Genomic DNA, 71,402 nt, shown 5'->3' with positions numbered 1-71,402 from the left:
ATTTCTAATCTTCTCCATTCTGGTCACTCCCAAACAAAATCTTAGCATCTTGAGCCCTGCCATCCCCTGCCTGGCCTTTTGCACTGCTTGTTGCTTTGGATGCTTGACTCCAGGTATTTAAACTCATGTACCTTCAATACCTTTACTCCTTGCATATTTCATATGAGCTGACCATCTGACGCAGAAGAATACAAAGACATATTTTGTTGAATGCACTGAAACAGAGGACAAATTTTACCTTTTCCATGGCCACTTTGTGAATCATTTGTCCCAAATGTTCTGCTTCATCCTTTGAATCATCTTTAGATTCATCTTGTGTGGGTCTGCTATCATGTGTCCCATCCTCTTCAGATGCTGCCACCATCTGTTTTCAGAGAAGACAACAATATGTTTGGTCATTTTTGATGGATTGATTGTGGAAGCACTGAAACTGAGGATGAATTTCACATCTCTTTGTGGCACAGGACACCCAGTTTTGTTTTTCATGGCTACCTTAGGAATCCTTTTACGTTCTTGTTCTTCCTCCTCTTCTGAATAGCCTTCAGATTCATCCTGTGTGGGTTTCCAGTCATCTGTCCCATCATCTTCAGATGAGCTCACAGACTGTTATTAGAACAGAAAAATATATATTTTACTCATTTTTCATGGATGTGTGGAAACAAAACACTTACATCTTTAACTGCAGGAGAAGAAACTCTGCTGGATTTTTCCTGCCCACCTTAGGAACCCATTCCCTCGCTTCATCCTCCTCCTCCTCTTCTGGATTGTCTTCTTGTGTGAGTTTCCCCACATCTGTCCTATCATTTTTGTAAAAGACCACCATCTGATTTTAGAAAAGTAAAAGTAAAAAGGTAAAAGATTAGTAATCAGTGAAAACACTAAAAACAAGCACAAGAACATACATTACATACTTTTCTCTTGCGCAACTGGTATGTCACTTTTTGTAGATGCTCCACCCCCTTTTTCAAATCCTGTTTAGTTTCTCTTATTGTGGCTCCGGCACTACAGGCAACCTCACCCTGACCTGGGCTCACCATCTGTTTATGGTACAAATTAAATATGTTTTGTTCATGATGGAGTAAATGATTATATATGAAAGAAGTGCAACCAATCAAAACTCTTACCAAGGGAATCAGGGCACACATACCTTGTTACTGCTACACTGGAAGAGCGTTCTGTCTAAAAGCTCCTCTGTTCCTGATGACTGCTGCTCTTCCTTGTCAGATCCTTCACTGTCCTCGTCCTGCACAGATCCTCTGTCCTCTCTCCTTTTCCTTTTATTTGCTGCATATGTTGCAATTGCATTGGTGGTCAGTGCTCGGCTCTGGAGTGTGTCCTCTGCAGGGTCCTCAGCTGTGCAAAGCAATATTACTAAATATGAATAAATGTAAGTGTATAGATAAATATATGACTTCACTTTAGCTTATTTAAATAACCTTGATAAAATCTTTTGGCTGTGATGGCATCATGGCACATAAATGTTGCCACTCTGTCGTAAGATTTACGTCCCAACTGTCGCTTGGCCTGAAAGAATAATGTTTTAAAAAGAAACCACATGAATAAAACCCATGACACTTTAACCTACTTCATTGTGTGTCAAAAAATAAAAATGAAAAGTTTTCTCACATAAGTGCTACAGGAGGAACGTAGCATGTTGAAGGTGGGGGCAATCCCCAGATTCATCATCTCCCAGGCTGCCTTGAAAAATACCGGTAGTCTATGAAGAACACCTCCACTAGAACTGTGGAAAAAAGTCGGTGCCTCCGAACCGCCTTCAACATACTCTCTGATATGATTGTAACGCTGCAACCAGGTATACTCATTCTTGTACAGGGGGACAGCTGCTTGCCCATGGTATCTTTGAGTTTTGTGCTGTTTAACCTAATACATGAAAATACATTTTTATTCAGCTGAATAAAAAAATGTCTATGTATACTTAGATTTATATCGTTTTAGTACATACACGGATGATGCGGGCACCCTGCTTAGCTTTTTCTGCCATTTCAACCTCCTCAGTAGTCATGTTGATGATCACTCCCTTTCGGTGACCAGTTATGGCAATAATATATCCGCCCAACAGTCCAAAAAACAATTTCAATATTGTTCTGCTCTGGGGTTGCTTCTCGAGGTCATCTGTAAAAACACAAAGAGAACACTACATGTATTAATATGCTATGCTAACACATACACTGCATTTACATGTCCAGTCCCTTGTGCAGATTATAGAGGGATTTTACAAGCACCATGTCTCAAGGACCATGCAAGTACCACAAAGTATCAAACAAATTTTCCAGACCAACCATACAAAAAACCCAGTTTCCAATTACAAAACCCTGTAATGTGTCTTAAGATAGAAGATAGAAAGAGATAAAAGTCTCACGCCCCTTGCCGCCTCTACATATAGATAACAAATGCAAATGTGTTTGAGTAGTAGAAATGGCTGTTATAATGGCTGAGTGTGTGTGTGTGTGTGTGTGTGTGTGTGTGTGTGTGTGTGTGTGTGTGTGTGTGTGTGTGTGTGTGTGTGTGTGTCCAAAATATAACTCTAAATATTGAATGTAAATCTGTTCCAGATACCATAACTTGTAACTTGTTTTACTGAGGGTTAGTTATGCTCAGTTTCTGGCATGTTGAAAATAAATGAAACAAAGGAAAGAAAATGTGTAAGTTAACCAGTGTAATGAATCTGAGAATACAGGGAGTGCAGAATTATTAGGCAAGTTGTATTTTTGAGGACTAATTTTATTATTGAACAACAAACATGTTCTCAATGAACCCAAAAAACTCATTAATATCAAAGCTGAATGTTTTTGGAAGTAGTTTTTAGTTTTAGCTATTTTAGGGGGATATCTGTGTGTGCAGGTGACTATTACTGTGCATAATTATTAGGCAACTTAACAAAAAACAAATATATACCCATTTCAATTATTTATTTTTACCAGTGACACCAATATAACATCTCCACATTCACAAATATACATTTCTGACATTCAAAAACAAAACAAAAACAAATCAGCGACCAACATAGCCACCTTTCTTTGCAAGGACACTCAAAAGCCTGCCATCCATGGATTCTGTCAGTGTTTTGATCTGTTCACCATCAACATTGCGTGCAGCAGCAACCACAGCCTCCCAGACACTGTTCAGAGAGGTGTACTGTTTTCCCTCCTTGTAAATCTCACATTTGATGATGGACCACAGGTTCTCAATGGGGTTCAGATCAGGTGAACAAGGTGGCCATGTCATTAGTTTTTCTTCTTTTATACCCTTTCTTGCCAGCCACGCTGTGGAGTACTTGGACGCGTGTGATGGAGCATTGTCCTGCATGAAAATCATGTTTTTCTTGAAGGATGCAGACTTCTTCCTGTACCACTGCTTGAAGAAGGTGTCTTCCAGAAACTGGCAGTAGGACTGGGAGTTGAGCTTGACTCCATCCTCAACCCGAAAAGGCCCCTCAAGCTCATCTTTGATGATACCAGCCCAAACCAGTACTCCACCTCCACCTTGCTGGCGTCTGAGTCGGACTGGAGCTCTCTGCCCTTTACCAATCTAGCCACGGGCCCATCCATCTGGCCCATCAAGACTCACTTTCATTTCATCAGTCCATAAAACCTTAGAAAAACCAGTCTTGAGATATTTCTTGGCCCAGCCTTGACGTTTCAGCTTGTGTGTCTTGTTCAGTGGTGGTCGTCTTTCAGCCTTTCTTACCTTGGCCATGTCTCTGAGTACTGCACACCTTGCGCTTTTGGGCACTCCAGTGATGTTGCAGCTCTGAAATATGGCCAAACTGGTGGCAAGTGGCATCTTGGCAGCTGCACGCTTGACTTTTCTCAGTTCATGGGCAGTTATTTTGTGCCTTGGTTTTTCCACACGCTTCTTGCAACCCTGTTGACTATTTTGAATGAAACGCTTGATTGTTCGATGATCACGCTTCAGAAGCTTTGCAATTTTGAGACTGCTGCATCCCTCTGCAAGATATCTCACTATTCTTGACTTTTCTGAGCCTGTCAAGTCCTTCTTTTGATCCATTTTGCCAAAGGAAAGGACGTTGCCTAATAATTATGTACACCTGATATAGGGTGTTGATGTCATTAGACCACACCCCTTCTCATTACAGAGATGCACATCACCTAATATGCTTAATTGGTAGTAGGCTTTCGAGCCTATACAGCTTGGAGTAAGACAACATGCATGAAGAGGATGATGTAGACAAAATACTCATTTGCCTAATGATTCTGCACTCCCTGTAGAATAACAGTGATTCTAATAACAGGCCTCACAGAGTGTCTGACCTTGGTGTGTGTGTTTCTGTGTGTTGTGTATAATGTGACACAGTGGAGCTAATAATCTCAAAGAATATCTGACAAACAAAATGTATGTTTTCATTAAATCATAAAATAACTAGAGAAATAAATGGTAATTAACTGAGTTTTAAAGCATTCGAATTGGAAAGGGATTAAGTTACAATGGATGTTCTTGTGAAAATGTCCTAAAGACAAATCTAACTGAAGTAGAATCACATAAACTGAATGAAACATGAAGTGATTGAATATGAATGCTCTATGTTAAGAATAACAATGAAAATGTAATGAAGCATTCACAATTTTAAAAGCTACACATTGATAGATAAGGTGTGGGAAGATATGACGTCCAGTAGGAGAAGGGGGGGGGGGGGGGGTGAACAGGTGAGGTGAAGAAGAGATTTTGTGTTTTTCTTTTTTGTCTTCTGCAAGATGAGCAGCCCAAAAGATTGGATCGAAGAGGTTCACAGTTGAAAACCTGTCCAACCTGTGAATTCATTCCTTTTTGTCTGCTCATTGTTGCTGTGTTAGGCGGTTAATTTAGAAGGATTTTGATTTACATCCTTCCTCCAACCTCTCCTCACCAAAGAAAAGAACACACTCAGCATTAGCTTAGAGCATCTTAGTTAGATAAGTAGAGTTTAAGTAATCTGATTATTGTTTTGTGATTATTTTATTTTCCTTATTCTTATTTAATTAAATTTCCTGCAATTAAAGTTTAAATTGTGGACACCTTTTATGAAACAATAAAAGTAAAAGTCTTATTCTTTGTAAGTGCAAATACCTCTTACACTTTATTCTAGCCATAATAATGAAAATTATCTTTACAATCATCCCAGAAATAACAAGATCAAAATGTACAGGGCTCCATCTTAAGGCAGAGCTGCACATATTTCACTGCAATGGTGATGTGTTTTAGCTCTGGCTTCATGTGCATTACATTGACCAAGCTGCACATTATTCTTAAATTTAAACTGGACATTAGACAGAAAAGACATAAGCTCAGTTTCAGTGTGTGGGTCACTGTGATGTAAAGATCTGTAGGGGCTTTGTCTTAACCCAGATCTGAAGTCTGTATAATCACTCTTAAGTAAAATGAACATTCAGTGTCATTGTGATCATTGCAGTGATCCATACCCAGTGCGGCAGCAATCTTCTGGGGAGCCTCATCAATGAACAAAGCATGTTTTTCTGCTTTGACAAGTCTTTCTAAAAAAAAATGTAAGCACAATACCTTAGACACTTTATTATTAACATCATGTCATTAAAGTAGGTAGAGGTATAGATGTGTATTATATACGTACTAGACTTAGATCTCCGCACATTCAGCTGGTGCACGACTACTTCACGGCCAACATCTCTGTTACGTGCCCTCAGTTCGACCAAAAGGGCGTTGAACCTTTTTTTTCCAAGTCTGACTTGTGGTGGTGACATGTTTAATATATATTTCATGAAAGCAATAGCATCCATGAGATAAGCTCTCTGAGTTGTTGGTTTAAACCCTTTTGCTTGCAGGTGTGCTAGAAAACTCCAAAGTCAAAAATACAAATTAGTTCATGTGTTAAACTGTATATGCACACATGTATATAGAAACTAATAATCCTTCAAATTAAACACTTACTCACGGACTTTTCCATGGTTCCTCAGAAACAGAAGGTCAACGTTTGGAATCGCTGGGTCTGCCATGAATTCCAGAAAATGGATGACATGAGTGGCTCGCTGCTTTGCATTGTCACGTATTTTTCTGCTAGGGTTCACACCTTCTGCATGGGCCCTAAATTCTTCCACCAGTCTTACTGATGAGGCAAGAACAGACGTCATATCAAAGTACATTTGTATTGGTTAACTGGAATCCATAGCTGTGCGTGGTCATGGAGCTGCATTTTCACCTGCTGGACATCACAACCTGACAAGTTTAACTGTCTTCAAAACATTGCAGAGGCCTTATTGACAGTATTTGTCTCTACATATCTGTGTGAGCATGTGTATCTCTTTATTAACAAACATGCCATATTGGCCCAGTTTATTTTTCTTATCATTGTTGTGAGGACACCATAAATAGCATTTGTATTTTCTGTTGTACAGTTCATTTGCTGTTATGGATAAAAAGTGTCTTTTTTTGTTTCAAAATAGCTGATAACTATTCACTGATAGCTGCCAACATCTGAGAATAAATATAATAAATATGGCCTGTATTTATATAGCGCTTTACTAGTCCCTAAGGACCCCAAAGCGCTTTACATATCCAGTCATCCACCCATTCACGCACACATTTACACACTATAATATAATTCTATAAAGTTGCTCTATATAGTGTGTAACTGTTAACATAGAGCATTATTACATTTTTTGCTAATGCAATCATATGGCACATTGACTTCTGAGGAAATTTTAGACGGCACTCGTCATCAGAAAGGTTGCCTACCCCTAGCCTAGAGGAACTGACTCTTCATAAATGAATCGAGTAGGGATCGCTATCCCAGGATGGTCAGTCATACGATGCAAGATTCTCTCAAGCACAGCGCATCAACAGGACTGAACTGCCAGCCATGCAGGAGGAAGATGCAGCAGATCCTCTCTGATCACAGCCACCCCAGCCACAGACCGGCAGGTGGTTCAGGAACATTCAGGGATAGTTTCTACCCACAAGCTATCAGACTTCTGAACTGCAGACATTCGGCACACACCATTACACACTCACTACAACTACTGGACTCTACAAACTGTCACTATAAACCAATTTAAATCCTTACTGCACAAGTTTTTGCACAACTGTAAATTCCAAACAAATTCTCTTAATATTAATACTTTAGTATTTTGTTATTTATTATTATTATTAATAAATACATTTTCTTCTTTAATATAACTGCTCACTTCTATATGTTCATGTAAAGCTGTGGCTACAATGTTTATCTGTACATGACAATAAAACATGAAACTTGAAATTTTACAGTAGTAAGTTTGATAAGATATATTATTTACCGTAGTGAGGGGCTTTGCTGGGTGAAAACCGTTTACGTCTGCTATATTTAACCTGAAATAAAAAGGATCATTAAGCAGATTTGTTTATCAAAAGCAAATGAAAGAATGTTTCACAATGAGGTGTACAATCATACAAGATAAACAATACTCACATTTGCACGCTTGGTTGAAGAGTGTATCTGCTTGAGCTCATGATTCCTTTCAAGTTCACACTCTAGCAACTGCTTCACCACCTGTAGCTCAGTGAACAGTATCTGACAGTGTTTGCAACCAGGAGCAGGTGTCCTCGGGAGAGGACGTCCCCTCCTTTGCTTTGCTGCATAGTAAGGTGCACTGCTTGGGATTAACACATCAGGGGATACCACTGTTGAATGACAAGTAACCTTGCTGCTGGAGATAGAAGGAGGCTGCATAATTGGGATGGTGTGGTCACTGAGAGTGTCACTGGCAGAGAGAGGAGGCTGTAGGTTTGGTCTGGTAGAGTCACCCAGAGCCTCGCTGTCAGAGGGAGGAGCAGGCCGATGGTTCAGTGTATCATGGTCACTGTGAGCCTTGCTGTCAGAGGGAGGAGCAGGCAGGTGGATCAGTGTATCATGGTCACTGTGAGCCTTGCTGTCAGAGGGAGGAGCAGGCAGGTGGATCAGTGTATCATGGTCACTGTGAGCCTTGCTGTCAGAGGGAGGAGCAGGCCGGTGGATCAGTGTATCATGGTCACTGTGAGCCTTGCTGTCAGAGGGAGGAGCAGGCCGATGGTTCAGTGTATCATGGTCACTGTGAGCCTCGCTGTCAGAGGGAGGAGCAGGCAGGTGGATCAGTGTATCATGGTCACTGTGAGCCTTGCTGTCAGAGGGAGGAGCAGGCCGGTGGATCAGTGTATCATGGTCACTGGGAGCCTCGCTGTCAGAGGGAGGAGCAGGCAGGTGGATCAGTGTATCATGGTCACTGTGAGCCTTGCTGTCAGAGGGAGGAGCAGGCCGGTGGATCAGTGTATCATGGTCACTGTGAGCCTCGCTGTCAGAGGGAGGAGCAGGCAGGTGGATCAGTGTAGCATGGTCACTGGGAGCCTCGCTGGAAGAGGCTATAGCAGAAGCAACCTTTGACCCTTCCTCCAGTGCCCTAAAGATGCCCTCCTCAATTACAGCATCATCCACTTCATCCATGTGTGAGACCATTTGTGGTGTGGGATTTGATGCCCTCAGAAGTGCCAGTTCTTTAGCAACGTGTCTGTCCTTGGCCTTTTGCATGTAAAGTTTAATCATAGGTTTCTGAAAAAGTTAGTATTAGATGTGATTAGGGTTAAATTGAAACAGTTTTCTGTGTAACCATTAGGGGTGCAACGATACTCATATCGATATTGAACCGTTCGATACAGTGCTTTCGGTTCGGTACGCATATGTATCGAACAATATAAAATTTTTAATTTATTTTATCAACTTTCCTTCTGACGATGCTGTCTGTGTTAAGCGCTCAGTGGATCTGCGCTCGACAATGCAGCCTAGGCAGAGTAGTCGAATGCAGATTCACTGAGCGCAGGGCAAGCTAGCCAGATAGAAGTTAAGCTCTCCTTGCACCATGGCAAATTGAACCTCCCCCACCCTCATTCAGATCTGGTGTTTGGAACTATTTTGGTCTTCATGTGAAGTATGACCCTAAAGGTAAGCGCGTCATGGACTAAAGTAAAACAGTATGTTGGATGTGCCACACAATGCTCAATTACATGGGGTGGGAACTAGTGTGTTAGCGCAGTTAGCTCGTTAACGTGTTGGCTGTCCAGCCCCAGGCACGGGGCGATCCGCGGTAGCTCGTTAACGGAGATTTGCCGTGTTGTGGCGTTAAGGTCATTTCAACAAGATTAACGCTGACAGCACTAGTGGGAACACAACGAATATGACTGCACATTTACTCCAACATCATCCTAGCGCAAAAGACAAGTGGAAGCAGACAAAAACAGCAAGCATGCATGCTACAAACTTTACCCGAGTCATTTAGACAGCCGTTAGCACATGATTCTCCTTATGGGGACCTAATATGTTTAATATGCTGCTGAGAATATAGCCCAGAAGAAGCATATTGTATTGTTTAGTTCTGCTGAGCCAAATAAGACAGGTCAGGGTGAAGAAGTGACAGCCAAAGAAAAGCTTACCACAAAACGGAAAAGTTATGACAAATCAGACTATAAGGCAAAAAGAAAGTGCAGCTTTATGGTTTCATGGACAAAAGAATTTCTGTGGCTGCAATATGATGAGCTAAATAACCAGGGCTGCACATAAGTGGTCCGCAGGTGCGCATTCGCTGTCAAAATAAAAAACACGCACAAGAAAAGAAGTTAATATTATATAATTATACAATATTATACTTTAATGTATAATATTGTAAAGGAAACAAAACAGGAAACAAAACATAAATCAAAAATTGCTCTCTTTTTTATTCAGGCTACTTAAATTTTCTTTTGGGCTACCAAAAACTGAAGAGTCCCTGCCCAAAGGGCTACCAGGGATTTTGAAATTTTGCGAGCCCTGAGATATGTTTTTTTTTATTACTTTTTTGTTTCAGCAACATAAAATCTAAAAACTGTAAAACTTTATAATTTTAATAAATGACAAATTAAAAAGGCATGAACATTTTTTTTGTATCGAAAAAATATCGAACCGTGACACCAAAGTATCGAACCGAACCGTGAATTTTGTGTATCATTGCACCCCTAGTAACCATATATCAAAACTGTCAGTATTTTACTTATTTGGGCATCCTTCATGTTTTTATCTATGCACACAACATGCTTTCTAGAGCTCGAGGAACATTATATAAATGCAGCATACGGACAAAGAAAGAACCACCGTATTCTTCTATAGAAACTGGAAGACTTTCATTTCACCAGAGTAACAAATATGTAAAATGCAAGGTGCTAAATGTAAGTCCCTTTAACATAAACATCTGATTCCAGAGATCAAGGCTGCCTCACCAACACACAAAAACCACACAGAAACACCACAAAGTCAATAACATACCTGTAATTTGTGGACCTTTTCCAGGTGCTTGTCAAGCCGATTAAGATGTTTTGACTGACATAAGCGGACTGGACAGTCCAGATTTGTAGAAAAGCTGTAAAAATAGTAAAAAAAATTCTGAGTAGGAGGAAATAGAAATTGGATGTGTAAGATAATTGTATCAAATCAGTGGTTCTTAACCTTGTTGGAGGTACCGAACCCCACCAGCTTCATATGCGCATTCACTGAACCCCTCTTTAGTGAAAAATAAAATGTGATTTTTTTACTGGTGCACAAAATGAGCCATGCATGTCATGGCGGAGGCTCCGCCGAACCCCTGAGACCGACTCACCGAACCCCTAGGGTTCGATCGAACCCAGGTTAAAAACCACTGTATCAAATAAATGCAGTGCTTAGAACAAATGTGTAGGGACAGTAAATATAAATTTATCTTTCAGAATTTATTAAGACACTTACTGCCGATGAGAAAATTGGCTCAAAAGAGTCAGCTCAGTTTTATTTACAACCTGCTCTGTGACTCTTAGGTGCTGAACAATATCAGTATATACATGTCCACATATGGGACACTTGTGTCCATTTCTGACATAGTGATGCCTTTGAGTCTTTGAGGCGACAGCAACCTGTTGCCGTTCCTCTGTCCTCTGTGGCAACTCACTGCTCACGAACGCCCCCTGTACACAAAAAGAAGACGCATACAACTACTAAAAAAGTTTTATTTTTTGTCTTACTCTTACTTAATATTTACAAATGCCAATGAAAATAAATTATCTGCAGTACTGTTAGTAATTCTGACTACTTTTGATTTGACCTTTATATTTCTTTGAACATATATATACTGTCTTTGAATTAATCTTGTGTACGAAACCCACTACTACTCCTCCTCATGACCTCACTAAAATGGACTGGAGCTAACTCACCTCTTCCTTAAACTCATCTTTTCTCAATTGTCTTTGAATTTATCTGGTGGAGGTTTCCCATCATCTGTTCCATCCTCTTCAAATGAGCTAAGTTCTTCTCCTTCTTCTGGCTCCTCCCTTTAGGGGTCACTACAGTGGATCATCTGCCTCCATCTTATTCTATCCATAGCCGCCTCCTCGTTCATACCAACCCTATCTATATCCTCCATCACTATATCCTTGAACTCCCTCTAAGGGCTTGCTCTTTCCCTCCTGCCTGGCAGCTCCATATGGAACAATATATTCACTATGCCTCTTCTACATATGTCCAAATCATGTCAGCTTTGCCTCTCTAACTTTGTCTCCAAACCACCCAACATGAGCTGTCTCTCTGATGCACTCATTTCTAATCTTCTCCATTCTGGTCACTCCCAAACAAAATCTTAGCATCTTGAGCCCTGCCATCCCCTGCCTGGCCTTTTGCACTGCTTGTTGCTTTGGATGCTTGACTCCAGGTATTTAAACTCATGTACCTTCAATACCTTTACTCCTTGCATATTTCATATGAGCTGACCATCTGACGCAGAAGAATACAAAGACATATTTTGTTGAATGCATTGAAACTGAGAACAAATTTTACCTTTTCCATGGCCACTTTGTGAATCATTTGTCCCAAATGTTCTGCTTCATCCTTTGAATCATCTTTAGATTCATCCTGTGTGGGTCTGCTGTCATCTGTCCCATCCTCTTCAGATGCTGCCACCATCTGTTTTAAGAGAAGACAACAATATGTTTGGCTCATTTTTGATGGATAGATTGTGGAAGCAGTGAAACTGAGGATGAATTTCACATCTCTTTGTGGCATAGGACACCCAGTTTTGTTTTTCATGGCTACCTTAGGAATCCTTTTACGTTCTTGTTCTTCCTCCTCTTCTGAATAGCCTTCAGATTCATCCTGTGTGGGTTTCCAGTCATCTGTCCCATCATCTTCAGATGAGCTCACAGACTGTTATTAGAGCAGAAAAATATATATTTTGCTCATTTTCCATGGATGTGTGGAAACAACATATTTACATCATTAACTACAGGAGAAGAAACTTTGCTGGATTTTTCTTGCCCACCTTAGGAACCCATTCTCTTGCTTCACTCTCCTCCACACCTGTCCTATCGCTTTTAGAAAAGATCACCATCTGTTTTAAGAAACGTAACAAAACAAAACATAGAAAATAAAATAATTTCCAACAGTGCATTTTGAGGTCTAAGCATCCCAGAAACTGCACAGACATATGTCAGACATAACTTAAAACCACCAGTATAGGTTCATCAAGGCCCTGAGGGGAAAAACTACGTTTCCCACGAAATATTATGTTACTTCCGGTTTTGGCAGGTAATGGCAGACATGCATCCTTTTTTTTTTTTTTAATTTTGTTTTTAAAATTTTGGTCGCCAACGGAGAGTGTTTGGTAGCGCTGTCCTCAGAAAACACCGTTTGTACTGTTTCGAATCATAACTCTGGTTTTACGTGACCTATTAACACAATTAAGAGAATATCATTTGAAGTCCGCACTTTCAACACAAGTTGAAATGGAGACTGGGGCTGTGTCCCAATTCAGAGACCGCACGCTTGAAGTACGCATTCTGAGTGCGATTACGTCACCGCCACGTGACGACTGTCCCAACTCGAAGTGTACTCCAAATGCGCCGTCGATTTCCCCAAATATCAAGCGTGGTCCGGTGCACGCTTCGTGGTCCCATATATCCCGCAATTCATAGCGCGGCCATGGGTGTGGATAATTTTGCCGCATAATACGGCAGAAGGCAGCAGCTGAAGAGTAAACTGTCAAAAGTAAGTACTGAATATTATGTCACTTATTTATGTGCGAATGTTTTATAATGAAGAACATTGAAACATTAGTGTTGGCCGCATGTCGGCAAAGTTGTGTGACATTAGTGATGTTTGTACTTTCAGCGTTAACTTGGTTTTAAAGCTTCTACTTCTAAATATATATATAGTTGACCTTAATCTTACAGAGAATGTGATGATTTGATAGATAATTAAAATCAGTCGTATATCCACAAACACAACAAGCTGAAAGTCAGTGATGCTGCTCGGTTTGCAGTCCTGAATATCACGGCACAAGCAGGATTCACTGCACTGTTAATGTTAGCTATGTTATATTGCTGCCTCTGTTCGGTGGTGTCGAGCCAAACGGACTTTAACGTGTGTTTGAACGAGCTGACGGTTCACTCGTTAAGCTGAAAGAAAGATGCTTTAATCACAGGAGTCACACATGTGTCCACTGTACCATCTGGGAACTCTTCTTGTTTAGCACTCGTAATAACACAAACACTAAATCCTCCTTCTCTGGTGCTGTTTTGTAGCAGTGTATACACCTGAGACTGTCACCTGTCTGTCTGTCCTGCACTCTCTCTCTCTGATTGTGTAATAAAAGTCTGAACATGTATTTATAAGTTACACTTGTAGAGGAGGAGGAGGAAGAGCCAGCAGCAGCTGACAGATGGAGAGAATAGACAGCCTGTTCCCTGTTTGTGGTTGACTGCTAGAAAAGTTTACAATAACTAACCGTCTGTCCTGAATCAGTCTTATTAGGTAATGTTAAAATAATTTTATAATAATTTGTGGGAGAAAGTACTCAGGGTCTTCAAGTTAAACACTGTGAAAGGCAGCAACAAGTTTAATATTCAGAAACCTAAAGTATGTATCAGCAGCAGAATGGACCTAAAAATAAATGTTTGTTTCAGTTCTATGAAGCTTTGAGTATTGAGTATGAGGATTAGATTTTTTTTTATTTTTTTTTTTAGATTTAAGTATTTATTGTCATTGTCAGGAACAATGAAATTGTGTTTGGGGCTTCCATACAACCCATAAATACAATAATGAAGAAAATAATAAATACCCCTTAAAACCCAAGTGTAAAAATTTAACCCAGTGTGACTCCAGTGCAATAAGACAATCCTTAGCAACAACATAAGAACATGACAAGTAATGTTCATAAGAAATTCAGACAAAGACCTGAGAAACATGACAAGGTACAACAATGCAACCCATTCAATATTATTGTACTGTGAGATATGATGTCAGATATGATAGTTATCTATTTAAGAAAGAGGGGGGGGGGGGCGCTCAACTCTTTCTCTATCTTCTTAAAAAACTTTAGAGCACTTATGGAAATATGTGATGTCTTGATGAATCAAGCAGATATTTGAAGTTTACACAGCACAATTCTCGCATGAAAATATCTTAAAAGTTTATTTTGTGACCCAGAAAGAGTAATATTTCAAACTCTGCCACTCTGTGGTCCTCCGCCACTGCCTCGTTTGAGTTTTAACTGAAATGGATTCTGGGATATTGCATTTCGTCACTTCGAGCTGATTGGAGACCAGAACAGCCAATCAGATTTTTTTGCATCCAAGTCTGTGATTGGCTGTTTTTGTGGCACAAATATAACGGTGTAGAGAAAGAGTTGAGCGCGCACAGGCAGAAATGTTGAGAGCGCCAGCAACACATTGCGAGCGAGCGCAAATGGAAAAACCGAGGGAGAGGGGCTGCTGTTGTGTGTATGGATAATAGCAAACACTGAAATACATTTTTTGCACGCATGAATGAATTTTGTTCACTCAAATTCAGCTTTTCTTCATTCAAAATAAATTTCCCCTCAAAATGCAACATTTGCACTTGCAAACCTTTTTTTCGTGCGCTCAGAAAACTGGCACAAAAATAACGCCATAAGCCTGGGTCGCTCCATCTTTTTGTTCTGACGCCTTAAATTGGTCATGTGATTTCGGGCACGTCTGTCAACCGCAGAGGTTATTGTGTTAATTCAAATTCACTAAGAACACAATGACTATGCATTCAGATCACAAGTCTGATTGCAATACCTGCCAGACAGGACAGGGTTAAAAAACAACAAAAAAAAGCAAAAGAAACAACAACCAAAAACACAAAAACAAACAAACGAAAAAAAACCCGACAAGGTACCTGTTTGTATTCATGTAACTTTTGAAGGTTAGCTTCATACCTGAGAGCTGGTACCTTCAAATTCGTCATCCATGGTGCTTCGAAACTCTCACCAGAAATATCCGCTGCCGTACTCATGATCACATGACATAGATGATTCTGATTGGCTGCTCAAATGCTCATTAGAGGCGGAGCATTTTTATAACATTAGTTACCATAGGGCTTTGGAGCGTGATGTAACGGGGTGGGCGTGGAAAGGATTTTGGCCTGATGCGCCATTTTCGTGGTCAAAATAAAGCGCAAGCGAAAAAAGCCCCCCCCCCCCCACAAGAGCGGAGCGAAGGCACACACAACAGCCATGGTTCCTATTTGCTGTGTGGTCGGCTGCAATGTTCGATCGCACGACCGGCAAGAGAATAAGCTTGAAAGTGGTTTATCTTTTCATTCTTTCCCAACCTGGAAGCAACATGAGGCAGCTTGTGTATCGGATATTACCAAACGAAGGCATCTATCCTGGATAGTAGCTAGGGTTGCCAACCGTCCCTTAAAAAACGGAATCGTCCCGTATTTAGAAACAAAAGCACACGTCCCGTATTGAGCTAATAAGGGACGCACTTTGTCCCGTAATACAGTGATAATCAAAAGTAGTCTATAACTTTTAATGGAATTAACGCTTTGTTTGAAAACATAATTCCCAGCCCCTCTCCTGCTTTGTGACCAATGAGCTGACAGCACACTTATGACAATTCGAGTATGACAATTCAGATTACCGCTTATCTCATTGGTCGAGGAAAGGTCGCTTACGGAGAAAATACCGGAAGACAACAGATGACCACAACAAGAAGCATGGCCAACAGGGAAACAAACGCCGACACTGCGGTGCAAGTCTCGGACGACAGTACACCTAAAGCTGGGCAGACACTGTGCGATTTCTTCAGTCACGTTATTCAGCTCCTGCTCAAACTGCACGATTGACTCGCAGGGGTTAGAAGTTGGTAGGTCACGATGCAGAGTCTCACACTATACCGCCCGATGCTCTGATGCGACCTGAGTGCTCACACTGTGCCTCCATAACATGAAGGTTATAACAGAAAATCTGTCGCTCGCTCTCCCTCTCTGTCTTTCACTCACACAGACACACCACCACCATCAACTTTGCTAAATTGCTAATGAAAAACATGATCAGGCAGCTGTGATTGAGCAGCAATGTAAATCCAACTATTTTCACGGTTGTTGTGGTCATGATAATTTTGTGATGCCACATCAAAAAGGCTCGGATGAGGTTTCCAAAGTTCTACAAGTTGTGCCTCCATCGCTTGTGTCCAGATCACACGCTGCACAGCCGTGCTGCTCCATTTTTTTCACCGACGTTTACGTGTTTGCGCGTGAGCAGTGTGAATAGCTACGGTGACACCCTCACGAGCGATTGATGGTCGGGAGCTGGTCGTGAGGTGTTAATCACTTCTCGTTACCCCACGTATACTACACGATGCACGATGAAGGCCAAAATCGGTTCGATCACTTAAAAAACGGCTCAAAATGGGCCTAAAACTGCACAGTGTAAGCCCAGCATTAGAGCAGCAATGTTTGTTCCCCTCAGAGAAAGGGAAGAATGGGAAAAGGAAAACACCTGGCTGGAAAAAGTTAATATGGGCATGTGCAGTGAATATCAGTGCTATGTGGCCAGAAGTGATAATATAACTTATTTTGTGTAATAAACAACTGCAAGGATAGATGATTACAACAAATAGATCACTAATACATAAAAGTAATACATATTTTAATAATGATGATGAGTTAAGATGCGTAATCATGGGAACAAGCGGGTTTACAAACGGGAGCAGCTGATTAGCATTAGAAAAGCTGAAATAATACCTCAACTGAAGCCAATTGTACTAAATGCACTAAATGTGCACTGTTACAAGAATATTTTTCTTTCTATTGTTTTCTATTATTTTAAGTTTTCTGCATTTTCATCAGCGTACGAGACTCAGCAGCAGATTAGAATAACAGTTACACATTTAATAAATCACCAAATGAATACACGCAAGAAACGAGCAAACCTGTTCAATCCGAGAATTTGAGTTTGTGTTCCCTCAGCTGCAGACTCGCTGCTGTTTAAATGTTTGAGAGGAAGATTAGATATAAAGAAAACGTCAAACATAGACTCAGTCTGCGTTCACATTTGATATGAGGCCAGGACGGATAATGGCTGTGTCCTGTTTGAAGATCATATATGTAAAATTGTTGTCTGACCTCCGTCGATCCAGCCGCTCAGAGTCCGTGGTTACCATGGTTACTGCATAAGCACCTATAATGTAAACAGCTGACACAGCGGAAACCTACCGGGAGCATGGGTGTTTATGTTTTTCATTGCAAAAGAACTGTCTGTCTATGTTTCAGTGCCCTGGTCTGCCGCAGTTTCCACCAGCCCCACTCCAGTCTCAGCAGTTTAGTGACCTGACTGTTCCATTTTTAACTTTTGGTGTTTCTGCCTATCACAAGATTGATAACTTCAGTCAGCACTGTAGTGCATCATTCTCACATCAGAGGGACATTTGAATACTGTTTTATACAGCATATGACTGGAAGATGAATATCAAGCAGGCATAAGTGTGATGTTTATTGAACTGAGATCTCCTACTGTCATTTCTGTTGCTGGAGATGTCCACTCTAATTTAATTTAATTTAATTTAATTTAATTTAATTAGTTTGCTGCTTTGAATTATATGCAAACATGTCCATGTGGATTATATAAGTTGCTTGAGGAAGAGAAAATATGTTCATCAAAAGAAGACAGTTGAGGTACTCGGGGCATCTAACCAGGATTCCTCCTGGACTCCTAGGTAGGTGAGGTGTTTTTGGCCATGTCCTACTGGGAGGAGGTCTCAGCGGGCTTGGGGAATACTGTGTCCTCCAGGATGAGCTGGAAGGCATGGCTGGGTTGAAGGAAGTCTGTCAAATTGATAAGCAGAGGAAGTGGTGCAGCACCTGGTTCTGTTTGTAGAAGCTCAGATGTAGGGGCAGCCAATCAGATGAAAGCTGGCGTAAATAGAGGAGGGGTTGGGGTGGGGGCTCCAAAAGACTGTAGCATGCAAAACCACTACTTTGTACAATTTCTGTCGTCTACAGACAAAATCATCTTAACTTGTGATCTTGTAAGCTGCTGGTACTTGAGTTGTTTTATGCCTTTGAACAGAGCCTGGTGGGTATTTGGTCCTGCTTCTGGCATCAGTGCTAAGTTACACTAATCCAGCTGCTGGGTGTAATTTGTTATTAACTGGACTAGTTCATTTATCTATCTCTAGTATGCATTTGAAGAACTCATAATCTTCTGTGTTCTCCCTAGCTGCCCTGGGCTTATCCGTGGCCTTCATCTTAAAATTCAGAGACAACATGTTCCATGTGCTGACTGGCCAGTTCACTACTGTTCTGGTCACAGGCCTCTCCCTCTTCCTCTTTGACTTCCACCCTTCGCTGGACTTCTTCCTCCAGGCACCCACGGTCCTGCTGGCCATCTTTATCTACAATGCCAGCTGGCCCAAGGACCTGGAATATAGCCTGCAGCGGGAGAAACTACGGGTCATCAACGGGGAGGTGTTTGAGAGGTCAAGAGGGGTAGGAGACAAACCACAAATCCTCAGTAGTCACGCACACAAGCCCACACACTCCTTTTCCTCACACAACTTCGCTCACCTAACCCCGATGTATATCCACTTCCTCTACTCCCGCCCACATACCAAGTGCTCTGCAGGAAACTTGGCTCTTGTTTCTCTGTAATGTCATTTCTTGAGTGCAAGAGGAAACCTGATTCCCAGCTATGAAAATAGCATCCAGGCTCATGCTGGAGCCTTACTTCATAGAATTCCTTTAGTAGTCAAGTGTTTTTTGATGGAAGAAGCTATTTAACAATACAGTAGTCTGTGGGGATACTATCCTGGAATTCTTTTCATCCCCAGCGTCCTGTTCTGTATTGAAGAAACCCTGTAAATCAGGTGAAATGCCAGGTTTCAGGTGTTTGTTTCTTTGCTAGAGCACTAACAAAAATACCCTCTCCATTGGCAGCCGTGGCTTTAAAATGCACGGTACTTCCCCGGTGTTTTTCGGGGAGTAAATACTGCCCTCCACTTTCTGAAGACAGAAAAAAGATGTGCACAGTGCCTCAATGTCTGCAGATTTGTCCACTGGATTTGATCACTTGTTCATTCATTCTGATGCCTTGTCTCTTTTTTGTGTTGCAGGACAGTGAGGAGCTCGAGCTCCTGACAAAGGCAAATGCAGACAGTGTTTCTGATGAAGAGTCCTTGTAGTAATGATAGAGCTCACTCCCAAGTATCCAGAGGATACTCTGCATCTTTCCTGCTGCTGATATCGAACTGGACAATTGACTGGATGGAACATGGTCACAGATTGTCTGTGAAAGCATTTATTTGAACAGTGATAAGCAGGTAAACGGTGAAAGATACTGTTGATAGATTATATGATAGACTCCTAGAATTAAAAACAAAGTGTTTAATAACAGAATTAGCGAAATGTGTATATTTTGGAAACGTGCCTCTCTGTGGATGACTGCTGTCATTCATATGGGGGAAAGTACCAGCAACGCTGTTTGTTGGAAAATAAGTGATACTTTTGGATTCATTATGGATTCCTTTTATGGACAGTGTATTTCTTTACATGATTCCTGTTGTACATGCTGCTATTTGACTGCTTGCTGGTGCTGGACGTCTAAGGACCAGAAACTGCAGTTTCAGGATTGTTTTGATAATAGATTTGTTTGAAATTGTGGTGATTTTGAATCTTTATCCACACTATGATGAATTCAGTTTGTATTGTACTGTGGAAGAGGCAGTTTATTTTTTTATTTGTTTATTTTCTGAGCCAGAATAAGTGGCATTGACATAATTGCCACTAATGCCTGACTTTCTGTCAGCACCACAAACTCCCTGCCTCTCTTACTTGGGGCTTGAATATTTTCTTGTTAAACTGTAAAATAACATTGTCTAAAGATTGTTGTTTGTGCCATTAAAATCCTCACGTGTGAATGCATTTTCTTGTAAAATAAATGGCAAGTTGTTTTACTTCTGTGCAAGTAATGCAATTTAATACAATTGCTGATGTCTTGTCATAAATTTGTGCATTTATTTAAATACTGAGGTTTTCTGGAGGAAGACCTAAAGGGTACTAGCTGCTCTAACTCCATGTTTTTCTTCTATTACTTTGCACATGCTTGATAGCTGTTTTAGCTCCCTATCAGTTCCTTTAAGCCAACTCTTAGATATTTTACCCACCTGCTAAGTGACTTAGCATTCAGCATGTAGTTTCTTTTGGGCTTGTCTTTGAATGCATGCTTGTCTTGTTCAGTTGGCTTTATTGCAGGCAGAGAAGTGATAGGATTACATGCAATTCTTGCTTCTTTATTCAGGAATTTGACAAAATGACTAAAATCTGGGAACATTCTGTGTTCATCTTGAAACTCTGTCACCGTTCTGTTCCACCGTGCACTTAGCCAATCAGGCAGCTTTGCAGCTATCCTCTGATTTTCCACACAGTCATGCAAAACTTGTAAACCTTGAACATAAGGTATGGCTGACTCAACACTGCTTAGAAAATCTGCAAACTCACGTAGATCTTTAGTGTCTTTGTTGTTAATTTTTGGCCACGACTGAATCTTGTCACGATATGATTTGCCTATCACAAAGGGATCTCCAAACCTGTCGTTGAGTATCTCCCAGGCAGCATGATAAGCGGTGTCTGTTCCAACCAGAAAATGTCCTTCAATAGCCTTCTTCGCTGAACCTCCAACATACTTTCTCAGGAAGAATAGCTTTTCTTGAATTGGCAGATTCTTGCGGTCGACTAATGTTTGAAAAGACAACTTCCAGTCATTATACTGCAGCGGATCACCTGTGAAGACTGGAGGCTCTGGCATTGGGATTCTGTTTGCAGTGATAGCTTCAGCGAGCATCCTTACAAGATCAGTGGAGGGCGTTTCATTTGCACTACGAATTGCTGTTTGAGGGACAGAGGCTTGGAGAGGGGCAGTTTTTTGCGGAGCTCTAACTTGAGATGGGATGAATGGTTTTGAGTTCACATTTGGAAAGCTTGGTTGCGGGAAGTTACTATCTTGTCTTACTTGAGAATGAACAGGAGATTTGTCTTCATCCTCACTGTACACACTTTCAGCATACACCTTCAGTCTTGCTTGTGCTGCATTACGCTTTTGCAATTCTCTCAAAAGTTCCACTTCCTTTCTTTTTTCATCTAACCTTGTCTTTATTGAGGTGCTCTCATTTAGAAATTGAGCTCTTTTCCTTGCATCCTCAACTTCGAGTTCTCTGATTTCTTCCTCACACTGATGCTGTGTTTTCATTATTTTAATGACTTCTTCTGTAGCTGCTACTTCAGCTGCAGCTTCTTGTCTTTGTTGTAGTGTGATCAAAGATGATTGCTTTGACATCCCAGAGATAGACCTTGACTTATATGTGATCCTTGAAGAAGCACTGGATGAACTGCTGTCATACACGGACTCTGAATCAGGCCAGGGTATACTATTTGGATCACCATCTTCTTCTAAAAGGCACCGAGCCTTTGCTCTGGCAGTTTCACTGATAGCCATGCACACATCACATCTTCTGCGGATTTCAATATCAGGACTTTGTATTTTTCTGATCTCATCATGAATGTTACAGATCTCAGTCATACTAGTGTCTATAACACTTACAGCTTCAGGTATTAACTCAATGTCTTTACTCTTCACCATTCTTTTAAATAAGTTTATGTGGTATTTCCACTTCTTGTAAACTCGCTCAAAATTGTTTGTCAAGTCATTTAACTTGGCTTCTTGTAAGGATTGTCCCTTTTCAGTGAGAGTGCGTGTGCGCTGGCTCCTGCGTAAGCTTTCTGACTGTGTGCCTTCAGTAAACATGGAGCACTGTGGGGTTTGTTGAAAACACGCAGTTCTTTGAATCTTTGGGCTGAAGGAAGGACAATACTCGGTGTATATATGCTCAATCAACAATCATTTATTTCGGTACAATTCACAATAAGAGCATTACAACGTCCGGACGGGAGAGATGCCTGCAGAGGTTCGACAGCATGTCTCAAAATGGTGGCAACTTTCACAGACTTTTATAGCTAATCCCAGCCCCCCTCTTTGTCATAAAAGCTGCATCTTCACATGTTTTTCTAATTCTTAGTGAGCCTGGCTCCTGACCTTGCCTCCCTGTCTTTCTGTGTGAAAGTGGAAGGGGGGTAAAGAATGTGGTTTTATCTCTTCTGCCCAGACACCTAGTCTCCCTCTTATGGCCTTCTTCACATGATTCAGCAGTAAAACATTCTCAAGAAAACAGTGTCAGACATTCACAGCTGATCAAGGATACAGAGTAATGCACATTTTGTCTAATGAACTACAAATGATTATGTTTCTTTTATTCAAGAGTATAATAGAGACTAAACTACATACATAGCACACCATTAGAACTAAAGGATAATATATGGCCTGCAGCTGTTAAGCTAATTTACTACCTTGACTACTGGTCATAAAATGGCATATGTTTAACTACTAGTCTTTAACATTCCCTCTTTGATCTCTTATCTTAAGAGATCACTTACAACACGCACTCCAGGGTCACAAGGTCCACGTCTCTCCATTCCTCAGGATCATCCTTTAACAGAGGCATCATTACCCCCCGGCCCTCCGGCCCTGAGGTTACGGCCCTGTCAATAAGACGAACTACTAGTGCTCTGAGGCATGGGATCAAACAACAACCACATGTGGTTAAGACAGCAGTGAAAACAGACAGTGAGACCAAGATTGACATAACAAATCCCTTCCATTGCCCAAAAACAGAAGTCATCCATTCCTCCAGCGGTATGTCGATACCTGAATGTTCATGCATATTATGGGCCAGAGTCCGTAGCCCCTCCAGTGCTCGAGTTACAGAGCCATCCGGAGCTGTATTATTGGGAATAAAAGTACAACACATTTGTCCAAACATTTCACAAACCCCTCCTTTTTCAGCCAGAACCATATCCAGCGCCATCCGGTTCTGCACTGCCATCAGAGAGGTTGGACCTACTTGTTCTGCTAAGCCCTGAATTGCATCACGGGTCAAATTTGACAGTCGGAGAACGTTATAGTGCACATAGTTAATTCTATCTACGTTTTTGTTGGGGGTGACGGGAAACAAGGCAGAAAGTACTGGAATGTTTTCAAAACCGGCTGCTATCTGATCTACTAATTTAAACTCATTTGGAACGCCACGCGGAACACCGATAGAATCTATATATGTGGGTGAATTAACAGTTAAATCAAACGACCAAGATGATCCTTTAGGCCACCCTTGACGTCTGCGCCTAGGTGGTCGTCGCGCATGTCCCTCTACCCTCTCAGAATTATCCTTACCCCCTATTATCAGCAGAGGCGCTCCTAGTCTGACCATGGCACAAACACCAACCGCTTCATTTGGTATTCGCACATGCAGACTCCCACCTCCACAATAATAGTACAAACCGGCTCGAGCCCAAGTACCCACGACCGTGGCGCCCGCACGCGCTGCCTCTCCTCTTCCTGGAAATGTGGCCTCACACCAATCAGCCGGGATCTCTCCAGCGTCATACTCCTGCTCTCCGGGATCATCTGCAGTAAAATTGAAACAAGTATAATTAGCTTTCCTAGGTGTGAATGGTCCGGGAATGGTGTTATTATCTATTGGGGGAAATAAAGCAGATAATGGAGCACATTTTCCTGAATTTACTGCTCTCCGAGTAAGTCGGAGCATGCAATCAAAACCCCAGGGGTCCTCTGGATACAGAGGTGCCGGTTCAATAAATAAACGTGGGCGTGCTGTAGCGCATGCCACACAATCAGACACCTTTTGCTCTTTTGTAGTTTCAATCAGCCAGTCCAACCACAGGTTGCTGTCCACATAGCCTGTGGCACGAGACATCAGCTGTCGGGGTTTCCACTTTGTGTAGTCCATTTTTGTTACCTTAGACACGGAAGGTGGGGCTTTGGTTGATGCGGTGTCGCTGCTAGATAAATTACAGCTTAATGTGGCGTTGTGGCTGGGTAATTTACAGGGTGGATCTTTAAAGTTTATCTTTATTACGCCCCTCGGGTCTTTCCCAAATACATCTACCCCTAACACTAAATAAAACACTTTATCTTCTTTCCGGTACCGCTGCGGTGTAACCTGCCACCCACCAATAGACATTGTAAGTGGATTTTGTGTGTTACTGAAATCACGCTGGATTGCAAACCCCTCCCAACGGCCCCGTGTATCCCATCCTGGGAGGGTGTAACCGGTCACCATGTCCCACTCCTCACACGGGGTGTACCCCGTGGCGGTGGGTTTACCTATAAGACAAGCATTTGTGAATCTTATGTCATGACATGTCCACACTTCGTACCCGCGCCAACTGGTCTGATCCTTTCCACAGTCTATCACGGAACACAGATCAAAAGTGAAGGCTGTGGTGGATCCTCTAACGTAATCCACCTCTATGCCTCCATAATACTCCAAACAAGGATCTGGTTTCTCACCTACATCACGTTCAGAGCTGGTCGCCTCAGGGTCCGCGAGAGGAAGAGGAGGTGGATGAGTTCTGTAACTGGGCAACTCACACAACAGAAAAACAGTAGTTAGCACACCAATAGTGATCATAGCTAACACTCCCATCAGTTTCCAATTCTCCAGAAGCTTCATTTTTGCATTAGACTTTTCCTCCCCCATTTTAATACTTGCTAATAACTTCTAAACTAGAGCTTTAGGCCTACGGCACTTTTTAAATTTTAATTTTGCTGTAGCTAATACTATCTTCTCGTCGGGTGATTCTCGACTTCTTTCTTCAACCTCAGGGGTGGACTACCCTTTGGTCGTTACACAGATCAGGGTATTATTCTGCCCCTTCTATACTAAGATCTGTGTTTTTTGGGGTCACAGCCGTGTCCCCCTTTTTCGCCAAGAGCCTCTCCGATCGCCTAGGCCCCTCCGCCGCTGCACACTGGCTCCAGTGGTACCAGGTGTCGCCTTTGCCCTTCAGCTGGACCGCGTGAGAGGTTCGAGTGGTCACCTCGAAAGGTCCTGTCCACCTGGGCTCCTCCCACTTTCGCTTATACACCTTCAGCCACACCCACTTCGCCTCTGGCGTGGTCACCTCCTTTCCTGTTGGATCTCCCACCTGCGTAGTGAAACTAGAGACAAGAGCTTTTAGTGCTTTAAACTGTTTCACATGTTCAGACACTTTTACTTCCTCTCTTAATTCTCTTACACCTGCTGCAGGGCCTGGAAATTGTCTTCCTGTCAGCAGCTCATATGGAGTGAACCCAGTGCGCTGATTAACGGCGCACCTTACACTCATTAAGGCTATGGGAAGAGCATCAACCCAATTCATGTTAGTCTGTGCACAGATTTTTGCCAATTTGTTTTTAAGATTTTGGTTCATTCTCTCCACTTTTCCCTGAGACTGTGGATGGTAAACTGTACCATATCTATGTTGCAACCCCAACATACATTCCACCTCAGCGAGATCTCGATTTTTAAAGTGAGTGCCATTATCTGATCTTACCTTCTCTGGGAATCCATGCCAAGGGACATAATAATTCACCAGACATTTGATCACTGTTTTGCTATCCTCTCTGCGGGTAAGCCACGCCTCTGGCCAACCAGTCAGTCCATCCACACACACCAACAGATATCTACACCCTCGAACAGCGGTTATCATGTCAGTGTAATCAATCACAATTTCCTGGCCTGGTCTTTCTGGCAAAGGAAACTTACCCATTTCTGGTTTCACGGTGGGCTTCGGATTGTGTTGTCCACAAATCAGGCAGGCTCTCACATGTTCCCCTACCAGGTTTTTCATGTAGGGATGCCACCAATGACACAAATCCCTTTCCATCTGGGCCAACAAGAAAATATTCAAGCCCCAAGTAAGAGAGGCAGGGAGTTTGTGGTGCTGACAGAAAGTCAGGCATTAGTGGCAATTATGTCAATGCCACTTATTCTGGCTCAGAAAATAAACAAATAAAAAAATAAACTGCCTCTTCCACAGTACAATACAAACTGAATTCATCATAGTGTGGATAAAGATTCAAAATCACCACAATTTCAAACAAATCTATTATCAAAACAATCCTGAAACTGCAGTTTCTGGTCCTTAGACGTCCAGCACCAGCAAGCAGTCAAATAGCAGCATGTACAACAGGAATCATGTAAAGAAATACACTGTCCATAAAAGGAATCCATAATGAATCCAAAAGTATCACTTATTTTCCAACAAACAGCGTTGCTGGTACTTTCCCCCATATGAATGACAGCAGTCATCCACAGACAGGCACGTTTCCAAAATATACACATTTCGCTAATTCTGTTATTAAACACTTTGTTTTTAATTCTAGGAGTCTATCATATAATCTATCAACAGTATCTTTCACCGTTTACCTGCTTATCACTGTTCAAATAAATGCTTTCACAGACAATCTGTGACCATGTTCCATCCAGTCAATTGTCCAGTTCGATATCAGCAGCAGGAAAGATGCAGAGTATCCTCTGGATACTTGGGAGTGAGCTCTATCATTACTACAAGGACTCTTCATCAGAAACACTGTCTGCATTTGCCTTTGTCAGGAGCTCGAGCTCCTCACTGTCCTGCAACACAAAAAAGAGACAAGGCATCAGAATGAATGAACAAGTGATCAAATCCAGTGGACAAATCTGCAGACATTGAGGCACTGTGCACATCTTTTTTCTGTTTTCAGAAAGTGGAGGGCAGTATTTACTCCCCGAAAAACACCGGGGAAGTACCGTGCATTTTAAAGCCACGGCTGCCAATGGAGAGGGTATTTTTGTTAGTGCTCTAGCAAAGAAACAAACACCTGAAACCTGGCATTTCACCTGATTTACAGGGTTTCTTCAATACAGAACAGGACGCTGGGGATGAAAAGAATTCCAGGATAGTATCCCCACAGACTACTGTATTGTTAAATAGCTTCTTCCATCAAAAAACACTTGACTACTAAAGGAATTCTATGAAGTAAGGCTCCAGCATGAGCCTGGATGCTATTTTCATAGCTGGGAATCAGGTTTCCTCTTGCACTCAAGAAATGACATTACAGAGAAACAAGAGCCAAGTTTCCTGCAGAGCACTTGGTATGTGGGCGGGAGTAGAGGAAGTGGATATACATCGGGGTTAGGTGAGCGAAGTTGTGTGAGGAAAAGGAGTGTGTGGGCTTGTGTGCGTGACTACTGAGGATTTGTGGTTTGTCTCCTACCCCTCTTGACCTCTCAAACACCTCCCCGTTGATGACCCGTAGTTTCTCCCGCTGCAGGCTATATTCCAGGTCCTTGGGCCAGCTGGCATTGTAGATAAAGATGGCCAGCAGGACCGTGGGTGCCTGGAGGAAGAAGTCCAGCGAAGGGTGGAAGTCAAAGAGGAAGAGGGAGAGGCCTGTGACCAGAACAGTAGTGAACTGGCCAGTCAGCACATGGAACATGTTGTCTCTGAATTTTAAGATGAAGGCCACGGATAAGCCCAGGGCAGCTAGGGAGAACACAGAAGATTATGAGTTCTTCAAATGCATACTAGAGATAGATAAATGAACTAGTCCAGTTAATAACAAATTACACCCAGCAGCTGGATTAGTGTAACTTAGCACTGATGCCAGAAGCAGGACCAAATACCCACCAGGCTCTGTTCAAAGGCATAAAACAACTCAAGTACCAGCAGCTTACAAGATCACAAGTTAAGATGATTTTGTCTGTAGACGACAGAAATTGTACAAAGTAGTGGTTTTGCATGCTACAGTCTTTTGGAGCCCCCACCCCAACCCCTCCTCTATTTACGCCAGCTTTCATCTGATTGGCTGCCCCTACATCTGAGCTTCTACAAACAGAACCAGGTGCTGCACCACTTCCTCTGCTTATCAATTTGACAGACTTCCTTCAACCCAGCCATGCCTTCCAGCTCATCCTGGAGGACACAGTATTCCCCAAGCCCGCTGAGACCTCCTCCCAGTAGGACATGGCCAAAAACACCTCACCTACCTAGGAGTCCAGGAGGAATCCTGGTTAGATGCCCCGAGTACCTCAACTGTCTTCTTTTGATGAACATATTTTCTCTTCCTCAAGCAACTTATATAATCCACATGGACATGTTTGCATATAATTCAAAGCAGCAAACTAATTAAATTAAATTAAATTAAATTAAATTAAATTAAATTAAATTAAATTAAATTAAATTAAATTAAATTAAATTAAATTAAATTAAATTAAATTAGAGTGGACATCTCCAGCAACAGAAATGACAGTAGGAGATCTCAGTTCAATAAACATCACACTTATGCCTGCTTGATATTCATCTTTCAGTCATATGCTGTATAAAACAGTATTCAAATGTCCCTCTGATGTGAGAATGATGCACTACAGTGCTGACTGAAGTTATCAATCTTGTGATAGGCAGAAACACCAAAAGTTAAAAATGGAACAGTCAGGTCACTAAACTGCTGAGACTGGAGTGGGGCTGGTGGAAACTGCGGCAGACCAGGGCACTGAAACATAGACAGACAGTTCTTTTGCAATGAAAAACATAAACACCCATGTTCCCGGTAGGTTTCCGCTGTGTCAGCTGTTTACATTATAGGTGCTTATGCAGTAACCATGGTAACCACGGACTCTGAGCGGCTGGATCGACGGAGGTCAGACAACAATTTTACATATATGATCTTCAAACAGGACACAGCCATTATCCGTCCTGGCCTCATATCAAATGTGAACGCAGACTGAGTCTATGTTTGACGTTTTCTTTATATCTAATCTTCCTCTCAAACATTTAAACAGCAGCGAGTCTGCAGCTGAGGGAACACAAACTCAAATTCTCGGATTGAACAGGTTTGCTCGTTTCTTGCGTGTATTCATTTGGTGATTTATTAAATGTGTAACTGTTATTCTAATCTGCTGCTGAGTCTCGTACGCTGATGAAAATGCAGAAAACACAGATCACGAACACCTGTTCAACCAATCACTTTCATTCCACTTTGATCTGCGACAAACTGACGGTTCATCTCTGTTACAGTGTTGCGTTAGACTGCTATATTTTTTTGTTCTTTATGCTGTAGATTTTCATGTCTCTGGAATAGTTGGCAGTAATAAGGATGATCTTCTGTAAAATCATATTGATATGACCCGTGACATATTCGTACATGTCAGTTAGACTAGTCAGCTGGGAAACTGTTAACTCATAGAGCTGACGATATCGTGGATATGCTGACCTCGCTCCGTGGTGTACAGGGCCGTTTACCCTCATGATTACTATTCACAATAAAAATATTAGCCAAACATCATGAAGTCTGTATGTGTTTCATAGTGTCGAACAACCTTTGTACAGTTAAAGCCAGCAGTTACTACATGACGGAAACACCAACGTTATCTCTTTTATACGTTTATACGCAGGTCACGCTGATTACTGAACAAAAACCCAAAGATCAGCTGTTAATCGAATTTATTTGCTCTCTCTCCTCCTTAAACATGTTTTTAATGTTAGTTATAATTCAGAATTGGCGACTGAAACACGTAGGACACATAAGAACATCAGGAAATAAAACCCCGATAAATATAACCTCAGTAAAAGAAGTCAGTGTCAGCGGGGGTTATTACAGCTGTGTACCAGGGCCTGCGCTTTGTCAGTGGTAATAACAACTTGATTGCTTGCGAGGCGAACGGGTCTATCCTGGGCAGACATCTCCAAAATCATCGAAGCACTTTTGCAAAGAGGCTGTATCTTGACAAACCGACCAGACATATGAAGATTAAATCACTACATTCTCGCTAAAAAAAATATTAAAACAGTATTTGGTGACACACAAACAGGGTTTTTCAAAGTTCAGTTCTGTTAGTTTCCACATGCCGGTTGTTGTGTGCTAAAAACAATGGCCACCAGGCCAAAGCAATGGTTTTGACTCGATCAGTGTTAACCCCGCCTCCTGAGTTTGATGGGTGAGGTTGACAGATAAAATTATTTCATGGTGAGACCTGAAGGAGTCAACTGTGCCAAAATGAATTAATTAAATACACAATTAAATAATTATTTAAATGTGGCAATAATTAATTAAAATGTGAAATAAATAAATAAATAAATAATTAAATGTGTCAATAATTAATTAAATGTGTCATTAATTAATTAAATGTGTCAATAATTAATTAATTAATTACATTTGTTGTAAATATTTATGTAATTAATTATTTCCGATAATTAATTAATTTGTGCATGTAAATGGAGAGTCCTCTTCACACACTGAGGTTAATTATAGAGTTCCACAGGGTTCAGTGCTAGGACCAATTCTGTTTACATTATACATGCTTCCCTTAGGCAGTATCATTAGAAGACATAGCATTCATTTTCACTGCTATGCTGATGACACCCAGCTCTATCTGTCCATGAAGCCAGATAACACACACCAATTAGTTAAACTGCAGGAATGTCTTAAAGACATAAAGACCTGGATGGCCGCTAACTTTCTGCTTCTTAATTCAGATAAAACTGAGGTTATTGTACTCGGCCCTGAAAATCTTAGAAATATGGTATCTAACCAGATTCTTACTCTGGATGGCATTACCTTGGCCTCCAGTAACGCTGTGAGGAACCTTGGAGTCATTTTTGACCAGGATATGTCCTTCAATGCACATATTAAACAAATATGTAAGACTGCGTTCTTCCATTTGCGCAACATCTCTAAAATTAGAAATATCCTGTCTCAGAGTGACGCTGAAAAACTAGTTCATGCATTTATTACTTCCAGGCTGGACTACTGTAATTCATTATTATCAGGATGTCCAAAAAACTCACTGAAAAGCCTTCAGCTAATCCAAAATGCTGCAGCAAGAGTCCTGACAGGGACTAGAAAGAGAGAGCATATTTCTCCTGTTTTGGCTTCCCTTCATTGGCTTCCTGTTAAATCCAGAATTGAATTCAAAATCCTGCTCCTCACATACAAGGTCTTAAATAATCAGGCCCCATCTTATCTTAATGACCTTGTAGTACCATATCACCCTATTAGAGCACTTCGCTCTCGCTCTGCAGGCCTACTTGTTGTTCCTAGAGTATTTAAAAGTAGAATGGGAGGCAGAGCCTTCAGTTTTCAGGCCCCTCTTCTGTGGAACCAGCTTCCAGTTTGGATTCGGGAGACAGACACTATCTCTACTTTTAAGATTAGGCTTAAAACTTTCCTTTTTGCTAAAGCATATAGTTAGGGCTGGACCAGGTGACCCTGAATCCTCCCTTAGTTATGCTGCAATAGATGTAGGCTGCCGGGGGATTCCCATGATGCATTGAGTTTTTCCTTTCCAGTCACCTTTCTCACTCACTATGTATTAATAGACCTCTCTGCATTCAATCATATCTGTTATTAACCTCTGTCTCTCTTCTACAGCATGTCTTTTATCCTGTCTTCCTTCTTTCTCCCCAACCGGTCGTGGCAGAAGGCCGCCCCTCCCTGAGCCTGGTTCTGCCGGAGGTTTCTTCCTGTTAAAAGGGAGTTTTTCCTTCCCACTGTTGCCAAAGTGCTTGCTCATAGGGGGTCATATGATTGTTGGGCTTTTCTCTGTATCTATGAAGCGCCTTGAGGTGACTTTTGTTGTGATTTGGCGCTATATAAATAAAATTGAATTGAATTGAAAATTGAATTGAATCAAGACGTGAGTGTGTGTGGTTCATTTAGGGGACATCTTTACATTTTAGAGTGAAAAAACAGCTTGACTTACATGCTTTCCAAATTCACACCGCATTAATTTAAGTATTCAACAAGTTAATTGATCTACACAGCACGGCCATTCTGTTATGGGGCTGCCCATCACATACTAGCTACTTTTGGCTGCCCCTTTATTATCAATTTTACATGCCTTGATGTGACTGTGGTCTGGCCCTATTTACCTAAACCTGAATTAAATTATTCACAAGTCACTACAACAGGTATACTTGTGTTTAATTTGGTGTATTTGATGCTCTTCCCGACACAGCTGTCAAGGGATTTTTTTTCCTCCTCCTGGTACTTAAATAGGGATCTTTCACTGTTAGGCAAATGTGCAAACCACTACACTATAGAGCCACAGCCTTCACATAATCCTCCTATATTGCTTAGAAAGAGTAAGTCTCTACCTTGACTCTCATGTCAGTGTCTGTGAGGACCATGTAGAACTCCTCGTAGGTCATGCCAAACTCTTTCCTCAGCTCTGTGATCAGATCCTGGTTTACCAGGTCTTCCTGACGAAAGCCCTTCATAGGCTTGTCATTCCCTGGAGAAATAAAGGCACATTAGAAGGATTCAATATCTACTTTCCTACTTTAAAGGGGGTACTAATTTCCCCTTTAAAGAATATCAATTAACTGTTAAAATCAAAGGAACATAACATTTATTGTATTTGGAATCTTAGTGAAATGGTCCAAAAGTCAAATGTAAATCTAATATATTGCCCGGAATATCAGATTGGGAAAATTGGGGAAAGAAGGAAAACTGCACACTATTGGTTAATCTGTCTTCTGTCATGTCTCCCTCCCCTCACTGCCAGTCGGTTGCGGCAGATGGCTGCCTCTCACTGAACCTGAGGTTTCTTCCTGTTCAAAAGGAGTTTTTTCTTTTTCTTCTTCTCACTGTCACCAAGTGATTGCTTGGTGACAGTGAGTCTTCTGAATGTTGTTTTGTTTTTTTGTTTTTTTCCTGACAATTATTCAAATGGTTATGGCTTCAAAAGGCTAGAAAAGTACAGGGCAGATACAAAAACAGCTTAAGGCATGTTACAGTCATATTTCTTAACGTAAAATGAAGAGCAATTGTTTCCCAGTTAATATGCTTACTCCTCTTTTAGTTTAGTTATCTATGCTGATTTCAAAAAACTGCTCCTTTAACAAATTTGTCTGAGAAGTTTAAGAATTAGACTCTTGAGTGAAGAGCAGAACTGAAGCATGCAGGACAAACTGGACAGACAGCAGCTGAGATCTAAAAGGGTTGGATGTCTCAGAAGTCTAATGGAGCTGGTGTTTATGCAGACCAAAGCCTTTAATCATAGCTCCTTCCGTGTGTGTGTGTATGACATACGGACCACAGAACAGTGTGTTCTTGGTGGCTGGTTTGCCCACTCTCTGCTGTGTAATGTGTATGAGCAATCAAGTCAGGAAACCCCCAGTACATGTAGGTGGCAGAAGACAGACTGCACACACAGATATGTACAGCAAACATTCTTTAATATGGTCTATATGCAAAACATACACTTGGCCAGCTAGGCTACAACCCAAAGATGAAGTCACTGTAACCAGAGGAGGGGCAATGCTGAAAGGACCAGCTGTTTGTACATGACCACCCACAGTGCGTTTCTCTCACTTCCAAGGACTCTTATGTTGACTTCCATTTACTTTCTTGAGATTCATTTACATACTGTTGCTTACCTTAACCTAAACTTAAATCAAGCCTTCATAATTAATATGAATGAAGACTTACCAACAGAGGTGGGTCACAACAATGTGACTACATAAAAACATGATGTCTGGATAAAACCTCATCTGCACATTGAGTGACAGACTTAAAAAGCTTAACAAAGAGCAGTTAACACACATCAACCGCAGCCTCTGGTTTGAGACAGCTATAAAATGTCTCAAAATAGAAGCCAAGCACAAATGACGCAGTGCGTCTCACAAAAACAGCAGCAGTTTTGTTGCATTTGAACAAGTAGGTTTTCAAGCACTGTTATAACTGCTCTCTGTGTGCATGTGGGTGTGATGAATTAAATGTCTCCAGCTTACACATCAACTCCGCAGGAGATGATGCACAGGAAAGGTATGCACTCTGGTTTGCTCTCCTGGTACATGTTATACAGACTCCTGTACTTCATAGCTGCTGAACTCATCACATTTTGGATTGGAAGCTGGAGGCATTCCTACCTCTAGCTACAAATAAAGTGTAATTACTAAAATAAGCAACGGTATTATGGTAAATGAGCCGAATCACTGAATTCAGAGGTCAACACTGTTTAGTATCACCTGCACAGAGAAGCACAAAACACTGTGGCTTTGGCAGAGTCGGTGCGCATTCTGGATGTGACTGTGGGAGCAGAGATCTCTGTTGAACACATCTAGTTTGACATAATGTGAGGAAGGTACAAGGACAGGACAGCAGACATGGCAGGAGACACTTTTCCTTGCCAGAGTCTCAGTATGGACAGCACTCACACAACAACATTTCCCTGAAAAATGGTATTTTAAGGCAAATCACATCTACTGTATTCCTAAAAACATTCAAACTTACTTACATTTATGACAGAATGCCTGAGTCTGTTTATTTCAGTACTAAGTAGAGAGCAAGCTTGAGTAGACAACGTGTTAAAGTCAAACTCTCTTGTATTGCAGGGTCTTTAGTATATAAAACAACTTGGGATGGCTGTTGTTGTAAATCGGGGCAATAAAAATAAACCTGGACTAACTGCTTTGTTGTTCTGTGTTTCTAGTTAACTTGTTTGGGTTTTTTTGTTTGTTTTTGTGTGGTGCACAGAAGTTCCCACTGTTGTGTTACTGGTTTAATATTGTTTTCCTCATAGTACATGTGAGTATTCTGTGTTTTCACAAAGTTGAACAGAAAAGCAGCAGCTCTTAAAATGACAGGAAAAGCATTTAGCTGGATCTACGATGACTCTGTCATCCTAAGGAAGATTTACTGACAGCGGAAACATGATTTTGATTTAGAATTACAACCTTTTGCTGGTTAACTGCAGTGTTTTGCTGCATGTAAGGGCTGTTTGGGAAATCCATCTTCAGTGCTGAAAACTTCAAAAATGTTTCAAAATGTTGCAGTTGAGAAATGCTGCACGTCCGGAAAACATCTGCTCCAAATTGAGAGCCACATGAGCTATTCAAAAAAAGTTCCTGGCTGAGCAACTGAAAGACTTGCTACAGTTAATAGCGATTAAGTGGCGCATACCATGTCAAAACAAGGAGCAAAAAAACAAAAATGGATTGAACCCTCTCACACTGCATATGGAACTACTTACCTATCTGATAGTGGTCGATTTTCATGGTGGAGTTGGTCAAAGAGCCAAAAATAGTTATGATAGAGACTTTCCTGATGGCCATCTCACACACAGACTCCAGGTACTCATCCCTCTGCTGAACATACATACTGTTCTCCTCACTGGGGGATGTAATCAGCTGGAGGAAGGGAGGGAGTGGAAACAGGGAGGTTAGAGTATCCTGTGTATGCTGTGACACGTGCGCGCAAATACAGTGTGCTGCAGAGGTGATGTTTACATTAACCTGCAGGCGGACGATGGGGCATATTTTCCCAGCCTGTTCACAGCACCACTGTGATAAGAATCTATACTGGCTGCAAAACAGAGCCGCACAGTCTGTTAGCTCACAGCTGTGCAGTCGGTCAAATACCTGGATGATGGTTGTGCTACCTACCCTACCACTTCACTATAAAGAAGTGACACTGTACAATAAATTGTACAGAGGTGCTTACCTGTTTGTTGACTAGTTTAAAATTAATCAACAATAAATTATTTGTCCTGATGTGAGTCTTTAGAACATTTCAGTACTCTGTCTTGGAAAACAAAGTCTTTCCTTATTGGAGCCGCACCAACTGTAGGTCACTTCCTTCTGCTCCACACTGCCAGCTGCTCAGTGATTCAGAATGGTGTAATGCTCAACTTCCCAACTCAAAACCTATCCAGTTGATCAAAATTTGAAGTCCAGAAAAAAAAAGCACTAATTTCATGTTTGACTAATGAGTTTGGCAGGCACGTCTGTTGGATCACTGATGGCTGTGTCTTTTAATTTCTCTTATAGCTGCATTCATTACTGTAGTGCTGATGTCTTTCTTTAAAGAAACTGTTTGAGATATTAGGGAATTTTGCTTATTTGCTTCCTTGCTGCAAGTTGGATGAAGAGATTGATCCCATTCTCGAGTTTGTTTGGGAAATATATTAAGTTACAGCTATTGGCCAGTTAGCTTAGCATAAAGCTGGCTGATAGTTGTATTTGACAGAAAACTCAGTTAATTACTGAGGAGATATTTAGATTATTACAGAAAGGAGGCAACATCAATTAATTACTGAGGTAATGCTAAATCAGAAATTAAATCACATATCATGCTTCATCTGTTGGAGCCATTTTTTGGCTGGGTGCAGAGAAGTCCATGCTATCTGCTTATCAGGAAGTGGCTGTGTTTGAAATATAATAGGCTAATAATCAACTGTTCCAGATGCCCATAGTCTGACATTTGAATTCATCTGTATTTTGGCAAGAAATCAAATAAGCACTTTGGCCAAAATGTTAAACCTGTCCTCACACTTAGCGATGGTGCTCTGAGTACTGACATTTCCCTCTGGCCAAAGCTCGAAGCCTGGAGTTTTGCCAGGTGAAAGAGCCTCTTATGAACTGTCAATATTATGTCATGCTATTACGTCTCACCAGCAGCCGCCTCCTGTTTTCAAAGTAATCCAGAAAGGAGGCAAGGGCACCCTTTGGTGGTGGCGTTGGCTTTTTAGTGGGCTTTGGATAGTCCACTTTGACGCCTTCTTTCCATTTTTCTTCCCCCAATCTTTCCCTCCTTTCCTGGCTTTCCTCTTCTGTCGGCTTTCTTGGCACCCTTGTCATTCTGTTTCTTCTTCTTGTCATGCTTATCGTGCTTTCCCTTCCTGGTAGGAGTGATAACAGTGATGACTTCTGACTCCTCTGGATTGCTTGCTGTTGGCTTGCTAGGCTCATACTTGTCTTCATACTCGTTAGTCAACACCAGTGCACAAAAGCAGATATTATTTTTCATTTTCTTCACTGATTCAAACATTGTGAGAATGATTTGGTCTTGAGCTGGTGTCGTGGTAAACTTTTCTTTGTACACACAAAAAATGATGGTGAAATGAGTTATGTTGGCTGCTAAACAGCTATTTCATTTGAAAAGCTCCAATGAAAAGCAATTAAAGTAATCAGCAAGAAGTGTGCTGCATATGTACTCATGGATATTATTTATAAATTTATGTAATGTATGGTTTTAGCACTAATATATACCCAGGTGTTTTGTATTCTATAAATAGCAGGAATCTGAAACCCATTAAAATACAAAGTCAATCTATTAAATCTATCTTTAAAATGAATGTTACAGATTACGTTGTCTCCACCGTTCTTCTTCTTGGTGGGTTTGGTCTTTGGGAGTCTGTGTGTGATGGGTAGCTTGCGGCTGTGTGGATCTCTGTTGAGTTTGTCAGTGCGGTTATCTCCAGCTGGGGTGGTTTTCGGTGGGTACCGTTCCCTCTCTGCGGTTGTAGTAGTATGGATCAGCGGCCTTTTTGTGGTGGGTTTTCTGGTTGTCGTTGTAGTTGCCCTGGTTGTTGTAGTAGTCGCAGTGGTGGTCGTGGGCTGGGTTGAAACCCAAGTTAGTAAAAATAAAACAAGTCATTAGTAGGATCAAGAAATTGAAAGCCAAAATTGTGTTTCTACAAGAAACTCATATGCTAGGCAGTGAGACAAATAGAATCAAACGTAGATGGCCAGGTCAAATTTTATCACCTCCTTACTCCTCCAGTTCTAGGGGCGTTATGATAATGATACACAAATCCATACCTTTTCATGTTGAGCATGTGCGTCAAGATTCTAATGGACGTTTTGTTTTTAATACTACAAGGTAACCTACTATCTACTAGACTCAATTTAATTAATACTTATGGCCCAAATGAAGATAATCCACATTTTTATAGAAATTTATTTCTTAAAATTTCAGATTTACAAGGTAAATGTATAATTGCTGGGGATTGCAATTTTCTTTGAACCCACAGAAGGATAAATCGTCAGGCATGGATAACACTTACAATAGAACACTAAAGGTGATCAAACAATTTATGAAGGAGTTCAATATAACCGACATATGGCGCGATCAAAATCCAACCAAATTACAATATTCTTGCTGGTCAGGTACACACAAAGTGTATTCCAGAATAGACTACTTTTTGGCATCAACTGAGCTGGCTCCTTATACAAAAGATATAGTATACAGTATAAGGAAATAATAATATCTGACCATGCAGCCGTTACTTTGACTTTCATAGAGTCAAAACTGATTAAAACTCGAATTGAATGGAGGTTTCAATTGAAGTGGATGCAAGACAAACAGTTTCTTGAGTTTTAGGCAAGCAAATTAATGAATACTTTGAGCACAATTCAAATCAAACATCGGCAAGTGTGAGATGGGACGCTTTCAAGGCATACTTAAGAGGGCAAATTATAAGCTATACTAGTAAGAAAACAAGAGAACGAAACCAAAAGATAAAATATCTGGAATAAAAAAATAAAAATGTTAGAAGAGACCAGCTTTCAATCAGGCCAGAATAAGGAGGACAATGTCAAAGAATTATTACTATTGAGAACGCAATATAACGAAATGACAAGCGAAAAAGCAGCTGTACATTTATTGAGATTAAAGTAACAATCCTATGACCAAGGTGAAAAACCCAGCAAACTCCTGGCTTAGCGTATAAAACAGCAGCAATCTGAAAGGGCAATTACCAAACTTGAAACTTCAAATGGAAATATCATAATAGACCCAATCAAGATAAGCAATGCATTTAAAGTTTTTTATGAAACGCTATATAATTCAGAATGCAACAATGAGGGTGCCCGCAGGATTCACCATTTGTTAGAGTATTTTAAGCTTTTATTGTCATGAAATGCAACTGAGTGATATACTGATAAGTGTTTAATATTTCTGCTTATGCCAAAACGTCTTTTTATCATGAACTCTCTGAACAATGGGCCACCACTGTTCGAGGAGATCACAAGAGATGTGTGCAAATATAACCATCCTTGCAAGAGCTCATTTCTTTAAGTATATTTTAGTTGTCAGCACATAGCAACAGAAGGTTTGCCATAGATAGCGTACAAAGCATTAACCACAATAAGTTGTGAAAACCAGCTGTTATTGTTAGATTAAGTTCCAGGAACTGCATGTTCTCCACCCACGAGTGAAGAGCGTGCAGCTAAGTTCCTGTTTTATCTGTGTGTTTCACTATGTACCATGAGTATAAATAAAGATGTAAGATCTGTGCGGGACGTGAGTCTCTCTGCTGAGCCCTCACCCGTGCACGTTAAAAACTGTTGAAGTGTCTGAGTGTCATTTCTTCACCTGAGTGTTTGATAATTGTTTAATCCCTCACACCATTATCTCCACTTTTATTCCCTTTAGCTATTGAACCTCTGGCAATAGCGGTTAGAACCAGTGGACAAATACAAGGTGTTAAGATTGGTAGAAAGGAGCATAGAATTGCGTTATTTGCTGATGATGTCATATTATTTTTAAAGCAACTAAAAACTTCTGTGTCTGCTGTAAAGGATTTAATAGACCAGTTTGGGGCCTTCTCAGGGTATAAAGTAAATGTAACAAAATCATCATTAATGTTACTTAAACAAGGGCTTTACTGTTAATTCTGAATTCACTCATCTAGGCATTAAAATAAAAGATGTGGTGGTACTTAAATATAATACAATTCTACAGAAAATTTCCAAAGATCTGGAGCGTTGGATAAGTTTACCACTATCTATAAGTGTTCTTAAAATAAATGTATTACCTAAACTCTTGTATATGTTTCAGAATGTCCCACTGGCTCCTCCTGCTGGATTGTTTACCAAACTAGCGTCATTAATCGGAGAGTTTATTTGGAACAAGAAGCATCCCCGCATTTGTTTGTCTTTGTTGTATCTTGCCTTTGATACAGGGGGGTTGAAATGCCCCAACTTTTACTGGTACTATCTGGCTATTCATCTAAGGACAATAATGTTTTATTTTTCATCCCCAAAACACCCCGTCTTGGGTGGGGATGGAAGAAAATTCTCTTAAAATGCCATTAAACTTGTACTTATACTCTGCACAGCCAAAACAATTAAAGAAAGAAACAAATAATCCTATAGTCCGAAATATGATTGAAGTTTGGTTTACAATAAAAGAAATTTTGAATATTAAGAATAATCTCTCTCATTTTAGTCCTATTTGGGGAAAATGCCTTATTTGCACCAGGAAATGTGGCAGATAAAGGTGTTAGGAAAGTGGGTGATCTTTTTTGTGATGGAATAATGGTTCCATTTGAGGATTTAGCCTGAAAATTTCAAATCCTCCAAAAACACTTCTTTAAGCATTTACAGATTAGAAGCTTCATTTCTTTCATGCAAAATCAGTCTCCCAACCTTCCCCAGTTAACTAATTTAGAGGAGTTAATGGTGGAGGGGAAAATGGTAACAAAGGCTTAATTTCAACATTCTATAACTGGATTGTCTCTGCCTCCCCAGAAACATCAGTTTCTAAGTTATAATCTTGGAGAAATGACCTAAATATTAATATTTCTGAGGAGACATGGAAGTCAATTTGCTTAAAATGACCCCAGGTATTTAAACTCATTTACCTTTAATACCTTTACTCCTTGCATATTTCAGATGAGCTGACCATCTGATGTAAAAGAATACATATTTTGGTCAAGGCATTGAAACCGAGGACAATTTTGACCTTTTCCGTGGCCACCTGGTGAATCATTTGTCCTAAATGTTCTGCTTCATCTTTTGAATCGTCTTTTGATCCATCCTGTGTGGGTTTGCTATCATTTGTCCCAGTTTGTCCCTGATGCTGTCAGATGTGTTTGATGGATAGATTGTGGAAGCAGTGAAACTGAGGATGAATTTCACCTCTCTTTGTGGCACAGGACACCCAGTTTTGTTTTTCATGGCTACCTTAGGAATCCTTTTACGTTCTTGTTCTTCCTCCTCTTCTGAATAGCCTTCAGATTCATCCTGTGTGGGTTTCCAGTCATATATATATATATATATATATATATATATATATATATATATATATACATACATATACAGTTGTGGTCAAAAGTTTACATACACTTGTAAACAATATAATATAATGGCTCTACCGAGTGTCCCGTTATTTCTAAAACTCTGATTTTTCTCTGATAGAGTGATTGGAACAGATACTTCTTTGTCACAAAAAACATTCATGAAGTTTGGTTCTTTAATGACTCTATTATGGGTTAACAGAAAAAAGTGATCACATCTGCTGGGTCAAAAATATACATACAGCAACATGAATTAGCAATTTTGGTGACTTAGAAAGTTGTCAGTGAACTGAGCTTCATAGCATGGCCTCTTAACTTCTTGTGAGTGATTATGAGTGACGACAGCTGGTGACTTCTCTTAGACCAGTTAAATAGGGCTCATTGGATACAAACGCCCACAAATGCTACAATGGGAAAGTCAAAGGAGCTCAGCATGGATCTGAAAAAGTGAATTATTGACTTGAACAAGTCAGGAAAGTCACTTGGGGCCATTTCAAAGCAGCTGCATGTCCCAAGAGCAACAGTGCAAACAATTGTTTGTAAGTATAAAGTGCATGGCACTGTTTCGTCACTGCCAAGATCAGGAAGAGAACGCAAGCTATCACCTGCTGCTGAGAGAAAATTGGTCAGGAGGGTAAAGAGTCAACCAAGAATCACCAAAAGGCAGATCTGCCAAGAATTAGAAGCTGCTGGAACACAGGTGTCATTGTCCACAGTTAAACGTGTTTTGCGTCTCCATGGACTGAGAGGCTGCCGTGCAAGAAGGAAGCCCTTGCTCCAAAAGCGGCACCTTAAGGCTCGACTGAAGTTTGCTGCTGATCACATGGACAAAGATAAGACCTTCTGGAGGAAAGTTCTGTGGTCAGACTAAACAAAAATCGAGCTTTTTGGCCACAATGCCCAGCGATATGTTTGGAGGAGAAAAGGTGAGGCCTTTGACCCCAAGAACACCATGCCTACAATAAAGCATGGTGGTGGGAGTATTATGCTGTGGGGCTGTTTTGCTGCCAATGGAACTGGTGCTTTACAGAGAGTAAATGGGACAATGAAGAAGGAGGATTACCTTCACATTCTTCAACATAGCCTAAAATCATCAGCATGAAGGTTGGGTCTTGGGCGCAGTTGGGTGTTCCAACAGGACAATGACCCCAAACACACATCAAAAGTGGTAAAGAAATGGCTAAATCAGGCTAGAATAAGGGTTTTAGAATGGCCTTCCCAAAGTCCTGACTTAAACCCCATTGAAAACACGTGGACAATGCTGAAGAAACAAGTCCATGTCAGAAAGCCATCAAATTTAACTGAACTGCACCAATTCTGTCAAGAGGAGTGGTCAAAGATTCAACCAGAAGCTTGTGGATGGCTACCAAAAGCGCCTAATTGAAGTGAAAATGGCTAAGGGACATGTAACCAAATATTAGCACTGCTGTATGTATATTTTTGACCCAGCAGATGTGATCACTTTTTTCTGTTAACCCATAATAAAGTCATTAAAGAACCAAACTTCATGAATGTTTTTTGTGACAAAGAAGTATCTGTTCCAATCACTCTATCAGAGAAAAATCAGAGTTTTAGAAATAACGGGACACTCGGTAGAGCCATTATATTATATTGTTTACAAGTGTATGTAAACTTTTGACCACAACTGTATATATATGTATGTATATATATGTATATATATATATATGTATATATATATATATATATATATATATATATATATATATATATATATATATATATATATATATATATATATGACTGGAAACCCACACAGGATGAATCTGAAGGCTATTCAGAAGAGGAGGAAGAACAAGAACGTAAAAGGATTCCTAAGGTAGCCATGAAAAACAAAACTGGGTGTCCTGTGCCACAAAGAGAGGTGAAATTCATCCTCAGTTTCACTGCTTCCACAATCTATCCATCAAACACATCTGACAGCATCAGGGACAAACTGGGACAAATGATAGCAAACCCACACAGGATGGATCAAAAGACGATTCAAAAGATGAAGCAGAACATTTAGGACAAATGATTCACCAGGTGGCCACGGAAAAGGTCAAAATTGTCCTCGGTTTCAATGCCTTGACCAAAATATGTATTCTTTTACATCAGATGGTCAGCTCATCTGAAATATGCAAGGAGTAAAGGTATTAAAGGTAAATGAGTTTAAATACCTGGGGTCATTTTAAGCAAATTGACTTCCATGTCTCCTCAGAAATATTAATATTTAGGTCATTTCTCCAAGATTATAACTTAGAAACTGATGTTTCTGGGGAGGCAGAGACAATCCAGTTATAGAATGTTGAAATTAAGCCTTTGTTACCATTTTCCCCTCCACCATTAACTCCTCTAAATTAGTTAACTGGGGAAGGTTGGGAGACTGATTTTGCATGAAAGAAATGAAGCTTCTAATCTGTAAATGCTTAAAGAAGTGTTTTTGGAGGATTTGAAATTTTCAGGCTAAATCCTCAAATGGAACCATTATTCCATCACAAAAAAGATCACCCACTTTCCTAACACCTTTATCTGCCACATTTCCTGGTGCAAATAAGGCATTTTCCCCAAATAGGACTAAAATGAGAGAGATTATTCTTAATATTCAAAATTTCTTTTATTGTAAACCAAACTTCAATCATATTTCGGACTATAGGATTATTTGTTTCTTTCTTTAATTGTTTTGGCTGTGCAGAGTATAAGTACAAGTTTAATGGCATTTTAAGAGAATTTTCTTCCATCCCCACCCAAGACGGGGTGTTTTGGGGATGAAAAATAAAACATTATTGTCCTTAGATGAATAGCCAGATAGTACCAGTAAAAGTTGGGGCATTTCAACCCCCCTGTATCAAAGGCAAGATACAACAAAGACAAACAAATGCGGGGATGCTTCTTGTTCCAAATAAACTCTCCGATTAATGACGCTAGTTTGGTAAACAATCCAGCAGGAGGAGCCAGTGGGACATTCTGAAACATATACAAGAGTTTAGGTAATACATTTATTTTAAGAACACTTATAGATAGTGGTAAACTTATCCAACGCTCCAGATCTTTGGAAATTTTCTGTAGAATTGTATTATATTTAAGTACCACCACATCTTTTATTTTAATGCCTAGATGAGTGAATTCAGAATTAACAGTAAAGCCCTTGTTTAAGTAACATTAATGATGATTTTGTTACATTTACTTTATACCCTGAGAAGGCCCCAAACTGGTCTATTAAATCCTTTACAGCAGACACAGAAGTTTTTAGTTGCTTTAAAAATAATATGACATCATCAGCAAATAACGCAATTCTATGCTCCTTTCTACCAATCTTAACACCTTGTATTTGTCCACTGGTTCTAACCGCTATTGCCAGAGGTTCAATAGCTAAAGGGAATAAAAGTGGAGATAATGGTGTGAGGGATTAAACAATTATCAAACACTCAGGTGAAGAAATGACACTCAGACACTTCAACAGTTTTTAACGTGCACGGGTGAGGGCTCAGCAGAGAGACTCACGTCCCGCACAGATCTTACATCTTTATTTATACTCATGGTACATAGTGAAACACACAGATAAAACAGGAACTTAGCTGCACGCTCTTCACTCGTGGGTGGAGAACATGCAGTTCCTGGAACTTAATCTAACAATAACAGCTGGTTTTCACAACTTATTGTGGTTAATGCTTTGTACGCTATCTATGGCAAACCTTCTGTTGCTATGTGCTGACAACTAAAATATACTTAAAGAAATGAGCTCTTGCAAGGATGGTTATATTTGCACACATCTCTTGTGATCTCCTCGAACAGTGGTGGCCCATTGTTCAGAGAGTTCATGATAAAAAGACGTTTTGGCATAAGCAGAAATATTAAACACTTATCAGTATATCACTCAGTTGCATTTCATGACAATAAAAGCTTAAAATACTCTAACAAATGGTGAATCCTGCGGGCACCCTCATTGTTGCATTCTGAATTATATAGCGTTTCATAAAAAACTTTAAATGCATTGCTTATCTTGATTGGGTCTATTATGATATTTCCATTTGAAGTTTCAAGTTTGGTAATTGCCCTTTCAGATTGCTGCTGTTTTATACGCTAAGCCAGGAGTTTGCTGGGTTTTTCACCTTGGTCATAGGATTGTTACTTTAATCTCAATAAATGTACAGCTGCTTTTTCGCTTGTCATTTCGTTATATTGCGTTCTCAATAGTAATAATTCTTTGACATTGTCCTCCTTATTCTGGCCTGATTGAAAGCTGGTCTCTTCTAACATTTTTATTTTTTTATTCCAGATATTTTATCTTTTGGTTTCGTTCTCTTGTTTTCTTACTAGTATAGCTTATAATTTGCCCTCTTAAGTATGCCTTGAAAGCGTCCCATCTCACACTTGCCGATGTTTGATTTGAATTGTGCTCAAAGTATTCATTAATTTGCTTGCCTAAAACTCAAGAAACTGTTTGTCTTGCATCCACTTCAATTGAAACCTCCATTCAATTCGAGTTTTAATCAGTTTTGACTCTATGAAAGTCAAAGTAACGGCTGCATGGTCAGATATTATTATTTCCTTATACTGTATACTATATCTTTTGTATAAGGAGCCAGCTCAGTTGATGCCAAAAAGTAGTCTATTCTGGAATACACTTTGTGTGTACCTGACCAGCAAGAATATTGTAATTTGGTTGGATTTTGATCGCGCCATATGTCGGTTATATTGAACTCCTTCATAAATTGTTTGATCACCTTTAGTGTTCTATTGTAAGTGTTATCCATGCCTGACGATTTATCCTTCTGTGGGTTCAAAGAAAATTGCAATCCCCAGCAATTATACATTTACCTTGTAAATCTGAAATTTTAAGAAATAAATTTCTATAAAAATGTGGATTATCTTCATTTGGGCCATAAGTATTAATTAAATTGAGTCTAGTAGATAGTAGGTTACCTTGTAGTATTAAAAACAAAACGTCCATTAGAATCTTGACGCACATGCTCAACATGAAAAGGTATGGATTTGTGTATCATTATCATAACGCCCCTAGAACTGGAGGAGTAAGGAGGTGATAAAATTTGACCTGGCCATCTACGTTTGATTCTATTTGTCTCACTGCCTAGCATATGAGTTTCTTGTAGAAACACAATTTTGGCTTTCAATTTCTTGATCCTACTAATGACTTGTTTTATTTTTACTAACTTGGGTTTCAACCCAGCCCACGACCACCACTGCGACTACTACAACAACCAGGGCAACTACAACGACAACCAGAAAACCCACCACAAAAAGGCCGCTGATCCATACTACTACAACCGCAGAGAGGGAACGGTACCCACCGAAAACCACCCCAGCTGGAGATAACCGCACTGACAAACTCAACAGAGATCCACACAGCCGCAAGCTACCCATCACACACAGACTCCCAAAGACCAAACCCACCAAGAAGAAGAACGGTGGAGACAACGTAATCTGTAACATTCATTTTAAAGATAGATTTAATAGATTGACTTTGTATTTTAATGGGTTTCAGATTCCTGCTATTTATAGAATACAAAACACCTGGGTATATATTAGTGCTAAAACCATACATTACATAAATTTATAAATAATATCCATGAGTACATATGCAGCACACTTCTTGCTGATTACTTTAATTGCTTTTCATTGGAGCTTTTCAAATGAAATAGCTGTTTAGCAGCCAACATAACTCATTTCACCATCATTTTTTGTGTGTACAAAGAAAAGTTTACCACGACACCAGCTCAAGACCAAATCATTCTCACAATGTTTGAATCAGTGAAGAAAATGAAAAATAATATCTGCTTTTGTGCACTGGTGTTGACTAACGAGTATGAAGACAAGTATGAGCCTAGCAAGCCAACAGCAAGCAATCCAGAGGAGTCAGAAGTCATCACTGTTATCACTCCTACCAGGAAGGGAAAGCACGATAAGCATGACAAGAAGAAGAAACAGAATGACAAGGGTGCCAAGAAAGCCGACAGAAGAGGAAAGCCAGGAAAGGAGGGAAAGATTGGGGGAAGAAAAATGGAAAGAAGGCGTCAAAGTGGACTATCCAAAGCCCACTAAAAAGCCAACGCCACCACCAAAGGGTGCCCTTGCCTCCTTTCTGGATTACTTTGAAAACAGGAGGCGGCTGCTGGTGAGACGTAATAGCATGACATAATATTGACAGTTCATAAGAGGCTCTTTCACCTGGCAAAACTCCAGGCTTCGAGCTTTGGCCAGAGGGAAATGTCAGTACTCAGAGCACCATCGCTAAGTGTGAGGACAGGTTTAACATTTTGGCCAAAGTGCTTATTTGATTTCTTGCCAAAATACAGATGAATTCAAATGTCAGACTATGGGCATCTGGAACAGTTGATTATTAGCCTATTATATTTCAAACACAGCCACTTCCTGATAAGCAGATAGCATGGACTTCTCTGCACCCAGCCAAAAAATGGCTCCAACAGATGAAGCATGATATGTGATTTAATTTCTGATTTAGCATTACCTCAGTAATTAATTGATGTTGCCTCCTTTCTGTAATAATCTAAATATCTCCTCAGTAATTAACTGAGTTTTCTGTCAAATACAACTATCAGCCAGCTTTATGCTAAGCTAACTGGCCAATAGCTGTAACTTAATATATTTCCCAAACAAACTCGAGAATGGGATCAATCTCTTCATCCAACTTGCAGCAAGGAAGCAAATAAGCAAAATTCCCTAATATCTCAAACAGTTTCTTTAAAGAAAGACATCAGCACTACAGTAATGAATGCAGCTATAAGAGAAATTAAAAGACACAGCCATCAGTGATCCAACAGACGTGCCTGCCAAACTCATTAGTCAAACATGAAATTAGTGCTTTTTTTTTCTGGACTTCAAATTTTGATCAACTGGATAGGTTTTGAGTTGGGAAGTTGAGCATTACACCATTCTGAATCACTGAGCAGCTGGCAGTGTGGAGCAGAAGGAAGTGACCTACAGTTGGTGCGGCTCCAATAAGGAAAGACTTTGTTTTCCAAGACAGAGTACTGAAATGTTCTAAAGACTCACATCAGGACAAATAATTTATTGTTGATTAATTTTAAACTAGTCAACAAACAGGTAAGCACCTCTGTACAATTTATTGTACAGTGTCACTTCTTTATAGTGAAGTGGTAGGGTAGGTAGCACAACCATCATCCAGGTATTTGACCGACTGCACAGCTGTGAGCTAACAGACTGTGCGGCTCTGTTTTGCAGCCAGTATAGATTCTTATCACAGTGGTGCTGTGAACAGGCTGGGAAAATATGCCCCATCGTCCGCCTGCAGGTTAATGTAAACATCACCTCTGCAGCACACTGTATTTGCGCGCACGTGTCACAGCATACACAGGATACTCTAACCTCCCTGTTTCCACTCCCTCCCTTCCTCCAGCTGATTACATCCCCCAGTGAGGAGAACAGTATGTATGTTCAGCAGAGGGATGAGTACCTGGAGTCTGTGTGTGAGATGGCCATCAGGAAAGTCTCTATCATAACTATTTTTGGCTCTTTGACCAACTCCACCATGAAAATCGACCACTATCAGATAGGTAAGTAGTTCCATATGCAGTGTGAGAGGGTTCAATCCATTTTTGTTTTTTTGCTCCTTGTTTTGACATGGTATGCGCCACTTAATCGCTATTAACTGTAGCAAGTCTTTCAGTTGCTCAGCCAGGAACTTTTTTTGAATAGCTCATGTGGCTCTCAATTTGGAGCAGATGTTTTCCGGACGTGCAGCATTTCTCAACTGCAACATTTTGAAACATTTTTGAAGTTTTCAGCACTGAAGATGGATTTCCCAAACAGCCCTTACATGCAGCAAAACACTGCAGTTAACCAGCAAAAGGTTGTAATTCTAAATCAAAATCATGTTTCCGCTGTCAGTAAATCTTCCTTAGGATGACAGAGTCATCGTAGATCCAGCTAAATGCTTTTCCTGTCATTTTAAGAGCTGCTGCTTTTCTGTTCAACTTTGTGAAAACACAGAATACTCACATGTACTATGAGGAAAACAATATTAAACCAGTAACACAACAGTGGGAACTTCTGTGCACCACACAAAAACAAACAAAAAAACCCAAACAAGTTAACTAGAAACACAGAACAACAAAGCAGTTAGTCCAGGTTTATTTTTATTGCCCCGATTTACAACAACAGCCATCCCAAGTTGTTTTATATACTAAAGACCCTGCAATACAAGAGAGTTTGACTTTAACACGTTGTCTACTCAAGCTTGCTCTCTACTTAGTACTGAAATAAACAGACTCAGGCATTCTGTCATAAATGTAAGTAAGTTTGAATGTTTTTAGGAATACAGTAGATGTGATTTGCCTTAAAATACCATTTTTCAGGGAAATGTTGTTGTGTGAGTGCTGTCCATACTGAGACTCTGGCAAGGAAAAGTGTCTCCTGCCATGTCTGCTGTCCTGTCCTTGTACCTTCCTCACATTATGTCAAACTAGATGTGTTCAACAGAGATCTCTGCTCCCACAGTCACATCCAGAATGCGCACCGACTCTGCCAAAGCCACAGTGTTTTGTGCTTCTCTGTGCAGGTGATACTAAACAGTGTTGACCTCTGAATTCAGTGATTCGGCTCATTTACCATAATACCGTTGCTTATTTTAGTAATTACACTTTATTTGTAGCTAGAGGTAGGAATGCCTCCAGCTTCCAATCCAAAATGTGATGAGTTCAGCAGCTATGAAGTACAGGAGTCTGTATAACATGTACCAGGAGAGCAAACCAGAGTGCATACCTTTCCTGTGCATCATCTCCTGCGGAGTTGATGTGTAAGCTGGAGACATTTAATTCATCACACCCACATGCACACAGAGAGCAGTTATAACAGTGCTTGAAAACCTACTTGTTCAAATGCAACAAAACTGCTGCTGTTTTTGTGAGACGCACTGCGTCATTTGTGCTTGGCTTCTATTTTGAGACATTTTATAGCTGTCTCAAACCAGAGGCTGCGGTTGATGTGTGTTAACTGCTCTTTGTTAAGCTTTTTAAGTCTGTCACTCAATGTGCAGATGAGGTTTTATCCAGACATCATGTTTTTATGTAGTCACATTGTTGTGACCCACCTCTGTTGGTAAGTCTTCATTCATATTAATTATGAAGGCTTGATTTAAGTTTAGGTTAAGGTAAGCAACAGTATGTAAATGAATCTCAAGAAAGTAAATGGAAGTCAACATAAGAGTCCTTGGAAGTGAGAGAAACGCACTGTGGGTGGTCATGTACAAACAGCTGGTCCTTTCAGCATTGCCCCTCCTCTGGTTACAGTGACTTCATCTTTGGGTTGTAGCCTAGCTGGCCAAGTGTATGTTTTGCATATAGACCATATTAAAGAATGTTTGCTGTACATATCTGTGTGTGCAGTCTGTCTTCTGCCACCTACATGTACTGGGGGTTTCCTGACTTGATTGCTCATACACATTACACAGCAGAGAGTGGGCAAACCAGCCACCAAGAACACACTGTTCTGTGGTCCGTATGTCATACACACACACACGGAAGGAGCTATGATTAAAGGCTTTGGTCTGCATAAACACCAGCTCCATTAGACTTCTGAGACATCCAACCCTTTTAGATCTCAGCTGCTGTCTGTCCAGTTTGTCCTGCATGCTTCAGTTCTGCTCTTCACTCAAGAGTCTAATTCTTAAACTTCTCAGACAAATTTGTTAAAGGAGCAGTTTTTTGAAATCAGCATAGATAACTAAACTAAAAGAGGAGTAAGCATATTAACTGGGAAACAATTGCTCTTCATTTTACGTTAAGAAATATGACTGTAACATGCCTTAAGCTGTTTTTGTATCTGCCCTGTACTTTTCTAGCCTTTTGAAGCCATAACCATTTGAATAATTGTCAGGAAAAAAACAAAAAAACAAAACAACATTCAGAAGACTCACTGTCACCAAGCAATCACTTGGTGACAGTGAGAAGAAGAAAAAGAAAAAACTCCTTTTGAACAGGAAGAAACCTCAGGTTCAGTGAGAGGCAGCCATCTGCCGCAACCGACTGGCAGTGAGGGGAGGGAGACATGACAGAAGACAGATTAACCAATAGTGTGCAGTTTTCCTTCTTTCCCCAATTTTCCCAATCTGATATTCCGGGCAATATATTAGATTTACATTTGACTTTTGGACCATTTCACTAAGATTCCAAATACAATAAATGTTATGTTCCTTTGATTTTAACAGTTAATTGATATTCTTTAAAGGGGAAATTAGTACCCCCTTTAAAGTAGGAAAGTAGATATTGAATCCTTCTAATGTGCCTTTATTTCTCCAGGGAATGACAAGCCTATGAAGGGCTTTCGTCAGGAAGACCTGGTAAACCAGGATCTGATCACAGAGCTGAGGAAAGAGTTTGGCATGACCTACGAGGAGTTCTACATGGTCCTCACAGACACTGACATGAGAGTCAAGGTAGAGACTTACTCTTTCTAAGCAGTATAGGAGGATTATGTGAAGGCTGTGGCTCTATAGTGTAGTGGTTTGCACATTTGCCTAACAGTGAAAGATCCCTATTTAAGTACCAGGAGGAGGAAAAAAAATCCCTTGACAGCTGTGTCGGGAAGAGCATCAAATACGCCAAATTAAACACAAGTATACCTGTTGTAGTGACTTGTGAATAATTTAATTCAGGTTTAGGTAAATAGGGCCAGACCACAGTCACATCAAGGCATGTAAAATTGATAATAAAGGGGCAGCCAAAAGTAGCTAGTATGTGATGGGCAGCCCCATAACAGAATGGCCGTGCTGTGTAGATCAATTAACTTGTTGAATACTTAAATTAATGCGGTGTGAATTTGGAAAGCATGTAAGTCAAGCTGTTTTTTCACTCTAAAATGTAAAGATGTCCCCTAAATGAACCACACACACTCACGTCTTGATTCAATTCAATTTTCAATTCAATTCAATTTTATTTATATAGCGCCAAATCACAACAAAAGTCACCTCAAGGCGCTTCATAGATACAGAGAAAAGCCCAACAATCATATGACCCCCTATGAGCAAGCACTTTGGCAACAGTGGGAAGGAAAAACTCCCTTTTAACAGGAAGAAACCTCCGGCAGAACCAGGCTCAGGGAGGGGCGGCCTTCTGCCACGACCGGTTGGGGAGAAAGAAGGAAGACAGGATAAAAGACATGCTGTAGAAGAGAGACAGAGGTTAATAACAGATATGATTGAATGCAGAGAGGTCTATTAATACATAGTGAGTGAGAAAGGTGACTGGAAAGGAAAAACTCAATGCATCATGGGAATCCCCCGGCAGCCTACATCTATTGCAGCATAACTAAGGGAGGATTCAGGGTCACCTGGTCCAGCCCTAACTATATGCTTTAGCAAAAAGGAAAGTTTTAAGCCTAATCTTAAAAGTAGAGATAGTGTCTGTCTCCCGAATCCAAACTGGAAGCTGGTTCCACAGAAGAGGGGCCTGAAAACTGAAGGCTCTGCCTCCCATTCTACTTTTAAATACTCTAGGAACAACAAGTAGGCCTGCAGAGCGAGAGCGAAGTGCTCTAATAGGGTGATATGGTACTACAAGGTCATTAAGATAAGATGGGGCCTGATTATTTAAGACCTTGTATGTGAGGAGCAGGATTTTGAATTCAATTCTGGATTTAACAGGAAGCCAATGAAGGGAAGCCAAAACAGGAGAAATATGCTCTCTCTTTCTAGTCCCCGTCAGGACTCTTGCTGCAGCATTTTGGATTAGCTGAAGGCTTTTCAGTGAGTTTTTTGGACATCCTGATAATAATGAATTACAGTAGTCCAGCCTGGAAGTAATAAATGCATGAACTAGTTTTTCAGCGTCACTCTGAGACAGGATATTTCTAATTTTAGAGATGTTGCGCAAATGGAAGAACGCAGTCTTACATATTTGTTTAATATGTGCATTGAAGGACATATCCTGGTCAAAAATGACTCCAAGGTTCCTCACAGCGTTACTGGAGGCCAAGGTAATGCCATCCAGAGTAAGAATCTGGTTAGATACCATATTTCTAAGATTTTCAGGGCCGAGTACAATAACCTCAGTTTTATCTGAATTAAGAAGCAGAAAGTTAGCGGCCATCCAGGTCTTTATGTCTTTAAGACATTCCTGCAGTTTAACTAATTGGTGTGTGTTATCTGGCTTCATGGACAGATAGAGCTGGGTGTCATCAGCATAGCAGTGAAAATGAATGCTATGTCTTCTAATGATACTGCCTAAGGGAAGCATGTATAATGTAAACAGAATTGGTCCTAGCACTGAACCCTGTGGAACTCTATAATTAACCTCAGTGTGTGAAGAGGACTCTCCATTTACATGCACAAATTAATTAATTATCGGAAATAATTAATTACATAAATATTTACAACAAATGTAATTAATTAATTAATTATTGACACATTTAATTAATTAATGACACATTTAATTAATTATTGACACATTTAATTATTTATTTATTTATTTATTTCACATTTTAATTAATTATTGCCACATTTAAATAATTATTTAATTGTGTATTTAATTAATTCATTTTGGCACAGTTGACTCCTTCAGGTCTCACCATGAAATAATTTTATCTGTCAACCTCACCCATCAAACTCAGGAGGCGGGGTTAACACTGATCGAGTCAAAACCATTGCTTTGGCCTGGTGGCCATTGTTTTTAGCACACAACAACCGGCATGTGGAAACTAACAGAACTGAACTTTGAAAAACCCTGTTTGTGTGTCACCAAATACTGTTTTAATATTTTTTTTAGCGAGAATGTAGTGATTTAATCTTCATATGTCTGGTCGGTTTGTCAAGATACAGCCTCTTTGCAAAAGTGCTTCGATGATTTTGGAGATGTCTGCCCAGGATAGACCCGTTCGCCTCGCAAGCAATCAAGTTATTACCACTGACAAAGCGCAGGCCCTGGTACACAGCTGTAATAACCCCCGCTGACACTGACTTCTTTTACTGAGGTTATATTTATCGGGGTTTTATTTCCTGATGTTCTTATGTGTCCTACGTGTTTCAGTCGCCAATTCTGAATTATAACTAACATTAAAAACATGTTTAAGGAGGAGAGAGAGCAAATAAATTCGATTAACAGCTGATCTTTGGGTTTTTGTTCAGTAATCAGCGTGACCTGCGTATAAACGTATAAAAGAGATAACGTTGGTGTTTCCGTCATGTAGTAACTGCTGGCTTTAACTGTACAAAGGTTGTTCGACACTATGAAACACATACAGACTTCATGATGTTCGGCTAATATTTTTATTGTGAATAGTAATCATGAGGGTAAACGGCCCTGTACACCACGGAGCGAGGTCAGCATATCCACGATATCGTCAGCTCTATGAGTTAACAGTTTCCCAGCTGACTAGTCTAACTGACATGTACGAATATGTCACGGGTCATATCAATATGATTTTACAGAAGATCATCCTTATTACTGCCAACTATTCCAGAGACATGAAAATCTACAGCATAAAGAACAAAAAAATATAGCAGTCTAACGCAACACTGTAACAGAGATGAACCGTCAGTTTGTCGCAGATCAAAGTGGAATGAAAGTGATTGGTTGAACAGGTGTTCGTGATCTGTGTTTTCTGCATTTTCATCAGCGTACGAGACTCAGCAGCAGATTAGAATAACAGTTACACATTTAATAAATCACCAAATGAATACACGCAAGAAACGAGCAAACCTGTTCAATCCGAGAATTTGAGTTTGTGTTCCCTCAGCTGCAGACTCGCTGCTGTTTAAATGTTTGAGAGGAAGATTAGATATAAAGCAAACGTCAAACATAGACTCAGTCTGCGTTCACATTTGATATGAGGCCAGGACGGATAATGGCTGTGTCCTGTTTGAAGATCATATATGTAAAATTGTTGTCTGACCTCCGTCGATCCAGCCGCTCAGAGTCCGTGGTTACCATGGTTACTGCATAAGCACCTATAATGTAAACAGCTGACACAGCGGAAACCTACCGGGAGCATGGGTGTTTATGTTTTTCATTGCAAAAGAACTGTCTGTCTATGTTTCAGTGCCCTGGTCTGCCACAGTTTCCACCAGCCCCACTCCAGTCTCAGCAGTTTAGTGACCTGACTGTTCCATTTTTAACTTTTGGTGTTTCTGCCTATCACAAGATTGATAACTTCAGTCAGCACTGTAGTGCATCATTCTCACATCAGAGGGACATTTGAATACTGTTTTATACAGCATATGACTGAAAGATGAATATCAAGCAGGCATAAGTGTGATGTTTATTGAACTGAGATCTCCTACTGTCATTTCTGTTGCTGGAGATGTCCACTCTAATTTAATTTAATTTAATTTAATTTAATTTAATTTAATTTAATTTAATTTAATTTAATTTAATTTAATTTAATTTAATTTAATTAGTTTGCTGCTTTGAATTATATGCAAACATGTCCATGTGGATTATATAAGTTGCTTGAGGAAGAGAAAATATGTTCATCAAAAGAAGACAGTTGAGGTACTCGGGGCATCTAACCAGGATTCCTCCTGGACTCCTAGGTAGGTGAGGTGTTTTTGGCCATGTCCTACTGGGAGGAGGTCTCAGCGGGCTTGGGGAATACTGTGTCCTCCAGGATGAGCTGGAAGGCATGGCTGGGTTGAAGGAAGTCTGTCAAATTGATAAGCAGAGGAAGTGGTGCAGCACCTGGTTCTGTTTGTAGAAGCTCAGATGTAGGGGCAGCCAATCAGATGAAAGCTGGCGTAAATAGAGGAGGGGTTGGGGTGGGGGCTCCAAAAGACTGTAGCATGCAAAACCACTACTTTGTACAATTTCTGTCGTCTACAGACAAAATCATCTTAACTTGTGATCTTGTAAGCTGCTGGTACTTGAGTTGTTTTATGCCTTTGAACAGAGCCTGGTGGGTATTTGGTCCTGCTTCTGGCATCAGTGCTAAGTTACACTAATCCAGCTGCTGGGTGTAATTTGTTATTAACTGGACTAGTTCATTTATCTATCTCTAGTATGCATTTGAAGAACTCATAATCTTCTGTGTTCTCCCTAGCTGCCCTGGGCTTATCCGTGGCCTTCATCTTAAAATTCAGAGACAACATGTTCCATGTGCTGACTGGCCAGTTCACTACTGTTCTGGTCACAGGCCTCTCCCTCTTCCTCTTTGACTTCCACCCTTCGCTGGACTTCTTCCTCCAGGCACCCACGGTCCTGCTGGCCATCTTTATCTACAATGCCAGCTGGCCCAAGGACCTGGAATATAGCCTGCAGCGGGAGAAACTACGGGTCATCAACGGGGAGGTGTTTGAGAGGTCAAGAGGGGTAGGAGACAAACCACAAATCCTCAGTAGTCACGCACACAAGCCCACACACTCCTTTTCCTCACACAACTTCGCTCACCTAACCCCGATGTATATCCACTTCCTCTACTCCCGCCCACATACCAAGTGCTCTGCAGGAAACTTGGCTCTTGTTTCTCTGTAATGTCATTTCTTGAGTGCAAGAGGAAACCTGATTCCCAGCTATGAAAATAGCATCCAGGCTCATGCTGGAGCCTTACTTCATAGAATTCCTTTAGTAGTCAAGTGTTTTTTGATGGAAGAAGCTATTTAACAATACAGTAGTCTGTGGGGATACTATCCTGGAATTCTTTTCATCCCCAGCGTCCTGTTCTGTATTGAAGAAACCCTGTAAATCAGGTGAAATGCCAGGTTTCAGGTGTTTGTTTCTTTGCTAGAGCACTAACAAAAATACCCTCTCCATTGGCAGCCGTGGCTTTAAAATGCACGGTACTTCCCCGGTGTTTTTCGGGGAGTAAATACTGCCCTCCACTTTCTGAAAACAGAAAAAAGATGTGCACAGTGCCTCAATGTCTGCAGATTTGTCCACTGGATTTGATCACTTGTTCATTCATTCTGATGCCTTGTCTCTTTTTTGTGTTGCAGGACAGTGAGGAGCTCGAGCTCCTGACAAAGGCAAATGCAGACAGTGTTTCTGATGAAGAGTCCTTGTAGTAATGATAGAGCTCACTCCCAAGTATCCAGAGGATACTCTGCATCTTTCCTGCTGCTGATATCGAACTGGACAATTGACTGGATGGAACATGGTCACAGATTGTCTGTGAAAGCATTTATTTGAACAGTGATAAGCAGGTAAACGGTGAAAGATACTGTTGATAGATTATATGATAGACTCCTAGAATTAAAAACAAAGTGTTTAATAACAGAATTAGCGAAATGTGTATATTTTGGAAACGTGCCTGTCTGTGGATGACTGCTGTCATTCATATGGGGGAAAGTACCAGCAACGCTGTTTGTTGGAAAATAAGTGATACTTTTGGATTCATTATGGATTCCTTTTATGGACAGTGTATTTCTTTACATGATTCCTGTTGTACATGCTGCTATTTGACTGCTTGCTGGTGCTGGACGTCTAAGGACCAGAAACTGCAGTTTCAGGATTGTTTTGATAATAGATTTGTTTGAAATTGTGGTGATTTTGAATCTTTATCCACACTATGATGAATTCAGTTTGTATTGTACTGTGGAAGAGGCAGTTTATTTTTTTATTTGTTTATTTTCTGAGCCAGAATAAGTGGCATTGACATAATTGCCACTAATGCCTGACTTTCTGTCAGCACCACAAACTCCCTGCCTCTCTTACTTGGGGCTTGAATATTTTCTTGTTAAACTGTAAAATAACATTGTCTAAAGATTGTTGTTTGTGCCATTAAAATCCTCACGTGTGAATGCATTTTCTTGTAAAATAAATGGCAAGTTGTTTTACTTCTGTGCAAGTAATGCAATTTAATACAATCGCTGATGTCTTGTCATAAATTTGTGCATTTATTTAAATACTGAGGTTTTCTGGAGGAAGACCTAAAGGGTACTAGCTGCTCTAACTCCATGTTTTTCTTCTATTACTTTGCACATGCTTGATAGCTGTTTTAGCTCCCTATCAGTTCCTTTAAGCCAACTCTTAGATAGTTTACCCACCTGCTGAATAACAGTGTTCCACACCCACTAACATTATACAGATCCAAGAGAAAAGAGACTGTAACGCAGTCTGATGTCTAAGCTTTAAATGAACAAGACTCACTTGTACATACACTTTGGCCATGTTTAATACAAACTCTGTCTCTTGCTCTATGGCAGCTGAGAGATGCTCCAGCCTCCCCATGCCCTTAATTGGATAAGTGGAAGAAAATGGGTAGGTGGATTCAAGCCCTTCTTACTCGCAAAGTGTTTTTGCAAATGTGATTGCATTGAGGGGACAGTAAGTTGAGAAGGTCTAAAACTACTGTAGATATTACAAGTACGGCAGGTTGTTTCAATCATTACATGACCACTAAAATATACTTGGAAATATTTTTCCACTTTTGCCACTAGGGGGAGGTGTTGCTCAAAAGATTATTGCAGCGCATTGGCACTGAAAGTGAGACAAATAATTTAAAGGACCTGGTAGTAAACAAATGTTTATTTTCATATAGCCATATAGAAACAAAGAATAAATAGAAACAATGTATAGCAACAGAAACTTTACAAAAGAGAAATAATGTGATGCTTTTAATAATATTATTGGTAACTGCACTTCAAATGCAACAGATGTCCAATAAAAATGTTCTATTATCTACAAAATCAACGTGTGTGCTGAAACTATGTAAGTCTGATCTAAAAAAGCCTGTTAGAGATGACACACGATGCAATAATGTTTTAAGTTGAAATAAACAAAAAAAAACAAACCCGGCAAAAACTAAAGTACGCAATCCATTTCTGAACCTTCAGGTTCATCCATAAATTTACTGACTAACCAGATCTGACGCTGCTAAGTATAAAGCAGCGTACTATGCTATATAGGGAATGTTAAAGAACTGGATATGTGAAAGCATTTTTCTTCCCTTCACTAAGTGCTACAAAATAGTCGTCTGTGCCAACTGCCCGGTGGGAGATGGGAAAGACACACAAAGGTTTTGGGCCAAAGGAAGGTAGCACCAAGGACCAGCTGCAGGCCAGTGTGCATCATTGGAATGCACGCACCTTTTATCACCATACCCCTGGTGATAGCCATCCTGATAACCGTGTTCGTTGATGGTAACCATAGCCACCATATTAGTCTTCAGGACAGCGCATGCGAAGCCACTGCTGGATGGCCATCTCCTGTCTGCGGAGCTGCATAGCAGGCACGTGCAGAGGGGGGGGGGGGGCTAGAGGGGCTTGAGCACCCGCCCCTTTCCTGATGGGTGCCCAAAGTGCCCTTTTGTTGAGGCAACTTTTTAAAAAAATATATATATATATATTTTTTTAATGTGTGTGTGCGGAGTCCTGTCTGTGCCCCTCAACAATAATATTTAACTATTAATCACAGTTTTGCTAAATAAAAGGATCTGGCTTGCATCAGTCACATGATCACATTTAACCAATGATCGCCCTTGACGGCAGAACGCGCTGGTTACGAGCCGGGAACGAGCTCACAAAGAGCACGCGCATTTTTAGCGGTCCGGAGCTGTAGGAGAAACACAAGTTAACTCAGAGACACAGACTGATGCGACACAACCAGTAAGTAGGTGTACAGCGTGCACTGTAGTGTGTAGCACACAGGAGTATTAGCTTATTAGCTTAAATGCATATACTATTATACGAAATGCATATACTATTATATATTGTACATATATTTATTAGTTTCAGATGTAGCCATTCTTGTATTTTGCTTGTTTACATTATTGTATTTTGCACAACTCTGTTGCTTGTGAAGCTCGCACACAAGAATTTCACTCACATGTGCTTTACCAGTGTACCTGCACATGTGATGTGACAATAAAAGTGATTTGATTTGATTTGATTTTTGATTTATTACGTACACGTTGGTAAGCTGTCTTGTTGCAACTGACGAACTGAAACAAACGAGCGTGCTGTGTGTGCAACAGCGCGACAAACATTACCTGTCCTTTTATTAACTGCACATGTAGTGCTGGTCACAGCTGCTGGCTACCTGTGTAAGGCTGTCATGGGTCTGTAGCTCTGTCACCGTTTTAGGGAACATATTTAGTTTTAAAGTAAGTTTCCGGGCTTTTCCTGCCTTTCTGGAGGGATTATATTTCACTAAAAAACAATTTAATATGCATGTCCACATAATTATGCATTATTATAATTATAATATATTAAAAACACACGCTGTATTTTAAAGAACATACATTAAGAAGCAGATTATATTAGATTTATATTTTAAATAAGACAAAAGTTGGATTTTACAGCAGTAAAATTATTGTATCTCTACAGTTTAAACATGTAATAAGCTTTGCCCTGCACAGAGTGGATAGTGAAACAAATGGAATCATCATAATGACATTATTTCATATTTATTACTTCCCCCTCCTCATTGCTTTATTATTGTAACTCTAGTTGGTTTTTGCTCTTGGTGGCGCTGTCACTTGGTGTTCGCTCGCTCTGTGGTAGAGTATCACTTCCTGTTCCTGCTCAAACACAGTGGTGTTTCTGAGTAGCTTATTTGCTTAGCGATTTAATTAACAACTTTTAAATACATTCTTCTTTCATAGTATAATCTTCACGTGCTTCCTCCGAAGCACACTTTCTGTGTACTCACTACCTAATTTATAGCCAAAGTATTCACTCACTGTCTCTGTACTGTCTCGCTAGCCTAGCTTAGCTCGTAGCCGACTCATTAGCACCATGGCTACTTCACCTGTCCCTCCTGCACTTTCTTGCTCATTGTGTCAGATGTTTAGTTACTCCTCGGCCTCCTTTAGCAGTAATGATATCTGTAACAAATGTAGCATATTTGCAGCGCTGGAGGCCAGGATTACTGAATTGGAGACTCGGCTTCGCACCCTTCATTCACCCGCAGCTAGCCAGGCCCCTGTAGCTGGTGCAGCCGAAAATAGCGTAGGCCCCGCTAGCTGTTCCCCGGCAGGTCCCAAGCAGCTGGGGAATCAGGGCGGCTGGGTCACGGTGAGGAGGAAGCATAGTCCTAAACAGAAGCCCCAGGTACACCACCAACCCGTTCATGTGTCTAACCGTTTTTCCCCACTCGGCGACACACCCGCCGGGGGTCAAACTCTGGTAATTGGCGATTCTGTTCTCAGACATGTGAAGTTAGAGACACCGGCAACCATAGTCAATTGTCTTCCAGGGGCCAGAGCAGGCGACATTGAAGGAAATTTAAAACTGCTGGCTAAGGGTAAACGTAAATTCAGTAAAATCATAATTCACGTCGGCAGTAATGACACCCGGTTACGCCAATCGGAGGTCACTAAAATCAATATTGAATCGGTGTGCAACTTTGCCAAAACAATGTCGGACTCTGTAGTTTTCTCTGGTCCCCTCCCCAATCAGACCAGGAGTGACATGTTTAGCCGCATGTTCTCCTTAAATTGCTGGCTGTCTGAGTGGTGTCCCAGAAACGATGTGGGCTTCATAGATAATTGGCAAACCTTCTGGAGGAAACCTGGTCTTGTTAGGAGAGACGGCATCCATCCCACTTTGGATGGAGCAGCTCTCATTTCTAGAAATATGGACAAATTTATTAAACCCCCCAAAATATGACTATCCAGAGTTGGGACCAGGAAGCAGAGTTGCAGTCTTACACGCTTCTCTGCAGCTTCTCTCCTCCTGCTACCCCCCCAAAAACCCATCTCCATAGAGACTGTGTCAGCTTCCAAAAAGACAAAAAACAAACTAAAAACCAGCAACAAACAACTTAAACATAAACAATCACAAAGAAAGAACAATACAGTATCCACATCTGAACCAAAGAGTAAAACAGTGAAATGTGGATTATTAAATATTAGGTCTCTCTCCTCCAAGTCTCTGTTAGTACATGACTTAATAATTGATCAACAAATTGATTTACTCTGCCTTACAGAAACCTGGTTGCAGCAGGATGATTATGTTAGTTTAAATGAATCAACACCCCCGAGCCATTCTAACTACCAGAAATCTCGAAGCACAGGCCGAGGGGGCGGTGTGGCAGCAATTTTTCACACCAGCCTATTAATTAATGAAAGACCAAGACAGACTTTTAATTCATTTGAAAGCCTGATGCTTAACATTGTCCACCCCAGCTGTGAAACTCAGAAACCAGTCTTACTTGTTATCATCTATCGTCCACCTGGGCCTTACACAGAGTTTCTGTCTGATTTCTCAGACTTTATATCTAATTTAGTTCTGAGCTCAGATAAAATAATTATTGTGGGTGATTTTAACATCCATGTAGATGCTAAAAATGACAGCCTCAACATGGCATTTAATCTGTTATTAGACTCAATTGGTTTCTCTCAAAATGTAAAAGAACCCACCCACCACTTTAATCACACTCTAGATCTTGTTTTAACATATGGCATCGAACCTGAACATTTAACAGTGTTTCCTGAAAACCCTCTCCTGTCTGATCATTTCCTGATAACATTTACTTTTACAATAATTGATTACACAGCGGTGAAGAGTAGACTTTATCAAAGTAGATGTCTTTCTGAAAGCACTGTAACTAAGTTTAAGAATATAATCCACCCACTGTTATCATCTCCAATGCCCTGTACCAACACAGAGCAAAGCAGCTATCTGAACGCTACCCCAACAGAGGTCGATTATCTTGTTAATAATTTCACCTCCTCACTACGTACGACTCTGGATACTGTAGCTCCTGTGAAAACTAAGGCCTCAAATCAGAAGTACCTGACTCCGTGGTATAATTCTGAAACACGTACCCTAAAGCAGATGACTCGTAATCTGGAGAGGAAATGGCGTGTCACAAATTTAGAGGATCATCATTTAGCCTGGAGAAATAGTTTGCTGCTTTATAAGAAAGCCCTCCGCAAAGCCAGAACATCTTACTATTCATCACTGATTGAAGAAAATAAGAACAACCCTAGGTTTCTCTTCAGCACTGTAGCCAGGCTGACAAAAAGTCAGAGCTCTTTTGAGCCAACCATCCCTTTAACGTTAACTAGTAATGACTTCATGAACTTCTTCACAAATAAAATTTTTATCATTAGAGAAAAAATTACCAATAATCATCCCACAGATGTAATATTATCTACAGCTACTCTTAGTACCATTGATATTAAGTTAGACTCTTTTTCTCCAATTGATCTTTCTGAGTTAACTTCAATAATTACTTCCTCCAAACCATCAACGTGTCTTTTAGACCCCATTCCTACAAAACTGCTCAAAGAAGTCCTGCCATTAATTAATTCTTCGATCTTAAATATGATCAACCTATCTCTAATAATCGGCTATGTACCACAGGCCTTCAAGCTGGCTGTAGTTAAACCTTTACTCAAAAAGCCATCTCTAGACCCAGCAGTCTTAGCTAATTATAGGCCAATCTCCAACCTTCCTTTCATATCAAAAATCCTTGAAAGAGTAGTTGTCAAACAGCTAACAGATCATCTGCAGAGGAATGGTTTATTTGAAGAGTTTCAGTCAGGTTTCAGAGCTCAGCACAGCACAGAAACAGCTTTAGTGAAGGTTACAAATGATCTTCTTATGGCCTCTGACAGTGGACTCATCTCTGTGCTTGTCCTGCTAGACCTCAGTGCAGCGTTCGATACTGTTGATCATAATATCCTATTAGAGCGATTAGAACATGCTGTAGGTATTACAAGTACTGCGCTGCAGTGGTTTGTATCATATCTATCTAATAGACTCCAATTCGTGCATGTAAATGGAGAGTCCTCTTCACACACTGAGGTTAATTATGGAGTTCCACAGGGTTCAGTGCTAGGACCAATTCTGTTTACATTATACATGCTTCCCTTAGGCAGTATCATTAGAAGACATAGCATACATTTTCACTGCTATGCAGATGACACCCAGCTCTATCTGTCCATGAAGCCAGATAACACACACCAATTAGTTAAACTGCAGGAATGTCTTAAAGACATAAAGACCTGGATGGCCGCTAACTTTCTGCTTCTTAATTCAGATAAAACTGAGGTTATTGTACTCGGCCCTGAAAATCTTAGAAATATGGTATCTAATCAGATTCTTACTCTGGATGGCATTACCTTGGCCTCCAGTAACGCGGTGAGGAACCTTGGAGTCATTTTTGACCAGGACATGTCCTTCAACGCACATATTAAACAAATATGTAAGACTGCTTTCTTCCATTTGCGCAACATCTCTAAAATTAGAAATATCCTGTCTCAGAGTGACGCTGAAAAACTAGTTCATGCATTTATTACTTCCAGGCTGGACTACTGTAATTCATTATTATCAGGATGTCCAAAAAACTCACTGAAAAGCCTTCAGCTGATCCAAAATGCTGCAGCAAGAGTCCTGACAGGGACTAGAAAGAGAGAGCATATTTCTCCTGTTTTGGCTTCCCTTCATTGGCTTCCTGTTAAATCCAGAATTGAATTCAAAATCCTGCTCCTCACATACAAGGTCTTAAATAATCAGGCCCCATCTTATCTTAATGACCTTGTAGTACCATATCACCCTATTAGAGCGCTCCGCTCTCGCTCTGCAGGCCTACTTGTTGTTCCTAGAGTATTTAAAAGTAGAATGGGAGGGAGAGCCTTCAGTTTTCAGGCCCCTCTTCTGTGGAACCAGCTTCCAGTTTGGATTCGGGAGACAGACACTATCTCTACTTTTAAGATTAGGCTTAAAACTTTCCTTTTTTCTAAAGCATATAGTTAGGGCTGGACCAGGTGACCCTGAATCCTCCCTTTGTTATGCTGCAATAGATGTAGGCTGCCGGGGGATTCCCATGATGCATTGAGTTTTTCCAGTCACCTTTCTCACTCACTATGTATTAATAGACCTCTCTGCATTGAATCATATCTGTTATTAACCTCTGTCTCTCTTCCACAGCATGTCTTTATCCTGTCTTCCTTCTCTCACCCCAACCGGTCGCAGCAGATGGCCGCCCCTCCCTGAGCCTGGTTCTGCCGGAGGTTTCTTCCTGTTAAAAGGGAGTTTTTCCTTCCCACTGTCGCCAAAGTGCTTGCTCATAGGGGGTCATATGATTGTTGGGTTTTTCTCTGTATCTATGAAGCGCCTTGAGGCGACTTTTGTTGTGATTTGGCGCTATATAAATAAAATTGAATTGAATTGAATTGAATAGTAATAAATAATAATGTAAGGATTCTGGATCAGCACCATGATGCCCATAGTATATACAGTATTCTGAAGAAGGACATGAGGAGGAAACAGCAGGAGCTGTGTGAAGCTACTAAAGGCAGTGCTATAACATTTTTCTGTCATCATTTTATTATAGATTAAGTGCAAGAGTTGTTAGGTGTGGATGATTAGATTATAGTTTATTGCAATAGCAAGTTGTGCCTTGTTCTCACATAGCAAGTGGAGAGTGATATATGAAATGATGGAAGGAAGAAGAAGGAAGAGTGATTCACAGGCAGAGCCTAAATGATTTCTCACAGTTTTTTGTTGCCTTATGGTTCCAAGCGCTGTCACCAATCTTTGCATTTTGTTATTATCTCATGACACTTGTTTAATCAGCTACCATCTCTCCTCTGGACTTTTTAATGTCTACAGTCTCAGATCAACACAGCCCTGCCCTTCCCATATTAGATTCTTGATGAATGTGTGTTGTTGTTATTCAGCCTGGTTCAATGTGCCCCTTTTTAACTTTGAGCACCCGCCCCTTTAAACCTCTCTGCACGGCCCTGCTGCATAGAGTCTACCAGGTCATAGATAATGGCCATGGACCACATGGGTGAGGGGTACCAGCACTTAACATTGCCGTCCTTCCCCACCAGCAGCATGGAGAAGTATTCTGGGCTGATTTGGAAGTAGTTTCTCATGTCCTTCACGAGGGTAGCTGAGAGCCCTTCACGCTCCACGGTAGCACTCCCTGGATGGACCAGAGGATCAGGTTAGGAACAACCTATTAAAGAGTGAATTTCACAATAGATGTAGCACATCGACATTTTCCTCTTCCTCTAAACTTATCACACTGAACTCAGATACCAAAAAAGTAGAGACCTTAGCTTTCAGAAAATATATCTGTTCACTATTTTGTATTAAAAATTCTTACCATTGATAGGATAGAGCTCCAAGACTCCGCCCATATCTGGCAACTGTGTGCCAACCAGCTTCAGAATGGCGATGTGCCTCATGCCTGTGTAACCATGGCAACCTTTTTTTGAAAAGACATCAGAATGAGGCAAACAATTTTTAGACAACAGCATGACTTCAAATGAGAACAGCAGTATGCTATCAAAGTTTACCTTGGACTATGACCCTGACTGACATGACCAGAAGAGCCTCGGCAAGCAGATTTACAGATGCTGGGAGGAAGTCATACTTGTTTTCTGCAAACAGAACAAAATGTGAAGACACGTACTGAGCAAGCTGCCAACACATCACTGTAATGCACGCCAGAAAAATTAACACTGTTTTTTAAATCTATTTATCCAGATGTGAAAAATAAAAGTTGTGTGCATGTGTTTACTGTCAGGTAATCACCGGCACTGGCAGACATTTTCAGAAGTAGGATGCGGCTGGTCCCCAATGTTACAAAGCCTAGCCTGAGAGCAAGAATGTAGGCTGATGAGCCGGAGCACAGCCTGGGGCACAAGGGCACATGGCTGCGACTGGAAATGGATCCAGCCAAACCTGCTGGAATACATACAAACATGCACGCACACATGTTTATCAGACTTCCCCTTTACATTATGATTATTATACTGCCAAAGAATTTTTTAAAACTGTTGTGTGTGTCTCAGAAAGGTTTTAAAAAGACAACATTGACAGGATGTAAGTGTGAACTAAAACTTGCAGAAATAATGATCAAATACAAGACACTAAAAATAACACTGCGGGTTAATTTGGTTAAAAGAATATCACTCTGATTATGTTGTGTGAGCCGTTTAGAGATATGTGGTGGCTTTTCCTTTAATGGCTCATCTGTGAAACAGCTTATGAGGAGAAACAACTCAGTATAATGCAATACAAAGATGACCGTGTCATTGAGACTATATACCCCTTATCTTGTATATCAATATTCAGTAAGATGACCTTTATATTCCAAGAAATCTATGTATCAGGCAAGCTTTCAGGTCAATTCTTTAAGTAATCCAAGAGTTTTATGTGGATGTTGGCTGTTTTTGTTTATTCTCTGTCAAACTATGACTCAATAAGCACTGTTGCAACAGGGCTCACAGGGATTTTCAGTCTGGTTATTGTGTCATTTGGCATACCATAACATTTTCTTCCAATTTCTCTTCCTTAACAGTAATTTTTTGACAGCCACCCTCACAATGACACCATTTCTGATGTGGCTTCAGTAAGCAGTATATGGATCAACTGCAAGCCCAGATGCATCTCTCAGGTCCTGTGTCAGGTCTTTGCTGCATTTTTTCACCCTGATTTTTCACACTTCAAAAGCTTCAGGAGGTTTTTGCTCAGCGCAGCATCAGCACCACGGAAATACACGGATAAACTGAGCAGATATTTGAAGTTTACACAGCTACATTCTCGCCTGAAAATATGTTAAACGTTTATTTTGTGACCCAGAAAGAATAATAAGGGTAACATTAAAATTAACTAGCTGCCGCCATTGTTGGAAACTGAGCAGGGCTGCGCTACGAATTCTGGGACAAGGCTTCCTCTTCTTCAAGGTTTAACGGCAGCTGGCATCCTTGTACATGCACTGCTGCCATCTTCTGCTTCAGTCCGTTATTACACCCTTAAATACTACTACTTATTCCTGCGTCTTTTGGGATCTTACAAAGCTTCAAACGACACATCAACTATTAAATTAGTCGTCGACGATTTTGATAGTCGACTAATCGTGGCAGCCCTAGTCCAAATCAGTCTTCCAGCATGATGATGACCTAAAACATACCGGCCAAAGAAGTAGTACATTAAGGTCATTGAGTGGTCTAGTCAGTTTCCAGACCTCAATTGTATAGAAAACCTGTGGAGGGAGCTTAAGCTTTGAGTTCCCAAGTGGCAACTGAGAAACCTAAAGGACTTAGTTTCTGTAAAAAGGACCGGGCCAAAATCACTCCAGAGATGTGTGCAAACCTGGTGACAGACTATACGGCTGTACTGGCCAAGAGTTCCTTCACAAAGTACCCACTTGTGTTTTACTTGTGTATCAAATACTTTTTTCACTCAGTGACATGTGAATCCATTCATAACTCTGATATAATGTTTTTTTTTCTATATTTGTTAAAATAAAACTGCCATTAAAAATTAGACTTCATTTCTGTGTAAGTGAGCAAACGTATAAATTCAGCAGGATCAAATAATTTTCCCCGACTGTGTAAATGTCACTGACTTTGGCATTGTGTTGGTCATGCCTGATTGTTTTTCTTTGTGCTTTAGGGGATCATCAGAGTGCCTGCTCCCTGCCAGTACGCCCACAAGTTGGCTTTCCTTGTGGGTCAGAGCATCCACAAAGAGCCCAATATGAAACTGGATGACCAGCTTTTCTACCTTTAAAGATAAAAAGGCCCAGTTTGCATAGGAAATCTTATTTACTCATTTTTGTTGTTTGAGCTTAGTTGTTGTTGTTGTTTTGGAGGCAAATTGAATGCAATCAGTTATACTTTGAGGATCTGTTTGGGTTTAAGTGATGGGAAAAGTCTGTATTTGTTGAGTATCTATAATCTTTGGTTTTGTTATATTTGAGACTTTTATTGTCATCATTTGCAGCACAAGATTTAGACCTAGATGCTGTCTCTCACTTTCTGCATTCAATTAATCAATAAATCTGAGTTTGTAATTCCTGGCATTTCAAAGCAAGTCAGTCCAATATTACATTACAAAATATCAAATTTTGTTTGTTTTTTTTTATATAAAAGATTGCACATGCACACCCACACAATAATTTGTAACCATCAATATAGGCTGATAATTCTTATCATAAAGCTAGCACACAGTTGCAGACTTTTAAACAATATGGTCTTCAAGACACCATGGGGAAAGCTTAAACTGTTTGATTATAAATTGCCAGAGAGATACTCCCTACAGTATGTGACAAAATTTAATCGATTTGATTGATGGCCCTAATCATGACCTTTTGACCTCCCCCCTCCCCCCGGAAGTGTGTAATAAGCGTGACGAATTGCATCCGGAGAAGGGAGGGGTGGGAAACCCCCGGCATCCGGAGAAGGGAGGGGAAACCTGTTGTTGGAAAAAAAAGAAAAAAGTTTTTAGAGGGAGGGAGGGTCTGCAGCATGGGAGCGGAATAAAAGCAGAGCGGTGATGCAGCAGCTGATTCTGTGCTGTATAGAGAGACAGAGCGGCAGTTAGTTTTCCACAAACTCATAGTTTGAATTCTGTTTCAATATTTTGTCAATTTTCTCTGTATTTTTTTTTTTTTTTTTTTTTTTTTACAATAGCGGATGTAATTTTACTTTCTTAAGCTGCACCGGCGCGTGTAATGGGAAAAAAGAGTGACTTCTTATTGCCTGTAGAGAACCGTTTCTTTCAATAGTATTTTATTTTCCTATAATACAGACGCAGTAAAAAACCTTTAAGATACACCATAGCTTGTGATGAAAAGAAGAACTTTCTATCCGTTTGTAACCTACAGGCTGCCTACCTCGTATGTGTAAAAATGAATAAATATCCCTTAGTGAATACTACTTTTCCTTTTGATAGTCCCTTTTACAAGTGACTGAAAAACAAACCATAATTGCCGTGACAGGCGATCTTGTTACACACACACACACACACACACACACACACACACACCCCGCGGGTCAAGGAGGAATGAGACAGCAGATATCAGTTTTTTCTCAATGCTTATAACCTATATTGCGCCCCCCAAAAAAAATATTATTATTATTATTAAAACATCTATATGAGGTAGGTTTTGCGCAGCCTGCTCCTTGGTAGAGTTTTTTTCTTCATTACTTTTAGCTACTTTTACAATGGGTTTTCTCAATAGACAGAAAATGATGACACTGAGGAGTCAACAGCCGATATTATCATTGCTTGTAACCCGGTAAATAATTTCGTACATCTCCTCCCCTAAAATAAGCCTTAGTGGAAAAAAGCTCATATTCGAATAAGTTTATTAAAGCACCCCCTCTGTGGGAAAGAGTTTTTTTTCTCAGAGTCAAGTTTAAACCATGAGGCGAGTTTTGTCAACAGGAGGCGAACAAGAACAACTGTTGCCCATAAGGTAAAACAAATATCCGCCTCTAAGTCGTATTTTACCGTTGCAGAATGCGGAAAACAGACAGCCCTCACAAGAAGGTATTCAAAAAAAGGAAATTGGATACCTCAACTCTCCCGACTGCACACACACACACACACACACACACACACAGAGAGAGAGAGAGAGACCCGAAGGATGAGGAAAAAAAAAAAACCCTCTCTAACTGACAATATTGTCAAGAGAAAGATGCGAAAAAACAGATGCCTCGCTAGACGAGGATAAAATGAGAGAAGAAACGGGAGGGGAGTCAAAAGAGCCGATATCTGCTCGGCCCCTACTATGAAAGTTCTACCAATCGCGAGGAAGAATCCGTGAATATTATGTCAGCATCCCGTTCAAACAACGCCGCCGATCAGAGCGCCAGGGCCATCTCGCCAGATCTGTTCGTACCTCACCCCGGTAAGTTTTTTTTTTTTTTTTCTTTACGACTTTAAATTATATATCAACAGAGATGTCAATAATTTGATTACTTTCTTTTAGATTTCTACATCAATGATTTCACGCAAGTGGACTACGGTACGATTAAATAAGTATATATCATTTTTTTAAATAAGTTTAGATAGACTTGTTTTATCAAAAAATCTGATACTTACAGAAGCTATCGATAGTGCGGAGAGTAGCAGCATAAATCCGGCCGTTTTCCGTGCCGAATTAGACGCCATACTACCCGCAGAACCTCCACTGCCGCCGCGGGGAAAAGAAGAACAAGAAGACGACGTTATTTTCGTCTCCGCATACCGGGAGAACTGCGGAGAAATAAGTTTTAAAACCGAAGGTAAACAATATGTTGCATTATCCGCCATTTTTTGAATAACAGGATGTGACGGAGTAATCCAAGTGTGTTATACCGCCCCTCCCGACCCGGAGCAGATTTTTAAAAGTTTGTTTTATTTCTCGACAGCGGTAATCGAGAATATACAGACCCCGCCGCCGGGCTGTTGATGCTGACATAGGTAGTTGCTTTATTTTGTCACAAAGCTCTTCTTTTTGTTTACCCTCAAGTAATGTTTCTGCTACTGCACTCATGCACTCTTTGACAACACCTGCATCTGCAAAGGGCTTTTTGTGTTGACCTAAAATCCAAGCAACTCTGAGGGAACATTCATGAGCATGTTGTTGGGCGGTGAAAGAACTGGTTAAGATCCTTGTGGATTGATCATATTGGGCTCTGAGACTGCTAATTTTCTGGGACCTGAGTTCAGACTGGGGTGGGTATAATTGTTCAAAAGCTTTGTGCTTTGTCTC

The 71,402-nt window shown here is 40.5% G+C and overlaps 4 protein-coding genes and 2 long non-coding RNA genes across 10 annotated transcripts in view; 2 read left to right on the top strand and 4 right to left on the bottom strand.

The window, feature by feature from the left end:
* The window catches only part of LOC309695577 (uncharacterized protein), a 13,237-nt gene extending 7,228 nt beyond the window's left edge, over nt 1-6,009 (bottom strand). The window contains exons 1-5 of one of the 2 annotated variants that reach the window (XM_082516319.1): nt 1,437-1,829; nt 1,148-1,353; nt 912-1,037; nt 719-823; nt 239-603 (exon numbers count right to left, since the gene is read on the bottom strand). In XM_082516319.1, the coding sequence (XP_082372445.1) occupies nt 262-603; nt 719-823; nt 912-1,037; nt 1,148-1,353; nt 1,437-1,557 (900 nt within the window). In that variant the 5' untranslated portion in view covers nt 1,558-1,829 and the 3' untranslated portion in view covers nt 239-261. Of the gene's footprint in view, nt 1-238; nt 604-718; nt 1,354-1,436; nt 1,830-5,438; nt 5,830-5,922 lie in introns of those variants that run through there. The other variant, XR_014273176.1, reaches the window with a different exon arrangement.
* A 2,165-nt stretch (nt 6,010-8,174) lies between these two features.
* LOC309695605 lies at nt 8,175-10,828 on the bottom strand. The gene is made up of 3 exons (XR_014273192.1): nt 10,748-10,828; nt 10,292-10,385; nt 8,175-8,548 (listed from the first exon to the last, which is right to left on the bottom strand). It is a non-coding gene; the product is annotated as an uncharacterized lncRNA (long non-coding RNA).
* A 1,236-nt stretch (nt 10,829-12,064) lies between these two features.
* LOC309695600 lies at nt 12,065-15,268 on the bottom strand. The gene is made up of 3 exons (XR_014273187.1): nt 15,228-15,268; nt 12,309-12,377; nt 12,065-12,193 (listed from the first exon to the last, which is right to left on the bottom strand). It is a non-coding gene; the product is annotated as an uncharacterized lncRNA (long non-coding RNA).
* A 2,645-nt stretch (nt 15,269-17,913) lies between these two features.
* LOC309695593 (UDP-sugar transporter protein SLC35A5-like) lies at nt 17,914-19,717 on the top strand. Of its 2 annotated transcripts, XM_082516339.1 has the most exons (3): nt 17,914-18,431; nt 18,516-18,784; nt 19,408-19,717. In XM_082516339.1, the coding sequence occupies exons 2-3, from the start codon at nt 18,563-18,565 to the stop codon at nt 19,474-19,476; spliced, it is 291 nt and encodes a 96-aa protein (XP_082372465.1). In that variant the 5' UTR covers nt 17,914-18,431; nt 18,516-18,562; the 3' UTR covers nt 19,477-19,717. The 2 variants fall into 2 exon arrangements, with proteins under 2 accessions (XP_082372465.1, XP_082372464.1); XM_082516338.1 differs by having other exon boundaries at nt 17,915-18,784.
* A 6,462-nt stretch (nt 19,718-26,179) lies between these two features.
* Nucleotides 26,180-36,733, bottom strand: LOC309695594 (UDP-sugar transporter protein SLC35A5-like). 3 transcript variants are annotated; one of them, XM_082516340.1, is made up of 5 exons: nt 36,620-36,733; nt 35,200-35,356; nt 32,321-32,457; nt 27,444-27,712; nt 26,180-26,820 (listed from the first exon to the last, which is right to left on the bottom strand). In XM_082516340.1, exons 4-5 carry the CDS (start codon nt 27,663-27,665, stop codon nt 26,752-26,754), a joined length of 291 nt encoding a protein of 96 aa, XP_082372466.1. In that variant the 5' UTR covers nt 27,666-27,712; nt 32,321-32,457; nt 35,200-35,356; nt 36,620-36,733; the 3' UTR covers nt 26,180-26,751. The 3 variants fall into 3 exon arrangements, with proteins under 3 accessions (XP_082372466.1, XP_082372468.1, XP_082372467.1); XM_082516342.1 differs by lacking the exons at nt 32,321-32,457; nt 35,200-35,356; nt 36,620-36,733 and adding an exon at nt 27,797-28,336; XM_082516341.1 differs by lacking the exons at nt 32,321-32,457; nt 35,200-35,356; nt 36,620-36,733 and having other exon boundaries at nt 27,444-28,335.
* Nucleotides 36,734-47,055: 10,322 nt separating this feature from the next.
* Nucleotides 47,056-57,817, top strand: LOC309695590 (coiled-coil domain-containing protein 80-like). Its single transcript, XM_082516333.1, has 5 exons — nt 47,056-47,161; nt 48,425-48,581; nt 51,324-51,460; nt 56,056-56,324; nt 56,948-57,817. Exons 2-4 carry the CDS (start codon nt 48,455-48,457, stop codon nt 56,086-56,088), a joined length of 297 nt encoding a protein of 98 aa, XP_082372459.1. The 5' UTR covers nt 47,056-47,161; nt 48,425-48,454; the 3' UTR covers nt 56,089-56,324; nt 56,948-57,817.
* The last annotated feature ends 13,585 nt before the right edge of the window (nt 57,818-71,402 follow it).

Source organism: Aulonocara stuartgranti (genome assembly GCF_965226115.1).
Source record: "Aulonocara stuartgranti genome assembly, chromosome: 19".
Taxonomy (NCBI): domain Eukaryota; kingdom Metazoa; phylum Chordata; class Actinopteri; order Cichliformes; family Cichlidae; genus Aulonocara; species Aulonocara stuartgranti.
The sequence above is the reverse complement of the archived record's forward strand: the minus strand, read 5'-3'. Positions and strand labels throughout refer to the sequence as shown.

Coding starts and splice junctions, on each gene's coding strand:
- LOC309695593 (XM_082516339.1), top strand. CDS start 18,563: ATGTTCCATGTGCTGACTGGCCAGTTCACTACTGTTCTGGTCACAGGC. Junction 18,785..19,407: donor TGTTTGAGAGGTCAAGAGGG/GTAGGAGACAAA, acceptor TTTGTGTTGCAG/GACAGTGAGGAGCTCGAGCT.
- LOC309695594 (XM_082516340.1), bottom strand. CDS start 27,665: ATGTTCCATGTGCTGACTGGCCAGTTCACTACTGTTCTGGTCACAGGC. Junction 26,821..27,443: donor TGTTTGAGAGGTCAAGAGGG/GTAGGAGACAAA, acceptor TTTGTGTTGCAG/GACAGTGAGGAGCTCGAGCT.
- LOC309695590 (XM_082516333.1), top strand. CDS start 48,455: ATGTATGTTCAGCAGAGGGATGAGTACCTGGAGTCTGTGTGTGAGATG. Junction 48,582..51,323: donor AATCGACCACTATCAGATAG/GTAAGTAGTTCC, acceptor TTATTTCTCCAG/GGAATGACAAGCCTATGAAG. Junction 51,461..56,055: donor ACACTGACATGAGAGTCAAG/GTAGAGACTTAC, acceptor TGTTCTCCCTAG/CTGCCCTGGGCTTATCCGTG.